Raw genomic sequence first — 54078 nt, forward strand, 5'->3', positions numbered from 1 at the left:
TAGGAGGTGTGGCCTGTTGAAGGAGATGTGTCACTGGGGGTGGGTTTGAGGTTTCAAAACACTCCTCCCATTCCCAGTCAGCTCTCATGTGCACTTTCTCTCTGTCTCTGCCTCTGTCTCTTGTCTCTCTGTGTCTCTGTCTCTCTCTCTGTCTCTCTCTCTGTCTCTCTCTCTGTCTCTCTCTCTGTCTCTCTCTCTGTCTCTCTCTCTGTCTCTCTCTCTCTCTCTCTCTCTCTCTCTCTCTCTCCCTCTCTCTCTCTCTCTGCCTCTTACTTACAGATCAAGATGTGAGCTCTCAGCTCTTCCTGTTGCCATGCCTTTGCCCCATCACCATAGTGTCTAACCCTCTGGAACTGTAGTTCAGTTAAACACTTCCTTTTATGAGCTGCTTTGGTTATTATGTCTCTTCAGAGCAATGGAAAAGAAGCCAATACAGAAGTTGATATGCACGTGGGGCATTGCTGTGATAGGCCTACCCATGCTGGTTCTTTTAGAGGAGGGTGGGAGACTTTGGGGGGTGTTATACCTCGAAGGCAGCCGAATGCTGTAATCAGAGATGAATGGGTCATTCTAGTGGGAGTACGAAAGACAACATGCTGAGCGATGTGCAGGCTGTGGAGGCCCAGCTCAAGAGGCTTCAGAGGGGAACAACACTGGCACTGGGGCTAGGGACCATTCTTGGGACTGTTGCTTTCTGCCTTAAGCATTTACCTGCGGCAAAATTGAAAAGTGATGGACTAATTTCTTTGGTGAGTATTTCAAGACAGTCTAATATTGGCTCTATTGTGTGGCTTAGTCATCATGTTTATATAGGTCTACAAAGAAAAAAGGAGCAAGTGGGACAAAAAAAAAAAAAAAGAAATACAAAATGTAAAGTTTGAGGAGAAAAAGAGCACCTGGAAATTTCACGTTGGAGCCGAGGCCTGCACTCAAAAGAAGGAATCAAGGTGAGGCCTGAACTGCATTGGTGTAAAGAGAGAGGCACCCTCTGGACAAGATCCCACCCAGATAATCCCACAGTTTGTGAAAGCAGTAAGCCTAAGGGATTTTATGCTGCTGAAGAGCAGGGACCAATCAGTAACTCGTGAGTGAGTCAAGGAGGCCAGGTTCCGTCCCAGGAGGGAGTCAAGCCTGGCAGTGTTGTCCATGTGGTTCTGCTTTAGAGTCGTGAAATAGATGAGTTAAGGAGTTGTGGAATCTTCATCTGAGGTTAAGAAGGGGCACTGGAGGCTGGAGAGACGGCTCAGTGGTTAAGAGCACTGACTGCTCTTCCAGAGGTCCTGAGTTCAAATCCCGACAGCCACATGGTGGCTCACAGCCGTCTGTAATGGGATCCGATGCCCTCTTCTGGTGTGTCTGAGGACAGTAATGAAGCCGGGTGTGAGCAAAGGAATCCCTGCCCTGAGGTGCTGAGAAGCCATTGAGTGAAGCTCTGAGAGTGAAGCCTGGACGGCTTTGGAGACCCAGGTGTTAGACCAACCAGAACCGTGGATTATCTGCTAAGGAGAGCTGCATAGAGGGAGGGGAACTAGCCTGAAATACAGAGATTTTTGGAAGAAGGGTGCAGCCGTCTAAGCCCTTGACCTCAGACAGGACTTGGACCACTGTGCTATGGTCTTGCTTTGGTCCACAAAGCTTTCGCTTGCTTCACTATGCCCGGATCCCGGATCCCTCCCTTTGGACTGGTAATGTTTATTCTTTGCCACTGTGTGTTGGAAGCAAGTAGTTCGCCTTTTGATTATCTAGGGGTTGCAATTAAGAGATGGTCTTGGGATTCAGAAAAGATTTGGACCTTTAAACAGTAAGACTGTAAGACTATGGGGACGCTTTTGTTATTATTATTTTTTTTTTCCGGAGCTGGGGACCGAACCCAGGGCCTTGCGCTTCCTAGGCAAGCGCTCTACCACTGAGCTAAATCCCCAACTCCATGGGGATGCTTTTGAACTTAGACTAAATGCATTTTGCATTATGATATGTGACTAGCCTATGGGGGGCAGGAAGTAGAATGTGGAGGTGTGTCAGTGGGTTGGAGGTTTCAAAAGACTCGTGTCATCCTAGTATTCTCTCTGCCTCCCACTTGCACATGAAGACTTGGGCTCTCAGCTGTTCCTGTACTGTACTTTGCTCTGCCATTGCAGACTCTAACACTCGAAAAGCCTAACTCCAATTAAACATTTTCTTTTATAAGTCACCCTGGGGGTTGGGGATTTAGCTCAGTGGTAGAGCGCTTGCCTAGGAAGCGCAAGGCCCTGGGTTCGGTCCCCAGCTCCGGAAAAAAGAACAAAAAAAAAAAAAAAAAAAAGTTGCCCTGGTCATGAGGCTTTGTGGGCAATGGAAAAGAATCACTACACCAAGCAGGGCCTCAGGCAAGGTGAGGACCTGGATGCAGAGGCCATGGAGGAGGCTGCTTACTGGCTTACTCCCCATGGCTTGCTCAGCCTACTTGCTTATACAAACCCAGGACCACCAATCCATGGATGGCACTTCCCAGTCACCTGGGTCTTCCTATAGCCACCATCAACTGAAAAAATAACGCACCACAGGCTTGCCCACAAGTCAGTCAGGAGGGGACATTTTCTCAAGAGCCAGCACACAATTCCCCCTTGATTTCCCTGTATCTTTCAGACAAAAGCTTCTTCAGCAGAGTGGGTCTTACCATCTAGTTATGGTGGTCAACCAAGAGCAACAGTGATAAACTACAGCCTCTGGAGCTTCCTTGATGTTGAGACTTTGATTTAATAACTCAGGTCAACTGAGGGAAATATTGTCCACCCATTCAGAGGTGTGTGTGTGTGTGTGTGTGTGTGTGTGTGTGTGTATGTATGATAGGAATGGTTACGAATACCTTTAATTCCCAGCAATCAAAGGGCAGAGGAAGGCAGAGCTCTGTGAGTTCTAAACCAGTCAGGTCTACATAAGTGCCAGGCTATGTCTCAAACTTTATTATTATTATTATTATTATTATTATTATAAATAAAACATGTACTTTCAATTAGGTTACAAGAGTATTTATCTCCATAACGCTTCTTCATACATCCTTAGTTTTGGATTAGAGTACCATCCACCCCAACTCAAACTGTAACCCCCAGTAATCCCCTCTAACGTGGAAATTTCTGGTTTAACAACTCAGTTAACTGCCCCACAGACAGTGGGAGGCCGCTCTTGCATGGCTATGCCACGTAACCCTTCACTGCTTCACTTCTTCGCTGGTCTTCACTTTGTAGAGAGAAATGCACCAAAGAACTTCTTGTGGTGTTCCAGATGATTCTGGCGGATTCCACTGAGCCTTGCTGTTTCTGCTGGATCGAGCCGCCACTGCTGGTTCATGTTTGGTGTTTGCTATTGAACTGGGCTGCTGGTATCCTGACGACTAAGAGTGGAATCGCCAGGGAACTCCTTCTGAACAGGTCCGCAGTCCCCTTTTCCTGTTAACCTTTTTCTGTCCTTACCTCTGGTCAGTTGGTTAGGGTTTAAGATAAATAAAATAGGTTTAAAAAAAAAAGCTCTAAGCCTATGCCCCTCTATTTTCATGTGTATCCTAGTAGCCGTCCCTCTCTAAAGACCTCTTGCCTTCTTCCTCTCCTGGGCCCTTTTTATATTCTTTACCTCTACAGGCAGCCACACAGATCTAAAAAAGCAAAGATACGTGAGAGAGTGAGGCATCGTCCGTCTGGGCCTGAGTTACCTCATTTAGTATTAGTACGGCTAACCCTCAGCGTTTCCTAGAACTCTCTAGGCACTGGAGTCCTAGGAAGGGAAGATATAGTGTGGAGGCAGACGCCAAGGCAGCATCCTACAGAGACAAAGGCCATGCTCCATCACTGATGCCCACCTCCCCTTACTAGAATTTCTAATATTCTCCATTGGTGTAATTTGGGGTGAAGCAGTTTCTTTTGTTTGAGATAGGGTTTTAGGACACAGCCTGGGTTGTTCTTCAACTCTCTATCCTTCTCCTCATGTGGCACTGACTACAGACATGTGCCTCTCCAACCAGCCTTTCAGTTGGCATACAGGGATCATCGCTCCTGACTTTTGTCCCCACTATAACCTTTGAAAATCAACTATCAGATAAACTATATACTCCGGATGGTCCCAGTAGCCTTTTCTTTTTATGTGTCATTTCTCTGTACTTATCGTGCTTGGAATTTTGGGATCAGATTTGGGATGGCGTTGGGGTCTCACTGGGGAGAGGAAACTGTAGTCTGGATGTCCTTTCCGTTTACAGGTGGAGTAGAGTGATTCTGCACGAGTTAAGTGCGGACAGCAGGCAGGAGCTCAACAGTCTTCTCCTAGGTACTCAGCCGAGCACTCATCAGGCACCCTCTCAGGTGGGCGCTACAAATGCGCTTACCATCATCCCAAAACAGGTACGCTCCGGCTTGGGCCGATTCGGCTGAACCTTGCAGTCTGCCCATGGCTCAACTGGTGCTGACACTCTGAGAGGCCTAGCTCATGCGTCCACTGAAGCTTGCAGTCCATCGCTGAGGGACGTGAGGGCAGGACTAAGGAGGAAGTTGTAGGCAGAGGCTGAAGCGGAGCATGGAGAAAGGCTGCTTACCAGCTGGCTCACCTTGCATTCTCATACAACCCAGCACCGCGTGGCCAGGGGTGGCACGACCCACAGTGGCAAGGGCCCTCTCACATCACCATGAATTCTGAAAATGCCCTACAGAACTGCCTTCAGAGCGAAGTGATAAAGGAAAGACTCCAGCTTGTGTCAAGTTGACAAAACCCAACACAGACGCGTGTACCACGCTGGGCTGGAGATGGAACACGGAGCTTCAATCAACCGAGTTAGACTCCCAGTTCAGTATCTTTATTTAAATTTTTATATTGGTCTTCTTTGATTTCTTTGGGTTATCCTAATAGAAGGCATGAAATATAAATTTAGCACCATATGCTTGCTTTATTATTTCTCTTGCTGCCACTGGCTTAAAGGCTGCTTTTTTCACGAGATAACGTATTAACGTTGGGAGACAGGCCCGTGAGCCCAAGAGAAGGAGGTAGACAAACTGGAGCCACACAAACTGTCTACTGGCCTAGATTGTGCGTCTGCAGTACTGTCACGTCGGCCACCTAACGGAGCTGCTGACGGATTCCTTTTTCTCAATTAAAAAGTGTTTATGCATGTGAGTATTCTGCCTGTACGTACGTCTGTGTGCCACATGTGTGCCTGGCGCTTGCAGATGCTAGAGGAGGGTGTGTGTGTGGCACTAGTCATAGGTGTTTTCAAGCCTCACCATATGGGCGCTGAGAATAGAACCCAGGTCTTCAGCAAGAGCAAAAAGTGCTCTAAAATGCAGAGCCGTTGCCCCAGCCCCTACCCGCTTTCGGGAAGATTCTTAACTGCGAGGTGTGCAGGAAGTAGCAGGTAACAGAAAGAAAGTGCCTTTTCATAGGAAAACTGTATTCAGGCCACAAAATGTAAATGCAGAACCAAGCCCTGTTATTTTACCAATAAAGACATTATTGTCTCTAAGAACTGTCATCTCCTTCTCAGGAGAGGCATCTACTTGGCGTCCTCACAGCTCCATCATATCTACTTTCTTTGTGAGTTCAGCCTCGATGGCATCCTGGAGGAAGAAAATGAGCCATAAACAAAGACATGAAAGACACTCCTACTTCTACTGATAGTAAAATGAGAGAAGTAGGAAGAAAGCATTAAGGCAAACATTTTATTTATTTGTTTATTTTTTGTGATACTTGGAACCAAACTGAGGAACGTGTGTGTGTGTGTGAGTATGTGTGTGTGTGTGTGTTGTATGTACATGTATGTATGCATGTGTGTCTGAGGAACGTATGGATGTTAGGCAAGCCCTCTCCACTGCTGAGCTACACTGCCAGTTCTTGTGTGTGTGTATGTGCACATGTTCACGTGTGTAGTTTTGTTTATGTGTAGTTTTGAAAGAATCTCGATATGCAGCCTCAGCTAGCCTCAAACTTGAACGAATCCTGCTTGGCCTACTGTATGCTTCTCTGTTTGTTCTTATTTATCGTTATATCTAACTTTTTGTTTGTTTGTTGTTGTTGTTTCAGACAGTGTGTACCCCCAAGCAGTTGGACTTCATCACTCAACACAGCTTAGAAATCTTATTATCTCAATTTGGTAACTGCTAATTTAAAAGGGAAAAATGAAGTAAGAAAAATGACAAGTACTTACTAATTCTCTCTTTGCCTCTTCAATTTTCACCTGAGCAAGAGATGGATTCTGATAAAGAAAAACAAACGAGGAAAGTGTCACGGTTTATGGGAAGCCTCACACCAGCTCTTGTTCGGATCTGCTGGGGCTATTGAGGGAGGCTCCGGAACCTCAGGAGGAAGAGGCCACGATAGCTGAGGCTTTGCAACTGCAGCCTTGTTGTACTTTGGGTTTCTCTCGCTGTGATGAAACACTATGACCACAGTCACGTCGGGGAGGAGGGTCTGCTTGCTTTACACTTCCACAGGGCTGTTTATCATCTGAGGAAGTCATCACAGGAACTCATAGGACTGTTTATCATCTGAGGAAGTCAGCACAGGAACCCAAACAGGGCAGGAGCCAGGAGGCAGAGACTATGAAGGAGTGCGGCTCACTGCCTTGCTCAGCCTGTTTCTTACAGAACCCAAACCACAAACCCACATGGGCTGGTGCCTCCCCCATCAAGCACTAATTAAAAAACTGCCTTAGAGTTAGATCTTTTTTTCCAAGATAGGATTTCCCTGTGTAGCCTTGGCTGTCCTGAAACTTGCTCTGCAAGCCTCCGAGTGTACTACAGCACCCACACCCAAAACAAATACATAAACATAACAAGACAGGGTCTCACTATGTAGCCCGAACTGGTCTTGAGTTCAAGAGCTGTGGTTACAGATGTGGGCTACCATGCTAAGACTGCCACTCTCTTTATTTCCTCTATTCCACTCTGTATCCTGAGCTGCCCTAGAATGCAGCGATCCTTCTGCCTCGGTCTCCCAAGTACTCAAGTAACAAGTGTGAGTCACCACTGTCAATTCGGCCATGGGTTTTAAATCCTTGAACACACAAACCCACTATTTTGATAGCTTAGTGTCTTTAGAGGAAAGTTAGAAAACATGACTCCAAGAAACCATAGCAACAATTACCGGCATTAGATCTAAATAGGACTCCAATTTCTTCTTCAGAGGGATAGTCTGCTGTTTTAATTCCGAAAGTTTCTGGAAATGCAGAGAGAGTTATACGGTAACAGAAATATCCACAAAACAACTAACCAGTGCTCATTACTGAAATGAGATGCAATAAAACATTACTTAGTCAATTTTTAATAGTAAATAAAGGTAGTTATTTGTGGCGCTAATGATGGAGTCTATGGCTTCCTAAAGGTCGGCAAGCAATCTGTCACTGAGCGACACTTGTCAACCCACAGGTGTTTTAAATAAAGAATAAAAAACTGGGCTGGAGAGATGGCTCAGTGGTTAAGAGCACTGACTGCTCTTCCAGAGGTCCTGAGTTCCCAACAACCACATGGTGGCTCATAACCATCTGTAATGAGTTCTGATGCCCTCTCCTGGCCTGCAGGTGTACATGCAGATAGAGCACTCATACATAAAATAAATAAATCCTAAAAAAAGAATCCAAGAACTTCAAAAGGATCACTCCTTTTCCAAAATGTTTAAAATAAGAACCGTATAGTCCTACTCATTTAGTGTAGGACTATGAGACTAGCAAGATGGTCAGGGACAAAGGTACTTGCGGCCAAGTCTGGTGAACCTGGATTTGTCTGTTTGTTTGTTTTTTGTTTTACTGTGTTTTATTTTATGGTATAGGGTTCTACTGTTTTGTTTGCTTTTTTTTTTTTTAACTTTTCTGTGCGCCTGTGGAGGCAGAGTAGGGTACTGAATCCCAGACCTCTGTTACAGATGGTCGTGGACCACCATGTTGGTGCTAAGAGGAAACCCGCGTCCTCTGCAGGAGCACAAGTGTCTTAGCCACGGCGCCATCTCTCTAGCCTGTTTTTCTTTTTTAATTTATTTTGTGTGTATGAGTGTTAGGCCTGCATATATGACTGCAAGCCATATGTATACTTGGTGCCCACAGAAGCAGGAGAAAGTGTGGCTTTGGGAATTGAACCCTAGTCCCTGAGGAGAGCAGCCAGTGCCCTTAATTGTTGAGCATCTAACTACGTTGGATTCCCAGGTCCAGCATGGTAGAAAGAGAAAGCCTACTCCTCCAAGTTGTGCGCTGTGTAGAGGCAGGAGGTTGATGCTGGGCGTCCTCCTCGGTCATGTGACACCTAGTTTTCTGAGACAGTATCCTTCACTAAACTTGGAACTCACTGACAGGCTAGACTACCTGGCCTGGGAGTGACCAAGCGCATCGTGTTACCTGAATCCCCTCTATGCTCAGAAGTTGGGGGAAGATGAGCGCCAAGTATAAGGGATTCAATGCCTTACGAGAGCCTGAAGCTGCTTTATGTAAACTGCGGCAAGTTACAGAGCTTCTCTGTAGCTCCTCTGTAGCTCGTTTTCTACAGGGAGGGCGGAAGGGACTGATGAAGCAGGAACCGCCCGTCTCTTGCCCTCTCATTCCCCAGTGCCGGTTACTGGCATGTGTAGCCACGCCCAGCTTATATACGGGTGTAGGGACCCAACTTCAGGTAAGCACTGACAACTGAGCCACCTCCCTGACCCTGGGGCCTGCATGGCCACTGCGCATCAGAGAACACAGCTGAGGGCCCTCAGCAGATGTGGCCCATGGAGCTTAGACATTTCAGTCTTCAGAATCACAAACCAAATAAATCCTATTTGACCGCTCATAAACGATCCAACCTGTGGTATTCTGTCACAAAGCAGAAGACAGGAAGACAGGAAGCTTACGTCTGAAAGTGCCACTAGTGACCGATGAGACAGGGACGCGTCCATGCCTCTGGATGAAAGTTGCTCCTACAACGTGAGGAAAAAGAGCTCCGCTGAAAGATCGTTTGGAAGGTAACCATCGTGAATGTTTTTCAACATGTAAAGAAGAGCTACGGATCACAAATGAAAAAGCACGCATGCGTCTAAGCTAGTTTACGTTAAATGCGAATCCTTTCTACGGGCGGATGTAGGGAGAAGATGGTGCTGGAATAGGGTTTCCATGCCCAACTCCGACCGTGGAGCTGCTGCTCACGAGTTAAATAAACTTGGGCAAGTGGCAGGTCTTCCCTCAGTTTCCTCATCTACGGAAAGGGCTGAGAATGCTTCCTACAGTGGAGACAGAGGTCCCGGGCGGCCCCACGCAGGCCTTCATACCTCTGCAGCTCGGATCCCAAACCGGAACTCCGCCGCCTTGGCTTTCAGGAAGTCCATGTTCTGGAGGCGGCCCTCGGCTTTGGCCCTTTCTGCAGACAGGTGCACATCTGCTTTCTTGAGGTCTCTTCAAAAATAGGATTAAAGCGTGTACGACTTCTCAGTAAATGATTATTTAAAACACAAGGAACTCAGCTCCCTCTCTTGGGATTTCAGTCCGGCTTAGCCGGTATAGACAGCCTAAGAGCTTGCTATGACAACGTCACGAGTTTTACATCCAGCTACAGTGCATTTCCCCCCATGCTGCCACGCGAGACTTTTCTCAATGAACATAAATTAACATTAATTTCAACCTGTAGCACTTATTCTTGGACAAGCTAAAACTGCTATTCACAAAAGTGATTTATTACACCCTAAAGCCAATTTGAAACAAGGTCATGAAGACCTCTCTACTATATGGGACATGATAAAGTGTCCATGAGCATGTTCATTATTTTTTTAATATATTTGTATGTCACCAAGTTATTCTGCATTTACAATAAATGCTAACCACTGGCTCTAATCTCTGGGGCAAGAAGAATCTAGAGGCTCACAGCATTGAACAGAGACATTAAAGCTGTACTAAAAAGGTATACCAAAATACGGACTTCCGGTGGTAGTTTGTGGGTTAAAATTTTGGAAAATTATTAATCTCTGTATTTTTAATACTGCAGGAATCAGTATGAGGGTGATGAACGGGGGAGTAAGCAGCTGGGCACCTCCTGAGTCGCTCAGGCAGCCCTGGGCTTGGGCTGCTGCCCCAGTCTTCCAGTAGATGGCATTATGGGCCGGCGCCACCACACCCCACTTGTCAATGTCCCGCTAAGCTCTTTATAGTTCAAAACTGCCAACACTTCAACTCACTCTCGGAGACATTTTTCTAACACCAACGTTGCCGTCAGATTCTTTTCAAGTTTCCCCAGTTCAAGCTTGATTTCTTCACTTTTGGATTTGGTACGAAAAAGGTCAGAAGTCAAATCGTTCACTGCGGGGATAAAACTGAAAGAGGAGCATAGTCACACTGAGGAGTGGAGGACACGGTCTCCATGGACGCGATCGTCTCTACGGTTTCCACAACCCTGCTGCTCCGACCATTCATATATGCAATTGTCACCTGTGTGCCCCTGGCCTGAAACGCCCTTCAGCAGACAAAACGCCCATTTTCCCTTCAAAGCTTAGGTAAGGCTGGGTGTGGAAAGGAACACCTTTATTCCCAGGACTAGGAGGCAGAGGCAGGCAGATCCGAGAGTTCACACAGTGAATAGTGACTTCCACGCCAACCAGGGATACATGGTGAGACACTATTTTAACAAAATAAAAACAAACACACAAACAGAAACCCTAAAAATCAAACAATAAAAAGCTCCCAAACTCAGGTGAGGTTCTGCCTGTGCTTGCAGGTGTAGCATCTTCAGTCTTACAGTGCAGCTGTTACCATGGTGACATTCTCACCATTGCCCCTCTCTCGAATTTGACTAAAGTTCAAACTGTCTTTGAAGGCCATGTCTACCTCCCTAGTCATCTCTGCTCCCCTAGGACAGGATATATCCCTACACAGTTGTCCTTGGTATCTACCCTGCTGACACAGCCTAGTCTACAGGTTCTTACGATTACTCTTCACGCACTGTGTAGTTCCCACACTTTGTCCTGGCAGTTATGCACAACATGCGTGCGCATACCCTTCTGACCGTGGTAAGCTGCAGTAACAGGGACTTTGGAGTCAGATTTGCTTAGGGACCCCAACTCTGAAGAAGTTAGTTAACCTTCCCTCCCTTGGCTTCAGTTTCCTCTGAGGTGAAATGTCTACCTCAAACAACAAGGGTCCTTGATTCATTCAGTGTTTCTGTGATCAAACTTTACCATGAGATCATTTAACTTGCTACTGCCCCTGTTGCTTCTTGGGGATGTGTTCTCACACAGTCCGAACTGGCCTCCAACCGGCTAAGGGGCTGAGGATGATAACCCTGACCTTCTGATCTTCCGCCTCTGTGACTTGTTGTACGTGCACACCCACACAACCAGTCTCCAGCTGGTTTAGTTTGCTTCCTCGCGCTCCGGTGAGCACCAAGACCAAAGGCTACAGAGGAAAGTGTTTATTTCACTTTCTTGCAGTGTCGCCATACATCACTGACAGAAGTCAGGGCAGGAACTCACGCAGAAACAACGAACACTACTTCCTGGTTCCATCTTTCTGACGTCTGCTATTCACGGTGAGCTCTCTTATAGCCCATGGCCACACACCCATAGTACTGCTGAGCTGACTAGAATTGAGCACACAGACACACAAACCAGCAATAAACAACAAAAACCAACCAACCAACCAACCAACCAACCAAACTACTCATGCATTCTTGTATTCATTGCTAGTCTTTTATGCAGATTTACTGTAAGAACCAAAAGATTTTTAGGTCAAGGTCATGCAGAATAGTCTCTCATGGGAACACAGACCAAAGCCATTACAATAGTTACCTTGCTAGTGACGTATCTTTTATTTCCAGGGCAATTGCACTGTCCACCAATGCATTCAGAAACCGGGAACCAGTGTTTGACAGATTGGCAGGGGAAAAATTCACACTCTCCATGAGAAAGTCTTCAAGACGTTTGGCTGAAATGATAAAGGAATTTCATGGTGTCTCAGATGTCTTCTTCTTTTTGTTTTTTTTAAGCTTTTATTATAGTTTGATTATTTGAGACTTATTTGGAGCCAGGCATGGTGGTGCAAGCCTTTTAATCCCAGAACTCCAGAAGCAGAGGCAGGTGTGGACCTCTGATTTCAAGGCTAGGGAGTTCCAAGACAGCTATGGCTACACAGAGAAACCCGATCTTGAAAAGAAAATAATGAATCTATAATTATGTCTATGGAGGTTTGTGTATGGGCATGGAGACCAGAGGCACTGCATCCACTGCAGCTGAGTGAAGAGGCAGGCGGGAAGCATCCAGCGGGAGTGTTGGGAACCAACTTGTTCAGTCCCCAGGACCCACACGGTCGAACACAGAGCGACTCCTACAAGTTGTCCTGACTTCCACATGCACTCACACATCAAAAGAGTAGATTAAAGCAAAACAAAACAAACAAACAAAAAAACGGTCTCACTGTGAAGCCTGGTTAATCTAGAATTCACTATGTAGAACACAATGGCCTTGAACTCACAGAGTTCTGCCTGCTCCTGTCTCCTGAGTGCTGGTCCTGGGGATGCATGCCACCACATCCATAAAATAAACCTCGTTTTAAACGTGTGGTATATGAGTGAGCACATGTGTGCACGCATGCACACACAAATAAAACGTAATAAAAGTTTAACGAGGGGGTTGGGGATTTAGTTCAGCGGTAGAGCGCTTGCCTAGCAAGTGCGAGGCCCTGGGTTCGGTCCCCAGCTCCAAAAAAAAAAAAAAAAAAAAAAGGAAAAAGAAAAAGAAAAAGTTTAACGATAGGGATCTGGGAGATGTGTGGGGGTGAAAGGGGTAACAGGATAGAGATGATTAAATACGTTGTTTATATGTAAGACACTGTGAAGGAGTAACAGGAGACATTACACGGGAGCTGGAGAGAAGGCTCAGCAGAGAAGGACATTTACTGCTCCTGTAGAGGACCTGGGCTCGGGTCCTTGCATCCACAGCTTACAACTGCCTCTATCATCATGCAGTCCCGGGTCCTAGGGCACCAGTGCCCTCTTCTGATCTCTGGAGGCTTCTGCATGCACGTGGCACAAATTCATAAACTCGGGCGCATACACACTTCATGTAAAATTAAAAAATGAATAAATCTTTTAAAAAATATTCTATAAAAATAGTCATGCATATATATATGTATGTATGTATATGTATATATATGCATGCATGCATGCATATGCATGCTGGAGAGATGGCTTCGTGGTTAAAAGCACTGGCTGCTCTTCCAGAGGATCTGGGTTTGATTCCTGATGCATTCCCAGAAGCTAAATTCTGTAGCTCCAGCCCCAAGGGATACGATGCCCTCTTTTGGCCTCTGAGGGAACTGCAAGCACATGACAGACATGCAGGCCAAACACCCATACACAAGAAATAAAATCTGAAAATGAATAAAATAGTCCCGAAATATTCTTATAGTTCCATATATATATATGGAGGAAACATGGGAGGTTCTTGTCGTATGGCATTGCCTTGCTCCCATTGTGGGAGTATTCTAAACCATTAAGATGGTGTGCAGGCATTGGTGGCTCACACCTTTAACTCCAGCACTTGTGAGGCAGAGGCAGGGGGATCACTGTGAGTTAGAGGCCAGCACCGTCTACAGAGCTAGTTCCAGGATAGCCAAGGTTACGCAAACAAAACAAAACAAGGCACGCCAAACACAGTTAGGGCTAATCTAAAGACTATAGAAAAAGTATATACGTGAATTAAATATAACTTCAGTATATTCAAAGCACCATATAGGGTCTGGAGAGATGTTCAGGTTTTTTGATGTTTTTGAAACAAGGCCTCTGTAGGAAGCCCTGGTTGCCCTGGAACTCTCTATCCAGACCAGGCTAGACCTGAACTCACAGAGATGCACCTGTCTCAGCTTCCCCAGTGTTGAGATTAAGGGTGGGTGTCACTGTGTCCAGCTAGAGCACTTGCTCCTGCAGAGGACCCAGGTGCACCTCCCAGGAGCCGCTTGGTGGCTCACAATCACACTTACCTCCAGCGCCAGAAGATCCAACACCCTCTTCAGACCCATGTGAACACCAGCCCTTCACAGGGTATACATACCTAGCTGCTGGCAAAAACCCTCGCACATAAAATGAATCAACTTAAAAATTGTATGTACCAAGTGTCTCCATTTGGTTAAGCATATGGCAAATAGATGTCACTTCCTGTTTGGTGTGCTGTCATCCTCAAAAGTTGTGGGTTTTTTGTTTGTTTTGTTTTGTTTAAACAGAATGAGCATAAACTTATTACAGAGAGAGAACCCTACAGTGGGAGGGCTTGCAAAGAAGGGGCGTCCCAGATGAGCTGCCGTTCCCACCCTTTACTCCTTCACGACACAAGTGACCAACAAAAACAGGGCTGAGGGAGAGGGGGAGGGACCTTTTTGAGACAGTTCTGCTATGTGACCCGAGCTGACACTGCAGTCTCCTGCTTCTACTTTCTGAATGCTGGGATTACAGACTTGCACCCCCTTGCCTGGCCTAGTGGAACATGTTAAAGCCATTCCACCATGGTGGTTTGTGCCGTCTCACACATCATGGCTGCCACCTCAGCTGTCCTGAAAGCAATGTAAGGGAAAGAAATGCTAGAACCCTTTGTGTTCGGGTAAGAAGCTTTTGTGTTATTTCTTTTGAGGGGGTACCTTACTGTTCAGCCCAGGCTGACCTTGAACTCACAGATTTCCTCCTATCTCTGCTCTAAAGTGCTGGGATTAAAAGCCATCCCTCCCCCAACCCCCACCCATGCAAATGTAACTATCTCTTAGGAGTCGTTGTTTTAAGAAGACATATAGTATGGTGAAATTTCTCATTTTGAAGTTAGTATAACAGAGCAGAAGCCAATTTGTCTAAAAAAATAAAATAATCAATATAAGTAGCCTATACTAACCCTGCACAAAATCTAGTTACCTCTACGACCCCTTCCAAAGCTGTAGACTTAACTCACCTTCCGACTCATATTCACTCGCTTTCTGTCTTAAGTCCTCTATTACCAGGTTGACGTCCCTGTCCCGGACCCTGTTGCGTTCTGAAAGGTGATATAAAATTTCTGTCGTCCGTGCGTTCATCTCATATTGTGGAATGGGATGGTCTCCAAATATCTTTTTCAACCACTCAGCGACCTAACCATTAAAAGGTAAGCCTTGTTATAAGGGCATAAGGCGATCTTACAAAGGAGCAAGCGCTCTACAGCAAACTAAACGTTTTCTGTGACGATTCTGGATGTCCTACTTCACGTCCTGACTTGTCAACAAGTGAGTAAGCAAATGAAAAATCGACATTATCAAAGAGTATATCATTCTTTCCCAATGCTGCAAACGCAGCCCTAGTAAAAACCAACCAACCAACAACTACCAAAAACAAAACAAAACAAACAAACAAACAAACAAAAAAAAACCTGCCTCGGGCTGGAGAGATGGCTCAGTGGTTAAGAGCACTCAACTACTCTTCCAGAGGTCCTGAATTCAATTCCCAGCAAGCACATGGTGGCTCACAACCATCTGTAAAGAGATCCGATGCCCTCTTCTGGTGTGTCTGAAGACAGCTACAGTACTTATATATAATAAATGAATAAATCTTAAAAAAAAAAAAAAACCCTGCCTCACTTGGCAGATCTTAACAAGTGAATGTGAAAGTTGAGAGATGGGATAGTTCTGTGCACGGTCTGAAAAGCTAGTGGTCTCCAACACACCCTAAACCCCAGCCGTGATGGGACACTCCCGAGGTTGGGTTGCAGCTTAAGTGTTTACATTCTATTACTGAAGCAGCAGCGAAAGGTCAAGGTTGGGCTGCAAGGTGGGTGTGTGCTCGGAATCCGCCAGCCTGAAGCGAGGAGCTCCATAGAGCGGCTGGGAGAACCGGGAAAGGGCGGGCATGGTCTCCACAGGGGAGTCCGGGCCTGCAATGGGCCTCGGTCACGACCGCACCGTGGAATCGGGACAAAAAACAGCCGCAGTGGGTGACCAGCAGATGCGTGGCTCCCAGAGAGCTAAGTGGGGTCCCGACCCAGCTCCAGATGTCACCTGTGATGCTTTCTCCTCCAGCGCCGCCATAGCCGCCGCTCCCGCCACCTCACTCTCTCAAAACCTCCCGGGGAACGCCCCAGGTTCCAGGCCCCGCCCCCTCACCGTTGGGCACGCCCCCAGGACCGGGTATTCTGGGAGTTGTGGTTTTTATTGAGTCCAAGCCAATAAATCCTAAGATAGGGCTGACAAAAGGTTCCTCCTGCTCTGCAAGCCTGGCTTTGCCACATCCCTGGCTCCCAGTCCTCTGTGTTATAATCATCAAGATGAGAAGCGCTGCTAGAAACAAGTTATTTTTTATTTCTTTTTTTTTCTTTTTTTCCGGAGCTGGGGACCGAACCCAGGGCTCGCTAGGCAAGCGCTCTACCGCTGAGCTAAATCCCCAACCCCTATTTTTTATTTCTTATAATCTCGCTTGAATCAAGTTGTCTTAAAAAATACCTGGTTTTAGTCAGCAGATAGTGCGGCTTCCACACCGATTGCATAAATCTAATCATTTCTTTTCTGGACATGGTGGCACATGCCTGTAATACCAGCACTAGGAAAACTGAGACAGGAGGATTGCCAAGAGCTCAAGGCCAGCCTCCGTTATATATAGTGACACTGTACATTCTATTTCATTTTGAGGTATAGCGTCAAGAGTGTTTGAAACAAACACACTCAAAAACTCTCAGGAGTTGGGATTCTAAGAATTGGTAGATGCTTGCCTGAAATTCAGGAAGTCGTGGCAGGGGATTTACTGTATTTGGTAGCACACATTTGTAATTCCAGCATTTGGGAGGTAGAGTCTGGATGACCAGGAATTTAAAGCCATCTTCAACTACAATTTGGAGGCCAACCAGGATATAAGACTCTATCTCAAAAGCAAACAAAATTAATTTTATTCTACCCTGGCTTAGGTGATACAGCAATCTTAATATTAGTTTCTGCTATCAAGGATTTAAATGTCCTTAAGATTTATTAATATTTTGAAGATTTATATTTATTATATATAAGTACACTGTAGCTGTCTTCCGACACACACTAAAAGAAGGCATCAGATCCCATTACAGATGGTTGTGAGCCACCGTGTGGTTGCTGGGAATTGAACTCAGGACCTCTGGAAGAACAGTCAGTGAGTGCTTTTTTTTTTTTTTTTGGTTCTTTTTTTCCGGAGCTGGGGACCGAACCCAGGGCCTTGCGCTTCCTAGGCAAGCGCTCTACCACTGAGCTAAATCCCCAACCCCTCAGTGAGTGCTCTTAACCACTGAGCCATCATCTCTCCAGCCCAAGATTTATTGAGTTTTTGTTACATTTTAAATTTTGTGTCTGTGTTTGGGGTGTCAAAGCACAACTTTCAGGAGTAGATTCTCTCCTTCCACCATGTTGGATCCCTGGAATCAAACTTGAGATGAAGCCTTGAAAGCAAGCACCTTCACCTGGTGAGCCATCTCCCCAGCCCTCCTCCTTTACTGACTGGGGACTGGGGTTTCTCAGGGAGCCCAAGCTGGCCTCAAAGCTGCTATGCATCAGAGAACGACTTTGAACCTCTGGCATTTCACCACTTCCTCCCGTCGCCTCCTGTCATGCTGGTGTTACAGGCTTTACATGGCCACACTCAGCATCTGAGGAATATGACCTAAGTGGTTAACAGGTTGCATAATGAGACCCTGCCTCAAAAAATAAAAATAAAGATGATTAACAGCATCTCTCTGTTGGGCTGTCTCTGCTACTGAGCCTTTCTTCTAATTCAATTCTTGCCATCTCTAAAATTCTGTCTTTCCTCTAGCACTCTGGTTTTTTTTTTAAAATATGGTCGCTTTTAAAAAATTATTTTAATTTATTTCATTTCTGTGAGTACACCATCTCTGTCTTCAGACACACCAGAGGAGGGCACTGGATCCCATTACAGATGGTTGTGAGCCACCATGTGGTGGCTGGGAATTGAACTCGGGACCTGTGGAAGAGCAGCCAGTGCTCTTAACCGCTGAGCCATCTCTCCAGCCCAGGATTCTACCTTTAATGGTATGAGAAATTCTTTATGTTTATACACCGATGCCTAATTTGCTATGCTCTTATATGTTTGTTTTATTGTTATAAATCCTCTAAGATTGGCGACCATACTGTTTTCCCAATGACTCGCACAGACTAAACGGCTAAATGACTTGGCTCAGATGGCGTAGTAGACCTCAACTTGACCCTCGTGTCTGCCTCCACTTGGGAGTCTCTCTCCCTAGGCCTCATGGAAGCACCTATAATATACTACGGGACTAGCGAAGCGGAGAGCCCAAGGAAGGATCTTCTCTTCAACTTCGTGACTTTACATGACATTGTGGTTGTGACAAGATATCATTTCCTCAATTGGAGGCATGCACATTTAAACGATGACGTCACTGGGCCTAGTGGCACAAGCCTGTAATTAGTGAAGGCTAAGAAAGGAGGATTGTGGGTTTGAAGTGAGCCTGGGCTACACAGCTAAACAACTGTCTCAAAATAAAAGAGAAGACTCGAGATCTGTCGAGGCTGGCCTGAGCGACGTAAGCATGATCCTGGTTTTCAATAGAAGAGGGGGGTTGGAGGTGGAGGGCAGTGAGTACTTGTCAAAGATACCAGAGACCCTGGGTTCAGTCCCCAGCAACACCATGAAACAAAACAAGACAACCAACAAGTCAATAGAATAGGCATGTCTAGCAGCCCAGCACTGTGTCTTGTGACATCCTTATGTGTTTTCTTTTCAGTGCTGGAGACCGAACAGAGGGCCTTGTGGGTGGCCGGCAAGCATTCTACCACTGAGCTACCTTCCTTATCCTTTGTGTAAGCACTCAAGTGGGTATGTGCAGGTCCTGCTCATGGGCGAATGGAGGCCAAAGGTCAATGTCTTAACCGGACTTTGCTTGCTATGAAGAGACACATGACCAAGGGAACTCTTATGAAGGAAAACATTTACTTGGGGCTTAAAGTTTCAGAGGTTTAGTCCATTATTATCACGGCAGGAAGCTTGGCAGCGTGCAGGCAGACATGGTGGTGGAGGAGACTTTTACTTCTTGATCTGAAGGTAGGCAGGAGGAGGCTGTCTTCTGCAGGCAGCCTGGAGGAGGCTCTGATTCCACACTGGGTGGAGCTTAGGCACTGGAGACCTCAAAGTCCTTCCTCACAGTGACACGTTTCCTCCAATAAAGTCACATCCACTTGAACAAGGCCACACCTTAATAGTGCCACTCCCTGTGGGCCATGCATTCAAAATGTGAATCTATGGGGGGGGGGGGGCTAAACCTATTCAAACCACCACAGCTTCAGTTAGTATGATGGTTTGTATATGTTCGGCCCGGGGAGTGCCACTATTAGAAAGTGTGGCCCTGTTGGAGTAGGTGTGTCACTGTAGGTGTGGGCTTTGAGACCCTCATCTTAGCTGCCTGGAAGTCAGCATTCTGCTAGCAGCCTTCAGATGAAGATGTAGAACTCTCAGCTCCTCCTGCACCATGCCTGCCTGGATGCTGCCATGTTCCTGCCTTGATGATATTGGACTGAACCTGAAAGCCAGCCCCAATTAAGTGTCCTTTGTGAGACTTGCCTTGGTCACAGTGTCTGTTCATAGCAGTAAAACCCTGACTAAGACAGTTATCATTCCTCAGGCGATGCCTACCATATTTTTTGAGTCAAGGTCTCTCACCAGGACCTAGAGCTGGCCAATTTGGCTGGTTGGCCAGTGAGCCCTAGGAACCTGCCTGCCCTTGCTTTCTCAATACTGGAATTAAATTGTGTACCACATGGGTAGTGGGAAGCAAACTTGGACCATTTACTTACATGTCAAGCAGATTACCTATTGAGCCTTCTCCCCCCATCCCCCTCATCTCTTACCTATCTCAGGCTGGCCTCCAACTTACCATGAAGCTGAAGATAACTGTAAACTCTTGATATTCCTGTTTCCTTCCACCTCCCAAATGCTTGGACTGACGGTCCGTGTATCTAGCATTTCCTTATTCAGTTTCAAACATACCTCATATCAAGCATGCCTAAAAAGTAAATGTTCAGAGAAGCTGATGCAATCCCAGAATGCAGCTTGGCAGCCGCAAACAGTAACAGTAGGCAGGTGGGAGCAGGGTGTCAGAGGCCTTGGGTACAGGGATTCACCCTTATCCCTGTGTTACAGTTCTCGTATAAATCTTTCTCCAGCTGCTGCCCTTTTCTTTCTGTCCTGGCTACTCTCTAGCTGACCAGCTGCACATTACTCAGCCTGGAAACTCGCCATGTAGTCAAGGATGACCTACCCCTCTTCTCTTTACTTCCAGCTCCCAAGCGTGGGGATTACAAGTGTCTACCAACACAGGTGTCTGTTGCGTAGTTTTTCTTTTCACCAAGATTGATGGTGCTGAGAGGGTAGTCAGGATGGCAGTTTTTGGACGGTTAGTCCTTTCATTCAAAGCAGTCAGTGCAGCCTGAAGGAGACCAACAGCAGGCTGCTTGGGAGTCAGTCGCTATGTCTGTCACATCACTGTTTATTTAGAGGAAAATGAACGTCAGAAGGGGTGCTTACAATAACAGCTTTAAGAATGCCTCCTTAGCCAGATATGATGGCTCAGACCTGTAATCCCAGTATTCAGAAGGCTAGAGCTAGAGGGTCGACCTGTGTTCCAGGCAAGGACCACAAGGCGGGTCCTTATCTCAAAACCAACCAAACAAATTCACAAGCAGCAACAACAACAAACCAAAACAAATACGCAAACAAAAAAGTTATTAACACCAATAGTGATTTTAATTCTTATTGCGTTTACTCGGGGTGTGTGTGTGTGTTTCAGAGAGAGAAAGAGAGAGAGAGAGAATGAATCATCTCCGTTGTACTCCAAAAGAGAAAGCCTCGCAGAATCCCCAGGGTCACAGAAGTAGTTGTGGGCAGAACACCATTTGAGCCTTATCTGAATCCAGAGTGGTGCTTTTTGATTTTGGATCATTCTCTGCAGGGTTGTCAATCACTCCTTGTGATGGTTAGAATTTTCGAGCCTGTTTAATTTACACGGGATTCTTCCAGCCCTAGATTGAACTTTAAAGACCTTCAATCCTTTCATTTGTGCTATCAAATCACTTATAAGATTTCGGTATTTGGGCTGCAAAGATGGATCAAAGGTTACGAGCACTAGAGGACCCGTGGTGCACAGACATACATGCAAACAAAACACCCAAGTACATAATAAAATAAAACCTTTTAATTAAAAAAAAATTGGATATTTATTAAAAACCCAAATGGGGGCCAACAAGATGACCAGTGGGTAAAGCGCTTGCACTCCATGCTTGACCTGAGTCTGTTTCTCAGGATCTACATACGGTGTAAGGAGAGGACTGCTCTCTGGGCTCCACAAGCATGCCTTGGCACATACACATACACAGCACACACACTAATAATAATAAACAGTTTCAATAATCTCAGAATGTTCTCAGGATCTGAGGACTAAAACCCTCTGGGTGGGTACACTGTGCAAGAGTTTCCCCGACCCGGACTGCTCTTCATCTATGCAGTTCGCCCTAGGTGGGATGAAGTTCAGTTCTAGGACGCTTCCCCTCTGGTTCTGCAACTCACGTGATCTCCCGGGCAACAACCACAAGGTCGATTCAAAGAGACCAAAAATTAAAATGATAAGTGCCAAGGAGGAGGCTGGAAACAATTGATTCGTTCATTTTTAGTCCTAAACTTTAAAAAAAAAAAAAAAAAAAAAGTTGTTAAAAAAAAGAGGCCCATATCTTAAAAAAAAAAAAAAAGATTTGCATCCGGAGGAGCTGGAGAAGGGCGGTACTTCCGGGTCAGGTGGGCCGGCTGCCTTGACCTTCCTTCGCGCTCGGCCATTTTGTGCCAGTCGTCCGGAGGCTGCGGCTGCAGAAGATCTCTCCAAGAAGCTGCAAGGATGCTGTCCGTGCGCATCGCCGCGGCCGTGGCCCGTGCCCTCCCTCGACGGGCGGGACTGGTGAGCGCCGGGGCCTAGGCAGGCTGGCGTGGGAGCGGCTCAGGTCTCTGCGGATCGGAGCGCGGTGCAGTGCAGGACTGGGGCGGACGGCGCCATCTTGCACCGTGGCTGCCAGGCAGCGCGGACGGCAAAGGGGCTCTTTTGCAGGCCTTCGGTGCGCTGTGGGGCGTGGATCCGTGACCTCGGCGTTGCGGGCAAAGGGGCTTTAGGAAGGTTTCGATCTTGGGGTGAGGGCGGGGCTAAGGGTGAATGTCAGGGTTTGTGCACTGCTTGTCTGGCCTGCCCTGTGGCTTGTTCCTGGGGTCTGGCTCCGCTGAAGGTCAAAGGAGCTGTCAGCAGCCTTCTGCAGGAGGAGAGTCTGACATTGTATGAAGGTCAACAGGCCGGAGCATTTCACCTCTGCTCGGAGGTCGTTTCAAGGGAAAGGAATAAATGAAAGTGACCCTTCAATTGTTGGATGGTCACTCACTTGGTGCTGTATACGGGAAAGGTCGCGAAAACATCGCGAGGTGCAGAAGCAGTTCATGTGGTTCATACCGTCAACAGTGGAGTTTTTGTAAATGGATTAGATTAGGCACAAAACCTGGTGGCTGACACTTTAAACGATTTTGTCCTTGAGTTGTCCACCTCATGAGGTCAATGCCCCCCACTAATGATCTCCCATGACGGTGAGACTAACCCTTAAGAAAACGGGATGGCCTTCTAAGTCCTATATAAATACATTTTCATTATAAAGGCAGTCCGAATTTAAAAGGCCAAATATACTTTCATGCTGCTTCCCTAACAAAACACTAGTTGGTAACATCTTAGTTTTCTGTTAGAAAAAAAGAAAAAGGCATTTTAAGGAAAGATTTGCATTGATTCCTATTAAAAGCTAGCCCATTCTGAGTTCAAAGTGGCCAGTCCCAGCATTGCAAGTAGAAAAATTTACAGGGTCCTGGGTTCCACTTTGCTGCTAGATTTGTTCAAGATAATTAAAATTTTGTCTCATTTTTCTAATTTCATCACAGCATTAATTTACTCACCTAGTATTTATTTACCTTTTAAAAAAAGAAAAATTGGAACTACATTGAGCCCCACCCCATTCAGTAGTTATCTTACTGAGATTTCCACAACTCAGTTGAAAAATAACATCAAAATAGTATTACCTAGATGTCTTTAAGGGAAAGATTTTTAACAATTGTTATTTCACAATAAGCTTCTTATAGTCTGTATAATAGATGCATTCTTTCCTGTGTAATTAAGTCATCAGCTTTCTAGCAACATTTACAGTCTGATCAGCATGAGTCCATCGTTAAGCCTCTCCTTTGTGGAGGTCTTGCCACCTGTTTTGTTGATTTTGAGACAGGGTCTTTCTGTGCAGTTCTGGCTGGCCTGGAACTTCCTGTGAAAATCAGCCAGCCTTGGAATTACAGGCAATCCTCCTGCCTTTGCCTCCCGAATGCTAGGATTACAGGCGTGTACCACCATACTCAGGCTGTGAGTGTGTGCGTGTGTGTACTTAACACGTGCATTCAAGAGTATAGCTTAGGTATGAGGGGAGCTTTCTAAAGAATCTGATTGGTTAAAGAATGTTTTTGTACTAGGTCTCCAAAAATGCCTTGGGGTCATCTTTTGTTGGTACAAGAAATCTCCATGCCTCTAACACTCGACTTCAGAAGACTGGTAAGTCAATTTTTAAGTGGGGAGCTTACCCCCAAATGTTTCTCCTTTGCAAAATGTTGTTACAGAAACTTAAGTGGCTTTATTGCTGTTTTACCACAGTGTCCCATTTAAAATGCTTTGTGTTGGTAGATTCTTTTTGTTTAATGAAATTATACTTTAGTTAAGCGGTATGGTTTCTGATGATTTCTTTTCAATGAAAAGAATGCAGTAGGCACCCTCTCTCATCTGTGGTTTTTCTTTTAAGCCTCATGCGAAAAGCATGAGAAAATGAACAATTTTTTCCTGATTGGCTTTTTCAAAGACAGTAGTATCTGTTACACCTGGAGGTGACAGTAGGGAAGTGAGGAGCCTGACACTGGACACTGGTGGGGAGTTTCTATGGAGATGTGCTGGAGGGCTTTTCCTCCTAGAGGTGCTAGGGATGGAACCTAGGGCTTTATTGGCAAATACTACTGAGCAGTGTGCCTGTCTATGTGCTAGGAATTTTAAAATAACGCTTGAATGTATACATAGTGTATTTATGTAGTAATATTGGCACTAGTACTTAGGTTCTTGAAAGGGGACATTTTATAACTTTTTGTTGTGTTTATTTTTGCATTTGTTTATTAAGCAAGCACATGTGTCTGAGCCATGGCGTACATGTGGAGGTTAGAGAACAACCTTCCTTCAGGAGCCAGCTCTTCCTACCTTGTGGGCCTTGGGGCTCTGTTTAGCAGGCTTGCAGATGGCTCTGAGCCATTCACAAGCTGCTGGCTATGTTACATTTTATTAAGGGGAAGAGACAGCTGGATGCATGCCTCAAGGCATTTGTTGAGATCAGAGGGGGGCATTGGGGGAGCCTGTTCTACCTACCATGTGGGTCTTGGGGATGAAGGTTGGGCTGATAGGTATATGAGCAACATAAAAAAAAAAACGATTTGTTTTTACGTATGTGTATGAGTGTATGCATGTGCCTGCTTGTCTGTGCCCACATGGGTTTCAGATTCCCCGGAACTGGAGTTACACAGTTGTGAGCTGTTCTGTGGGTGATAGGAACTGCGTCCAGATCCTCTGCAAGAGCAGCGAACACTTAACTCCTGATCCATCTCTCCCACTACAAGATCCCCAACTTCTTAAACAGAATTTATTTTATGTTTTAGGATGATTTTGATTATTATCATGAAACTGATTGTTGGGGAACGGGTTTTCGAGAAGCTGTTTGGACCAGATTGTTTAAATTGAGTTGTCCTCTCTCAGGCACTGCCGAGATGTCCTCCATTCTCGAGGAGCGGATCCTTGGAGCTGATACTTCTGTTGACCTTGAAGAGACTGGCCGTGTCTTAAGCATTGGTGATGGTATTGCCCGAGTGCATGGACTGAGGAACGTTCAAGCTGAGGAGATGGTAGAGTTTTCTTCCGGCTTAAAGGTAAATTATAAAGTAATGTTTTGTTATTTTAGGATCTGTGGCTTTGGTCTCTCCTTTAGTGATTCAGAGCCTGTCAAGAATTATAAACATATTAAGTCTCAGTTTGCCTCATTTCTCCCTATTAATACCTTGTAAAGAGAACAAGCTAGAAAGAGTTTGCTTAAGCTGGGTCCCATAGCCTCCCTTCCCTCATGTATACTGATGAAGTTTAGTAAACATCCCATAAATTTCAATGAGTTCCTATCCGTTCCTTTGTAGCTGTGGAGACCCTTTTTGCAAAAGTGTTTGGTTATATCAACTATATTCTTTTCCCAGTAAGAATAGTCTGCCCAATCCTGTTGAGACTTGATGCTCTAGGGAAGGGGGATGGAAAGGGGTAGGGGAGCACTCTCAGGGGAATGGTGGTGAAGAACTGTTGGAGGGGGGACCCAAGGAGGAGGGCAACATTTGGAATGTAAATAAATAATTTAGAAAAGGAAAAGAAAAGAAAGAATAGAATCATTACTGACAGGTGAAGAGGCAGTATGTAGCTGTGAGTAGTTCTGCCAGTGCATTGTGGGAGGTTGGGGACAGCACTCCAGTGTGCAGTGTGGAGGTCAGGACACCTTCCAGAGGGTCCCTTCCTACCTGTGATCACCTCGGGTCAAGCACCCGCTCTTAGCGAGTTCCTGAAGTCTTAACCAGGAACGGAAGCAGGCAGATGGGGAGCTGTGCTCGTCTGCCCTGTGATGCTGTTCTTTACGGGAACGTGGGAGAAGAGCCCCTCCTACCTCAGTGTTGTTTATCCTTTCGTGCAGGGTATGTCCCTGAACTTGGAACCCGACAATGTTGGAGTTGTCGTGTTTGGGAATGACAAGCTAATTAAAGAAGGTGATATCGTGAAGAGAACAGGAGCCATCGTGGACGTTCCAGTTGGCGATGAACTGTTGGGCCGTGTAGTTGATGCCCTGGGAAATGCCATTGATGGGAAGGTGGGTCCCTGCTTACTAGATGCTCGTGTGGTGGACGTCACAGCTAATCACTTTGAGGGTTCCTCTTATTTATTTTTAATGCTTAATATTTTTATAGGGTCCAGTTGGTTCCAAGATTCGCAGACGAGTGGGCCTGAAAGCCCCTGGAATTATCCCCCGAATCTCTGTGCGGGAACCAATGCAGACGGGCATCAAGGCTGTGGATAGCCTGGTGCCGATTGGCCGAGGTCAGCGTGAGCTGATTATTGGAGACAGACAGACCGGGTAATGACTCAACACCTGTTAAAAGTTCTAACTAACGTGGATTATGTTTTCTTTTGGGATGGTGAATGCTTTGGCTGTAATGGGGCAGTAGCAGACGGGAGCTCAATTGTGCCTGAAAATCCTGCATCTAGTGACATTTTTGCCTCTCCTAAAGGAAAACCTCGATTGCTATTGACACAATCATCAACCAGAAGCGTTTCAATGATGGGACTGACGAGAAGAAGAAACTGTACTGCATCTACGTTGCTATTGGTCAGAAACGGTCCACCGTTGCTCAGTTGGTGAAGAGACTGACAGACGCAGGTACTGGAGAGCGCTGGGCCCGTGGCCTCTCTGTAGATCATCTTGGAACAGCCTCTGCGTAACCAAGGCTGATACTCTCCAGGGAACTGGACCCTGGATTTGAGGTTTTAAAATGGGGTCTCGTGCAGGTCTGGCTGACCTTTACCAGTCTCTCCCTTCTACTTCCTGGTTGGGAGGGGCTGGAGGGTTGTGCCTGGCTTGAGTTACTTCCCAGGGTGTGAGGAGGGGTGTAGGGTCTCATCCGTCCCTGGTTGGCATTGAACTTGTCACACAGCCAAGGATAACCTGGGACGTTGGCCCCTCTGTCTCCACCTCCTGGGATTATAAGGACAAAGCTCATCGTTCTCGTTCATTTGGTGTCGGGATCAAACCTAGGACATTGACTTTGTTAGGCTGTCTCTACCAGCTCCATTCTCCTTTCACTTCTAAGTGGGTCCCAGGGCTTGAGCTGCTTTCAGGCTTATGTAGGAAGCTCCATTGCCCCCGAGACCCCTCTCAGTTTATTTATAAATGAGGGTGGCAGACAGTTTTTTGTCGTACACTTTTTAGGTTTTGACAAAAGTTGTCAAAAGTTTTGACAGCTTTGTGACTGTGACCCCTTTTCTCCTCAGATGCCATGAAGTACACCATTGTGGTGTCAGCCACTGCCTCTGATGCTGCCCCGCTTCAGTACTTGGCTCCTTACTCCGGCTGCTCCATGGGAGAGTATTTCCGAGATAATGGCAAGCACGCTCTGATCATCTATGACGACTTATCCAAGCAGGTCAGGGGATGTCTCTTACAACCCGTTTGTTTGCATTGTAGTGGAAGTTAACACATGCAGCTTGTTTAACAGATGAATTTCACCGCATTGTGTACCACAGGCTGTTGCTTACCGCCAGATGTCTCTGCTGCTCCGCCGACCCCCGGGTCGAGAGGCCTATCCCGGTGATGTGTTTTACCTACACTCTCGCCTGCTGGAGAGAGCAGCCAAGATGAACGATTCCTTTGGTGGTGGCTCTTTGACTGCCTTACCAGTCATTGAAACACAGGCTGGTGATGTGTCCGCCTACATTCCAACAAACGTTATTTCCATCACCGATGGACAGGTATTGGGTTGACTAAAATTAGTGTAAAAACGGCTGGTTATTCTAAGGTACTGACTAATAAGGATAAACTTATTTGTAAATTGTCTTTACTCTTTTATGGAATACTATAAACAGAAAGTAAAGAGAATAGGGTCTCTAGAGATGCCTCAGCGGCTAAGAGCACTTGCTGCTCTGGTAGAGGACCTGGGTTTGAATCACAGCACCCATTTGACTGCTCATAACCACCTGTAACTCCACTTCCAGGGTCATTGGTTAGTCTTACTGTCTGTGTAGCTGAGAATGGCTTTAACCTTCAGCCTTCCTGCTTTAGCCTCCTAAGTGTTAAGATTAAAAGCGTGTGTCCTCCCTGCCCGGTCAGACATCTTTTGGTTCATATATACTCATTCTTTTCTAGCCCCAGATAACTTTAAGGCATATTTGAGAAATTGTATTCTACCTTGTTGTAGAATAGGACTTGGTATGGTCTAGACTGGCCAGGAATTGCATGGAGCTGAGACTAGCTTTGAATGTACAGTGGTCCTCCTACCTAAGTGCTGGGATTCATGTATTTCTGAAAGGTCACTTAGCAGTTTTGGGTTTCAATTTTTGGCACAGTGACTTAAGTTTGGGAGAAAGATTAAGCTTACCAAAGTCTGTGTACTTGCATTGCAGATCTTCTTGGAAACAGAATTGTTCTATAAAGGCATCCGCCCTGCCATTAATGTGGGCTTGTCTGTGTCCCGTGTCGGATCTGCCGCCCAGACCAGAGCCATGAAGCAGGTGAGTTCTCTTTGGCACAGAGGAGTTAGTCACTAGCTTACAATCTTGAGTGTGTGTGACCGGGGCTTTATACTGCCATGTGACAGCGAGTGGTAATGCTAACCCGTGTGCTCAGGTGGCAGGCACCATGAAGCTGGAGTTGGCCCAGTACCGGGAGGTCGCTGCTTTTGCCCAGTTTGGTTCTGATCTGGATGCTGCCACTCAGCAGCTCTTGAGCCGTGGCGTGCGCCTGACCGAGCTGCTAAAGCAAGGACAGTACTGTGAGTTCTTTTCATTTGGTCAGGTTCCTGCTGTACTTTAGGGTCTGTGTTGTAGCACTAACGTAGGCCTCACCACCATTTGAATGTAGTGTTGAAATGAGTAACCAGAAGCCAAGAATATTTAATGCATCTTCATGTTGTATGAATGTGGAATTTAGCAGATTTATTAATATCTGCTAATATTAGGATATTAGCATGTTTTTATCTTAGCTAAAAAATATAACCAGCAAATTATACCACAAATACTGTGTGACACTGCCAGGTTATAAGCAGTGCTTACAGGCTGTATCCAAAGGTTACACTTAGGGTTTTTGCAGGGGAGAATGGGAAGAGTGGTAAGTGGGATTATAGGTTCAGAGTGGCAAAAGGTGCGGTCCATAGAACTTGCTTGGTATTAGAAGGGAAAAGTCCGTGATTTTGTAAAATGGCATTAAAGCGATTCGTTTGCTAATTTGTCTGTTTTCAGCTCCCATGGCTATTGAAGAACAGGTGGCTGTCATCTATGCAGGCGTCCGGGGTTATCTTGATAAACTGGAGCCCAGTAAGATCACAAAGTTCGAGAGTGCTTTCTTGTCTCATGTTGTGAGCCAGCACCAGAGCCTCTTGGGCAATATCAGGTAAAGATGGGTTGGTGGCCTTTATTGTCTACGGCAGCTTTAGCGTAGTCTCTCTTACCCCGGGGGTGGGGTTGGGTTGGAATCCCGTCTGGCTGCGTACTACCCTGCCTGCTCTTGGCACAGCCTGGTGTGGTCTCAGTACCTGGCAGTCCTGCCTCAGGCTCACACGTGCGCACAGGTGTGAACTGCCTACCCTGTGAGGAGAGTTTAAGTTACCTGTAGGTTAGCCTTGCCGTTTGCAGAAGTCATTGAATCTTTTGTTTCTATTTCCAAACAGGTCTGATGGGAAAATCTCAGAACAGTCGGATGCAAAGCTGAAGGAAATCGTAACAAACTTCTTGGCTGGGTTTGAACCTTAAAGCCCTGCCACTGTCACCAGACACTGCTTTGGTTTTGTCATTTATTGTGGTAAAATCAGCACCATTTGTAAAGGTTTACTCTTGTACTCCCTGATGTACAGAAATCACATGAATAAAAGTTCCATATTGAGTGCTAGTTTGTGTGGGACGGGCTCAGATGTATCCTGGGACTTGTGGAGGTCAGAGAGCAGCCTGTAGGAGTCAGTGCCCTCCTTTCCCTGGGAATTTAACTCAGGTTATTATTTAAAGCTCGACTTCAGGGGTTGGGGATTTAGCTCAGTGGTAGAGCGCTTGCCTAGGAAGCGCAAGGCCCTGGGTTCGGTCCCCAGCTCCGGAAAAAAAAGAACCAAAAAAAAAAAAGCGCGACTTCACGTTGAGTTCCATGAGTTACTTTTGTGAGAGCACACTGTAACGCCAGGCATGGCTGGCCCCGGGCTGCTCGTGTACCAGACTGTGCTGCAGCTGGCGAATTGCTCTTATCCTGTTCTACTTACCGGTACAATCAGCGTGGATAGATGATTCAAGGCTGTCCACTATGAGATTCTAAAGTACTTTGTGATTGATTAAAAAAGACCTCTGCTCTGGAAACCTGTCTTGGTTGATGAATACGTAGCATGCACCAATGAAGCTCTAGGCCAGATCCCCAGAACCACATAAGCTTGAGAGATGCACACCCATGATCCCTCACTGTACTTGAGAATTGAGCAGGAGGATCAGATGTTCAAGGACGTTACTAACCATGTAGTAAATTTCAGGGTGGCCTGAGATAAATGAGACTGAGTCTAGCAGTCCATTGTGATCCCTTTTTTCCTGTTATGTGGTATTGGAAATTAACTTGGTCTCACAGCTGTGCAAGGCTTTACCATAGGCCTTGAGCTTTTGTTTTGAGACGGGGTTTTATAACCCAGGTTGACTGAAACTTAGTGTGTATGTAGTTGGTACTGTAGCTGCAGGTGACCTTGGCCTCTTGATCCTCCAGCCTCCTGCTTGGTAAATTATGGGTGTATACCACTGTCCCCCAGCCCCCTTGAGGCAGGGTCTCCTTGTACAAGCTAGCTTTGTAGCATTTGGCATGCCCAGGTTACTTATGTACTGGGGCCTTCTTAAGGAGGGCTTTGAATACCACTAAAGCTCTTAGTAATGAGCTGCCGAGAGGAAGGGAATATTTTGTTAGGTACTCCCTAAGAAAATAGACTATATGAGTGCTCTGTCTGCATGTCCACCTACATACCATAAGAGGGCATGAGGTCCCTTTATAGGTGGTCGTGAGCCACTTTGGTTGCTGGGAATTGAACTGAGCATCTCTGGAAGAGGTCTCAGTGTTCTTAACCACTGAGGGAGTCCCTCAGAAGCTGAACCAACCAAAGAACATAGCTTGGATAGCAAAGCAATCTCCAAATTGATCCATAAAAAGAGTTACATACTTGAACCATACAATGACATGATGTGCAATCCTATTTCAAGAGGGAGGAGCAGAGTCAGGATTGATTGGTTCACAGGAAGACCAAAACCCAGCAGGACTTCCTCCAAATAGCTCTTGTTTGGTATCCCAGGCTTCAATCTCAAAGGGCTTGCTTAGCTGGCTCTGCCCTGCCCTTCCGGCTTTACTCTTCAGCATACCACTTTCTTGGTCTCTTCTGCTTACTGTATGCAGTTTTTGGAAGATGCTTCAGGGTCCTGTACTCTCCCAACATCTGTGAGTCCATTGCAGTCCAGCTTCAGGGAGACTGAAGGGACACCTAACCCTGTCACACATTGCCCCAGCAGCTCTCAAACCATTGAGGAATCACAGCCCCTGAGCCTCTCTCTTGTCTGCCAAGCTACTACTGTGTTGATGACTCAGCTGCCAGCTCGGGACGGAGCCTTGGACCACGTTTACAGAAGCACTTGTGTGCTTTCTGGAAGCAAGGGCTTTGTTTGTGGCCTTGCTTTGAAGGCATCTTTTTCATCTTTCCAGGGCAGATCAGGAGATTATCTAATCTCTTCTGTCCCAGAGTACACATTCAGTTTGTCTTTATGCTTTGTCATTGTACATTTAAAAGCAGTAGCAACCACGTCACAGACTCAGTGTGGTGCTGTCTTGAATTTCTGCAATTAAATTAGTACCCTACTTTAGCCTCGGGCCCACTCTTAAGGCAAGTGCAGAATGCAGCGGGATTCTTGCTAAAGCCTTCAGCCCCGGAAGCTTCATGAGCTGGCTTCTGGTAGAACAGCCCAGTAAGCTCTGCTTAGAGCATTCAACCGCTCTTCTAGTGAGCTACATTCCTAAACAAAACATTTCTCAGAAGCCCAATTCTGTATTTATTTTCTGTTGCTGTAATAAAATACCACGGCTAGAAGCAGCTTAAAGATTAAAACAAGTTCTAGTTGCCTAGAACAAATGAAACTCAAGACGGATGATCAAAATGTGAATGCTTCACTCCTCTAAAAGGGGAACAAGAATACCCTTGGCAGGGAAGAGAGAGGCAAAGATTAAAACAGAGACTGAAGGAACACCCATTCAGAGCCTGCCCCACATGTGGCCCATACATATACAGCCACCCAATTAGACAAGATGGATGAAGCAAAGAAGTGCAGACCGACAGGAGCCGGATGTAGATCGCTCCTGAGAGACACAGCCAGAATACAGCAAATACAGAGGCGAATGCCAGCAGCAAACCACTGAATTGAGAACAGGACCCCCGTTGAAGGAATCAGAGAAAGAACTGGAAGAGCTTGAAGGGGCTCGAGACCCCATATGAACAACAATGCCAAGCAACCAGAGCTTCCAGGGACTAAGCCACTACCTAAAGACTATACATGGACTGACCCTGGACTCTGACCTCATAGGTAGCAATGAATATCCTAGTAAGAGCACCAGTGGAAGGGGAAGCCCTGGGTCCTGCTAAGACTGAACCCCCAGTGAACTAGACTGTTGGGGGGAGGGCGGCAATGGGGGGAGGGTTGGGAGGGGAACACCCATAAGGAAGGGGAGGGGGGAGGGGGATGTTTGCCTGGAAACCAAAGAATTATTATTAAGTATTAAATAAATTAAAAAAAGAAAGAAAGAAAAGGGGAACAAGAATACCAAAAAAAAAAAAAAAAAAAAAAAAAAGAGTGGAACATCTGGGTCGTATGGAACACCATTTTAAAAAAAAAAAAAAAAAAAAAAAAACAAGTTCTAGTTCATGGTTCCAGAGACAGAATCTGTAATGGTGGGGAAGCATGGCAGCAGAACCAGGAAGCAGGGTGAACAGGAAGCAGAGCAAGACTTAAATCCTTGAAGCCTGGTCCAGTGATGAGCTTCATCTAGGAGGGCTCCACCTCCTAAAAGTTGTATCATATCCCCAAACAGTGTCACCAACTCAAAGTGTTACTCCAAATGTCTCCCCTGGGGGACAGTTTCCATTCAAGTCCACCTAGGGACACAGAGCTGACAGCCGTGTTCCCATGAGTATCAGACTGACAGAGGGAAGAGAGAAGCACTACACTGGGAATGCAAGAACAGTTCTTGATGTCCAGTTGTCTGGCATGGGTAGGATTGTGTACAGAGTTAAGGGCCAGTGAGATGGCTCAGTAGACTAATGGGCTCGCTTGCTGTGCAAGGCTTGTTAGGGCTCTTGTAAAAGTGAATCAGCTCCACAAAGTCATCCTCTGACCGCCACATGCAAGTTGCACGTGACAACCTTCCACATACAGACATCATGTATGCACACTAAAAAGTTTAGAGGCCAGTAAGGTGACCCAATAGGTGGGCACTTTACTTGCCATACAAAGGTTGGTGGCATGAGTTTGATCCTTAGAACCCACGTAAGGGTGGAAGAAGAGAAATGCTTTACAAAGTTGTCTTTTGTCTGCCACACATTCTGTGGCACCCACTGTGCACACGTGGATACAAAAATTAAAATGTTTGAGATGGGGTAGAGCATTGTGGAATGCTATCTTCTGGACATGACAGCGACGGTATTCTTGAACCCAAGCAGCTGGGATTACCCACAAAGTTTGGGCCCATCAATATCCTATAGTGGAGAGAATCCAGATTCACAAGGTTCCGCCTCTCCCTGGTGATTTAGAGACAGTTCACAGTCGGTGCTTCTTGTATTTGCATCCTGGTGCTGTGATAAACACCCTAACCAAAAGCAAGTTGGGGAGGACTGTAAGTTGGCTCACAGGCATAGTCTGTCACCGAGGGAAGTCAGGGTAGGAACTTGAACAGCATCAGGGCCATGGAGGAAACGCTTATTGGCTCTCGCTTGATTCACTGAGCTACATTTTGGGTGCTGTAGGGAGCAGAGTAAGACCTGAATGAATGAAGTCCTAAGTGGATGTGTACTGCTGACATGGGTGCAGCCGTGTCAAGGACCCAGGACCTCAGCCCTATGGGAGTGGCAAACACTGAGGCTTATTCCTCCGGGGTCCAAGTGCAAGTGATTGAACAATGTGTACAAAACCTTGTAACTGCAGCTTCCTTCTCTCTGATGTTTGTATATGGAACCACTCTCCTAAAGAGCTCCTACGAGATACAACCTCTTCCCTGTGCTGTATATGATACCTCGAGATTCTGAGTAGTAGGTGCAGCTCCGTCAGAGCACACAGCCCACCTGACCCCAGTTTTTCTGTATGTGGGTCTGTCCTTCATTCCCTCCATGCCCCTAGTCAGGGTTCTGGGACCTGAGCTGTGTGGGATGCCATTTTACACAACTCGGGACCACCTGCCAAGCATGGCACCATCTACAATGAGATCGACTCTCTCAAGTCAATCATTGATCACGAAAATGTCCCTCAAGAAAATGTCCCACCAATGTGTCCACAGGGCAATCAGATAGAAGAAAATTTCTCAACTGAGGTTCCTTCTTCCCAGATGTCAAACATTAACCAGCACACTTTTATAAGCAACCCTAATGAAACTCACTTGTACACACACACACACACACACACACACACAGGAGGATGTCTGGTTGGGAAGAAGGAGATCAAAAAGAGAGAGACTACAGAGGTTAGTTGGGGTGTGATCAAAATACATTATTTCTGTATGTGGAAATGTCATACAATGGAACAATTATTGTGTATACTAATATATGCTGATAATGGCTGGGGGAGACAGCTTAGTGTCTTGCAGAGGGCCAGGCTTGGTTTCTAACACCCACATCCTTACCTCCAGGTCCAGGGGCTCTGAGGCACTCTTCTGGCCTTGCGCTGCACACACATAGTGCACACATGTAGGCAAAACACCCATCAAAAGGAAATCTTTGGGGCTGGGGATTTAGCTCAGTGGTAGAGCGCTTACCTAGGAAGCACAAGGCCCTGGGTTCGGTCCCCAGCTCCGAAAAAAAGAACCAAAAAAAAAAAAAAGGAAATCTTTAAAAGTTAAAATATGGCAATAAAATTGTTTATTTGAGACAAGGTCTCTCTACATAGCCCAGGCTGTCTGCAACTCATTATGTAGACCGTGCTGGACTTGAACTCACAGAGATCTTCTCTCTGCCTCCCTAGTGCTGGGATTAAAGACATGTGTCACTATGTTCCCCAATACAAAATTTTAGTATATGTGCTGCCGAAGCGAGCACCCAATACAAAATTTTAAAATGAAAAGTCAAGGGGCCTTTAAGAGTACACTGCTCTTGCAGAGTACTGGAGTTCAGTTCCAGCGGTGTCCAAAGAGGCCAGAAGAGGGCAGCATGTGGGTAACTGGGCTAATTCCTCAACGAAAATCCTCAAGTGCCTTGTTTTGCTGAGTAGGTTGAAGGGAGCAGTCTAGAGGTGTTAATACGTGCAGGGATGACCCTAGACGGCTGGGAGAAGATATACCGAATTGACCTGCAGGCTGGGAGCCTCTATTTGGTCTCAGAGTGGCTGCTGGATCAGGGTATGTACTAGGTAGGAACTCCTGGCACTTGCTGGTGACATGTCTCAAAATAGGGCCTGAGATTAAGTTATATAAATAATGTGGCTTCCCTGTGAATTTCCGTCTCTCTCCTCTATTCCTCTTAGCTCACTGGCTCTGAGGAAAGCAGATTTCAGCACCGGAAGAAGCTTTGAGCACAGAGCTACAGGAGGTTAAATGAATCTCAAGAAAAATAGCCAGCCACAAATTAGCCAACAAGCATGGAAACAATCAGAAAAGTAAAATTTCCAGCCACATTTGAGCCTGGTGTACACAGTTGCCCGCAGTCTGAGGAGACAGACTCCAAACCACACAGCTCTTAAATTCCTACTCAGAGAAACTGCACAGCAGTGTTTATTGTTTTAAACCACTAAGTTTATTTATTTATTGTTTTCTTTGTGAGGCCAAGTATTCCCGTGTAGTCCAGGCTGGCCTTGAACTTTCAGCAGTTCTCCTACCTCTGCTGGATTACAGACGTGCCGTGCTTTTTAAAAATCAGAGTCCCCGATTTTGCAGCAATAGGCAAAATGAGAGGGGTTGGCAGGTGGGGGAAGGGCTGATTCGGTTCTGAAGTCGTCCAACGCTTGGAACTAGAAGTCAGACTACACTGCCCCAGGGGGGAACGTTTGACCAGAAAAAGGTTACAGAGGACACGGAGAGCTGAGGTTTCATAAACATGCTAAGTGGGCTCCAAAATTCTGATGAACTGAAACTCAATTCAGTCAAATCAACGAATACTGATAATGTGCTAGGCAGATCCAGGCCATGAAATGAGGGGTAAGGTGTGCGTAGAACAGACGACAAATTGATTCGAAAAATAGGATTTTTTTTCCCTTTTCACGAAGGGTAAAGAGCATCAACAATGTACAAGAGAGAGAGAGCAGCAGATGTGCAAAACTTCATCAACTGCTTGAGAAGTCGAGATTAAAGCTCGGATGATTGAAACCACCCGGGGAAGAACCCTCAAGTCCACAGGGATGATGAATGAATGATAGTAACCAGTGTTTGTGAAAGGGCTGAGGCAGAGGCTCCCGGCACACCACAGAGTACAGACTTCGAAGACCTTTCTGGAAAACAACGGGATGCAACACTTTGAGAACCTTAGTAACATTTGTTTCTTTGACCTGCAATTCCTTTATTAGTAATTCTTACAAAAACCTTACATAAGAGATGTTCATCACAGTAAATATTTCCTAAATAAAGAGATGCCGTGTATTCATGTGACTGGAAATCGTACAAGAATTTCAGTATTACCGAAGAGTTTTGAAAAGAAGACTTTGAGAGTTGGGGATTTAGCTCAGTGGTAGAGCGCTTGCCTAGCAAGCGCAAGGCCCTGGGTTCGGTCCCCAGCTCCGAAAAAAAAAAAAGAAAAAAGAAAAGAAGACTTTGGTTCTCAGTGAACTTGGAAGGTGGAAATTCAAGGCTGCAAAATGGCACACGATGAACAGCAGGTCTGTCTTCCTTCTGTGACATTTGACGCCTCCTCTCCCGCCTCAGAGAGGGAGCACCACTCAAAATGTAGCTTTATTCTTTGATCTCCCTGCAGAAAGGGTAACGTGTTTTGCATCTTCCTTGTCTCCCGTTTAGAAGTATATTTGATGACTTCTCATTTTTTCCCCTTTGTGCGCAGGATTTCTTTGTGTGGATATACCACAATATATTGAACTAATTCCCTACAGATAGATACATTTTAATATTTCCCCCAAATAGCTACTCTACTACTACAAGCAACCGTATACGTCTTCCACTTTGTGTATTTGAGAATGTGCTCAGAGTCCATGGTCATGTGACACGTGACTGCAGTGGAAAGGCAGGCACACTTAGTATGTGAGTGACACGGCCCCATACCCCTTTAAAGGGAGTTTTAGTTCTCACTGTTTAGTTGCAGGAAGCAACTTCATATGGTATCAATTTTTGGAGGGGGTTAGGGAAAAAGTGTACTTCAGAACTTCAGAAGTCTTTGTGAAAGAGTGTTACCTTAAAAAAGAAAAAAAAACTTGAAACTTTGTATACAGTATGCACTTAGCCACAGAATGTCAATTATTGAAAGAGATTGTGTCAAAAACAGTCATAGTAGTTATAATAATGGTACAGTCCCTGTTTCATTATGGCATAATTTCTGTGGTAGTATTTAGCTTCGTTGGCAAAAATATGCCAAGTTTCTCACAGACCCATATATATATACAGCACGCATCTAACTTGCCTTTTAAACACAGTACTTGCTTGGGTGATGCGTTTCAAAACACTTGAGTGTGGCCTGGAGAGAGGGCTTAGTGCCCAAGAGGGATTATTGCTTGTTCTTCCAGAAGAACAGAATTTTGCCCAGCATCTATGTGGTGTGACTCACATCTACCTGTAACTTTAGCCCCCCGGGGGGGGGGTCCTAGATCCTTGTCTGGTCTCCATGAGTATCCTCCACACATATACATAGTTACAAATAAAAATCAGTATTTTTTAAGATTCACAAAGCCTACGGGCTAGCCAGTGGGTAAAGTGGGTTTTTTGTTTTTTGGTTTTTTTTTTTTTGTTTTGTTTTGGTTTTTTGTTTTGACAAATATGAAGACATGAGTTGGATCACCAGTTGTCCTCTGTCCGCCACACATGAAGTGGCATACACAAGTCCTCACCGTCACCAAACACACATGGTAGAGAGATAAGGAAAGAGACAAACAGATGTAATAAACAACAGTAACTTTTGTTGAACATGTTTGAAGAACATTTTCTGTCAGCCTGAACAACTGCGTTCAATTTTCAATTGTACCACCAGGGGGTGGAAGAGAGCTAAAATTCAGAGACCTTAGAGGCCTGTGTCAGAAAACCTAGCACAATATAGCATGAGGGCCCTGTTGAGACTGATTTAAAAGTAATATACACATTACAGTTATAACATACAAACACAGTTAAAATATAAGCCAGTCACAGTGGTGCACTCTTTTAATCCTAGCACTTGAGGTCAGAGGCAGGCAGATCTCTGTGGGTTTGAGGTCAGTTTGGTCTACATAGTGAGATTCTGTCTTGTAAAAAAAAAAAAAAACCAGAAAAAAATATAGATAATGAGAATTGTATGTAAGATATTTGTCACAGGCTTCCTGATGGCTATGGTGGCACATGCCCTTAATTCCAGCAAGTTTGGAGGCTGAGGCAGGAGAGGGACTAATTCAAGACTTGTTTGGGCTACAGAGTGAGTTCAAGGTTATTTTCGGTAACTTAGTAAGATCCTGTCTCAAATACAAGCGAGCAACAAGAACCTTCCACAAACAGCACTGGGACAGGGGACCTGGAGGAGGGGAGGGGAGGGGAGGGGAAAGGAGGGGGAGGGGAGGGGACAGGAGAGGAGAGGGAGAAAGTTAAAAATCGTGTCCTCAGTGCTCTGGCTTCCTGAAGCCCTCAGTGTCGTGTGTAGTCCACCCACACCTGCAGAAAGGCCGCTCTCCCCCCCTCCTGGTGCACATTTGGCCTCTGCTGCTTCCTGCAGTTATAGCTGGGCTTCCCTGCCTTGGGTCTAACCTCACTGTTTTTTTTATTATTTGATTTAGTTTTTTACGTGTATGGGTGTTTTGCAGGCATGCATATCTGTGTGCCACCTGCATGCCTTTATTAGCAAAAACATACTAAGTGGACGTTAGATTCCTTGGGTCTGGAGTTAGAGGGTTGCTGTTAGCTGTCACGTGGCTGCTGGGAATTGAACCCAAGTCCTCTGGAAAATGAGCCGGTGCCTCTAACCTCAGTAAAGAACCGGGTTGATGGGTTGGGGATTTAGCTCAGTGGTAGAGTGCTTGCCTAGGAAGCACAAGGCCCTGGGTTCGGTCCCCAGCTCCGAAAAAAAGAACCAGAAAAAAAAAAAAAAAAAAAAAAGAACCGGGTTGATGGATACATGTCCTTGGAGAGTAACAGGTCTGGAGGCTCTCGCTCACCTCTGTCGTGACAGGTGACCTTGCTGGTAGGACTTGGGGGAAGAGTGAATGAGCAGAACCTTCGTGAGCTTCCTCTAGTCATTCACGATTGTCGAGTGCTGTGTCCGGGTCTAACTAGAGCCTGCTGCAGAAGCGAATGCTGCTTTGCCATGACGGGAACCGGGCTCGGTGTCAGTCTGGGCTACTTAGTCTTCATTCTCTTCCCTATGAGCACTTCTTATTCAGAAAGAAAGACATTGGTCCTGTTGGGAAGGACAGACTTCTAGCTTTGGTCTCTCCATCCCCTAAGTAAGTGTGAATCGGGGCAATCTTTCAGCTCTCGAGTTTCGGGCTGGGCACTGGGCACACAGAACAGAGTACCTTGTCTATTACCAAGCAAGGAGGAGTCAGACCTGTCCTGGAGTACTATTTGGTTTGTCTGTGTATGAGGAAAGATCTCCCACTGTAGCCCCAGGCTGGGCTTGAACACCTAGTGTCAGCTTCTTCTGTACTGGGATTACCCGTGTGAGCCTCGGTTTTCCTCCATCGGTTCTATCTTAGAAGAGTTAGAGCCTAGGGGGAGCAGAAAGCAACCTGGCTTTTACAGCAGGGTGGGACTGGTGGTGAAGAGACCTTAACTGAGTTCAGGACAAGATATGTAGAGCTAACAGGAAACATCGGTAACGCAATATAATCGGCAGTTTAGACCCGCAGTCCCCTCCGGGGCGGTGCGTGCGCACCATTCCTTGTAGCATCAGCACCGTAGGCGACGTTTTAAGCGTCTCTTAAGGTTTCTATTGATCCACAGTCTGAATTTCTAGGTCGAGAGGTCCTGGTGGGAAGAGCCCAGAGTGGGCTGGGGAGAATGACCGGTTCTGTTCAGAGGTCCCGCAGGCTGGGGCCCCGGACTGGCCGCCGCAACCCGCAGAGCTACTGGGCCGGCCCCGCCCTAGGGCCAGGGCGGGTGACCCTCTGCAGGTGCGCGGCGCGGGCGGGGCGCGGGGCGGGCGCAATCGGGCGTGGTTTAGGACCCGGGGCGGCTTCCCGGAGCGACAGTGGAACTCCGAAGTTGCGCCGGACCTTGGCCCTGACAGTCGGAGCTCTCCTCTCGATCCGGCCGTCCTCCCTCCGTCCTCCCGCTGTCCTCCGTCCGCCGTCCTCAGCCGCCCGCCGTCCTCAGCCGCCCTCCGTCCTCCGCGCCCAGCCCTCCGCTCCCAACCCGGCGCCGGCATGACGGGTTCGCTGTTCAAGGGGAACTTCTGGGTAAGTCAGAGTGGCGCACGGCGGCCCGGAGCGCACGCGGGAGCGAGTCCCCGGGCTGTGCCTCTATCCTAAGAGTCCGCTCCCGGGATCGCGCGGCTCCAGGGGCGCGCGCTCCCGGGAACACCTGGGCCCTGACGTCACCCCTCGTTCTCACGCTTGAAAACTGAAGCCCAAAAGGAGGAGAGTTCAGGCTCTCGGGTGCCCCAAGCCCTGGGAGAAGCGGGATGGGGCGTGTGAGCAGTCACTCTGGGGTTCTCGGCCCGAGCTTTGCCCTGCCTGGCAACCCCGCTTTCTGAGTTCCCTCCCAGCCCACAGAGAGCCCCAGGAAGGTTAGCGCGCGCGCGTGTGACCTGAGAGCTGATTCTGTCGTAGCGGTGCAGGTCCTAGGTAGCAGGTCTTCTCTCACCTTCCACTTAGACATCTTTTTCGCATTCCCTTTACCCTGTAGCTACACTACAAGGGTCCTTTTCCTCCTGAACTCGGAGGAAACACCACTCTCCCTTTAAGACAGGGCAAGGAGCTGTCCACTTGAGAGCTGACACACAACTACCGAGCGGCTCAGTCTTTTTTTAGGACCCTGACTGTTCTCGGTTAACTTCGGAGCTGCCTACCACACCACTCATCTGCCGTGACCCCAGCGGCAGCTAGAGCCTATCACCTCCCATTCGCTTGAGGTTTTGAGATCCTTCTGGGGGCACTGACCATAAGGCGAAGGGCCAGGGTAGCATTACAGCAAGGGTTAGTAACCTTAAACTTGGTCCTCTCAGGAGGCCTGGGAAATCTTCACAACTTTTTACGCTGTGGGAAAAAAAGGACAGACCTTTATGCAGATCATAGTAGAGTGGGCTTTTTGGCTAATGACGGAGGTACAGAGGCTTAAGAGGATAGTATGTTCGCACCATCCGGGGTGTGGCAGCAGCACATCTGGTTCTGGATCAGGCTCAATCAAGTGTCAAGGAAAAGACTGATGGCTCCCTTCGGCTCTGGAGTTCAGTTAAGAGCCCAAGACCCTTCTTCACCGGTCCCAGCACCCAGCAACAAGAGCCAGGCGTTCTTTCTTTCCCCTCCAACTCTTCTCAAAAATAAAAAAAGAAAAAGAGAAAAAGAAAAAAAGAAAAAAGAAAAAAAAACAGCCGGAAGTGTCGTGACTCACACCTGAAATCTCAGTGCTGGGGAGGCTGAACCATCATCATTTTAAGCCACTGGCAACCCCAGCTATCCCACCTACACTCTGGCAGGACTGGTGACAAGGAGGGGCAGAGTGAAGTCTGAGTTGAGGCCTATGGTGAAGGTCTTAGGAGCCCTGCTGTTGGTGGCAAGTTTCTGGTCCACTTTCAAAAGTTACCTGAGATCCCAGAAACTGTGCACACGTGTCTTGTTCCACACTTCCAGCAGTCATTCGATTCAGATAACGAAAAAGACTGCATTGTTTATTGTGTAGTTTATTAGGTTCTTTAAATGCTTTCCCCACATCACTCCACAGTGCCTCCCAGTTTCCCTCGGAGGGAACTGACTCACCATGGTATTTGACTGATGAGGAAACTGTCAGGGAGTTAAGCAACATTCTCAAAGCCCTGGAGCTGACCAATAGTGGCCCAGAGCTCTGCATGAACTAAATGCTCACCCAAGTGTCTTCAAAAGGGTGGCATGGAGAGAGCACACCATAGAGAAAATGTCTGTATTGCTCTTTCCCAGTGCCTGCGGTGGGTGTGGGACATGTTGGGCCGTCCTGTGGCTGTTGCTGGAGTCTCCTTTTTGCTTCGGCTGGGCCAGGAGCTCTTGGAGGGTAGATGCAATTTTCCCACCAGCTGGGTTCTTAGCACCAGCTACAGTACTGGGATTGTGGATCCCTAGGGCCAGGTGGATAAGACTGGGGCAGGAGATAAATCACAGGACGTGGGAGAAAGAGACAGAGGGAGCTGTTGGAGAAGAAAGGTTGCTCACTTTAAATAGCCATGCTTTTAGGGAATAGGGGAAAGTCTTTTGACTGAGTTGAGGCTTGTGACAGTGGCAGTGACAGTAACAGTGACAGTGACGGATAAGAACATTTTGACTGGATGAAGCAAAAGCGAAAAAAAAAAACAAACAAAAAACAAAAACAAAACTTTGAAAGCATAAGCAGGCACTGGGTTCCTGGGTTTGATAAACTCGGATGAAATACTTTCTGTATGCGAAGAGCTCTAGTAGGTCTGGCTTTTGCTGGGGTTAAGCCTGTTGCAAGCGTCTCTGGAACACGGACATCTCTTGAGGAAGGGGAATAGAGGGGGAAGTTTTGACCTGAGTTGCTTGACCTCAAGAATAGAGAAGAGGGCTGGCTGTGGCAGCTCATGTCTATAATCCCGACAGAGTCTGAGGCAGGAGGATTAAGAGTTGAAGCCAGGTTGGGTTATATAGTTGAACTTTGTCTCAAAAAATGTAAACAAAGAATATAGAGGGGTCTGGAGTCTGGGGATGGGGAATGGGGATGGAGGATGGGGATGGGGGATGGGGATGGGGGGATGGGGAATGGTTAGCCAAGAAAGCTGGACCAGGGGAGCCTGCTCCAGGGTGGAGACCATGGAGTGGAAAGGGAGGCAGATATAGAAACCACAGAGATAAGAGACAGTCACAGGCCAGGGAAGTCAAGTGAGGGTCACCAGCAGAAGGAAGGAGAGGGCCCCGAGCTGGCTTCAGAAGGGGAACTGGAGAACAAGGGGGGTTGTCCTAAATAGGAAGTCAGCAGGAGGAACTGCCCGTGGAGACAGGAGGAGGAGGGAGAAGTGGCAGTGAACAATGTTTAGTCAGGTGTCACACCTGCAGAGACCTGTTAAGTACAAAGCTCCCCTCTGCCCCAGGCCTCGCCCGAGCTCCAGGCTAGGTGGATGGGTATGAGAACTTCCTTCCAGAGGAACATTTTCCAGGGGAAAGTAAAGGGAGCCAACGATCAGGGTTCGGAAGTGGTCTAATAGCTTCACCATTGCAAACACATCAGTGAGTAAAGTAATGTCAGCCTGGGGCAGCAGCTACCAGAGATGGCTCTGGTCCTTTGGAGAGAGTGTCCTGGGGAGACTGAATGGGACAGGGTGAACTACAAGAGTGGTCATCTGGGGGTTGGGGATTTAGCTCAGTGGTAGAGTGCTTGCCTAGCAAGCACAAGGCCCTGGGTTCAGTCCCCAGCTCCGAAAAAAAAAAGAAAAAAAAAAAAAAGAGTGGTCATCTGCTGTCAGTGGGGCCTCTGAGGTGACCGTGCCCTCACTGTCTTGGCGACTTTGTCCAGGCTGCTTAAGGCCCTCAAACTTCTGTGTGTCTATGGATAACAGTAGAGACAACGTTGCTCTCTCCCATAAGATTTAAATATGGAGCTGAGCACAGTGACTGGCACCTCGTACTTGTCAGCCATCGTTACTGTCGGCACAGGTGACAAAGGAAGTTAGGGACAGTTACTCAGGAGGAAGGATAAGGAGGTTAAGTGTAAGAGGAAGCCCTGGGAGGGGGTAGGGAGGTGGCTTGGTGGTGAAAGCACCTGCCGTGAAGCCCAAGGATCTGAACTCAATACCCTGGATCTGCGTGAAGGGAGCATAGAACCAACTCCCACAGGCGACCTCTGACCTCTACATATGTGCTGTGGCATGCTGGCCCCATCCCTAAGGGGGGAAAATAGTTAAAGAAAAGAAGCACTTGCTGGGAGTGGTGGCACATACCTTTAATCCCAGCACTCAGCAGGCAGATCTCTGAGTTCCAGGCCAGCCAGGGCTACACAGAGAGACCCTGTCTTGAAAAATTGGGGGCGGGGTGGGGGGGAGGATGCAGCAACAGCAGCAGCAGCAGTACTGGATGAATGCCTCCATTTAGGAAGGAGGAAGGGAGCAGAGAAGGAGGTAGGGTCAGAAGGAGATAACCAGGCAAGAGCCATCGCAGGTTTCAGAGAGGAACACTCTGGGGTCGAGAGGCCTGAGATCAAATGAAGAACCGGTTCTGGAAACGTAGCCAACACACTCTGGAACGAATCTTATTTAAATGTAGTATGACGAACCCTGTGAGCTATACAGATAGTGCAGGGGGTGCAGGCGCTTGACATTAACCCTCGGGATGGAGTTTGAGCTCTGAATCCCAGGCTGGGAGGGGAGAACCAAGTCTTTAAAGTTGACCTCTGTTTTTCACATGTGTGCTGCGGCTGCGGCATGCCTGCATTCCGCCCCAATAAAATAAGTGTAAAAGGCAAAATAACTAAGTAGACAAGAGAACCTTTCAGTGGATCTGCTTTTCAAGGAACTAGTATTTCAAATTATATATATATATTTTAATTTTTTATTCTATGTATATGAGCACACAGTCACTGCCTTCAGTCACACCAGATGAGGGCATCAGATCCCATTACAGATGGTTGTGAGCCACCATGTGGTGGCTGGGAATTGAACTCAGGACCTCTGGAAGAGCAGTCAGTGCTCTTAACCGCTGAGCCATCTCTCCAGCCCCTCAAAAACTAATTTTAAGATTTATTTTATGTATATGTATATGGGCATCCTCCATACACGCATGTATAAGCACCATGTGCATGCAGTTCCCCGGGGAGGTGTGGGGAGGGTGTTGGACCCTCTGGAACTGGGATTACGGATCAGATCATTGTGAGTGCTGGGAACTGAGCCTGGGTCTTCAAGAGTAGTGGTTGCTCTGAAAAGCTGAGCCAGATCTCTCGCCCCATAAGCAAAATAGTTTAAAAAATAGGAAGTCACCCATGGTGGTTCATGCCTTGAATCTCAGCTCTTAGGAGGCTGAGGCAAGGGAGCTACTTTGAATTTCAGGTCGTGTATAGGCTATATTATTAATTCTGACACATTTCGAGCTACAGAACAAGATCCAAGGAACACAGCAAGGCTGCAGGGGATCAGCCCTGATGAAGTTTGCCATGCTATCTGTGCACACTCTCCCACATTTGTGCCTGCTCATGGCCAGTTGGTTAGGCAGTGCCGTGTGATTTATCTTGGTTAATCTTGTTGGTTCTCACCAGAATGAGACAGTAATCAGGGATGTGGTTTCCGGAGCTCTTGGGGAGTAGCTGAGCCTCAGTGAGGGAAAAGTCTTCAGCATACTTGAGAGATGGTGCTCTTCAGCTGTGGGTATACGCGGACAGAAGTGTCTGTCGGCTGTGGGCACGCACAGGCGACTGTAGAACCAGTTCCAGGAGAGGCAGGTGGAAGCGAAGCCCTTCCAGCCCAGGGGATTTCCAGGACCTCATTTGATCATGAGGTCCAGCCTGTGCTGAAACAATTTTCCTGGGCCCAAGGCTCTGGGTCCTGAATAGCTTCCCCAGTCACTGTAAGCACCCTACAGTCGCCCCTCACTCTACCTGGAGATTGTCCAGAGGAAGTTTTGGGAACTCCCCAGTTAGCTCATTACCCCGCTGTTAGCCCATAGCTGTGCTTCTGCTCTAAACCATTGGCCCTAGCGTGGGCCATGCAGTGTCTGATTTCTCAGTCTTGTGTGTGTACAGCCTTTCTCCTTCCTTCCTTCCTTCCTTCCTTCCTTCCTTCCTTCCTCCCTCCCTCCCTCCCTCCCTCCCTCCCTTCCTTCCTTCCTTCCTACTTTTAATACGGAGGGGGAAAAAGCTATACCACCCACTGCCGACTCCATGTGGTATTTTACACAACATCTAGGATATTTCTCCAATTCGTTGTTATTTTTGAGCAAGAGTCTCAAATTACAACCCTGCCTTGGCTTTCCTGAGTTCTAGAATTACCAGAGCGTGCCTCGGCACCACCAGCCCTAACTTAAAAAAAAAAAATTTTTTTTTAAAGTTTTTATGTTTTGCCTGTGCTAACATTTCAGCCGACCTGTGCAGATCTTGGCTGCCAGACCTGGGATCTGAGGACCGGAAGGAATGGGGCAGACTTCAGTCTGATGCTGTAGACAACCATACTTGAGTTTCAGTGTGCCTTTATGTACAGGAGCGTAACAAAGCGAGGAATGATCCAAGGGAGGTTGTTTGAGTTCTGGAATACATGATCAGAAAGACATGTAAATAAAAGCCAGTAAGCACATACTAAATGTGAACAGAGCAGCCCTTTCCCGGAACGTTCTCAGGACAGATCAGTTTAAAACACCATTACTTGGATGGACCGGCGAGCCTATCTGGGAAAGCGTGAAAGTGAGGCAGAGGCCACGCCCACACCCTGGGCGCACCTGACCATGTTTGGACGGCCTGCAGGTCATGCATGTAGATGTACTGTGTGCATGCCTGGTACCCTCAGAGGTCAGAAGAGGGTGCGGAAAGGGTGGAGTTGTAGTTTCAGATGGCTGTGAGTGCCGTGTGGGTGCTGCTGGGGCGGCAAGTGGTCTTAACCACTGAGCTGCCTCTCTAGTTCCCAGTTCCGAGTTGTGAATATTCTCTCTTGGATCTGGCACTTAGAGAGACTGGGAGAGCTTGTCCGTTTTGTTGTTTGCTTAAGGCAAAGGCCAGGAGAGTCATTGGCAAGCTACTGCTCTTGGGTTCATCTTCTTCCACAGCAAGTAGAAAAAGAACCTTTGAAAATGCGTGTCAAGTTAGAGAAAAGACTGAAGGAGCTAAGGGGTTTGCAACCCCATAGGAAGAACAACAATATCAACCAACCAGACCACACCGGGGCTCCCAGGGACTAAACCACAATCCAATGAGTACACATGGAGGGACCCATGGCTCCAGCTGCATAAGTAGCAGAGAACGGCCTTGTCTAACATCAGTGGGAGGAGAAGCCCTTGTCCTATGAAGGCTTGATGCCCCAGTGTAGGGGAATGCCAGGGCGTTGTGGTTGGAGTGGGAGCACCCTCATAGAGGCAAGGGTGGGGGGATGGGATAAGGGGTTTCTGGAGGGGAAACCGGGAAATGTGATAACATTTGAAATGTAAATACATAAAATATCCAAGAAAAGTAAAATTAAAAAATGCTTGTTAGATGGTATGGCACCCATCTTTTAGGAGAAAAAAAAAGCAAGCCAAACCAAAACAAAAAATAAAACTTAAGAAATCCACAAGACAAATCTGATACATGATGGAAAGGCAGAGAGGGTTTTGCCTGATAAAAGTGAATACTGAAAAGGAGAAAGCACAGTAAGAAAGCATAGGTTTTGAAAAGTCTGAATCCTTCCTTTAAAAATAGAAACTGCTTTTCTCATACATACATACATACATACATACATACATACATACATACATACATACCGACTCTAAGCCCCTAGTCTTTCCTCACCATACGCAAACTCCTAGCTCTTTCTTTTGGTAGTTACTCCCTTCCCACCTTCCTTCAGCCTCCCCTCCTCCTTCTCCCTCCCTCCCTGTCCTCCCTGGGGCGGGGAGGGGAATCTTGCTGTGTTGTCCAGGTTGGTCTTAAGCTCTTGGAGTTAAGAGACAGAGAGAAACTCCTTCCTCAGCCCCCTGAGTAGCTGGGTCTATAGATGTGCACTGCTGCTCCCAGACTGTAATTTTCTGACGATTTTAATTTAACTCATTTCCGTTTCATATGTATGGGTGTTTTGCTCATGTGTGTATGTATACCTCTGTGTGTGTGTGTGTGTGTGTGTGTGTGTGTGTGTGTGTGTGTGTACCGTGAGTGCAGTGCCTGAGGAGGCCAGAAGAGCACGTCAGATCTTCAGGAGTTACAGAGGTTGTGGGCTGCAGTATGAGAACAGAAAGAGCTCTGTTTCTCCTGAAGAGCAGGGAGCACTCTTAGCCACTGAGCCGTCTCTCCAACCTCTGCTTACACTTTCTTGATGGAACTACTTAGAGCATTATCTGTTGATTATCTAAATTTATAATACTTTCTTTACATAGATTCTTTATCGGTTTATACCATTTCTTGTCATGTGTATATTTCCTGCACTCAGGAGGCAGAGGAAGGCAGCTGGATCTCCGTGAGCTTGAGGCCAGTCTGATAGTAAGTTCCAGACCAGCCAGGACTATATTGTCTTTGAAAGAGAAAAGGAGAGTGAGGGAGGAGGAGGGAGAGGGAGAGAGAGAAGAAGGAGGCAAGGAGGGAGGGAGAGAGAGGAGAGGCAGGGGGAGAGAAGGAGGGAGAGGGAGAGGGAGGGGGAGAGAAGGAGGGAGAGGGAATGAATCACCCACCACCATTGCCGGTGTTCTCTGGCGGTAAGAGGGCTGTTTACTCAGAGCTACGTGTCCACTTTGATCTTGATTTTTCTTGATTGGACACTGTCATTGTCATTCTTTACCTATTCCCGTTTGTCTGGAGCCCAGCTCATCCATTCCCTGTTAAAGTGCTCCATCATATGAAGGACTTTAAGAATTCCTAGGGGTTGGGGATTTACCCCAACCAGCGGTAGAGCGCTTGCCTAGCAAGCACAAGGCCCTGGGTTCGGTTCTCAGCTCCGGGGCGGGGGGGGAGGGAGGGGGGAGAATTCCTTTCTAAGCCAGGTGTAGTACATACATCCACAATCCCAACACTTGGGAAATTGAGCCCCCAGGCTCTGGAATTCCAGGCCAGCTTGGGCTACACGGTGAGACTGTGTTCCAAAAGAAACATACAAAAACCTTTCTCCTCACATCTTTCTGTAGAGATCTCCCGTCCCCAGGAGTCCTCGGTCCCTTTTTCCATCTAGGCTTGCTCTTCAGCTGCCAACCCAGGATTCCATTCCTTTCCAGAACCCAAAGTCACCCAGAGAGCTCCGAAAACATCATTCAGTCATGTTGTTCTTTGTGGCAATCTTTCCAGTGGCCTCTCACCACAAACACTGCTTCTCAGAACATGTCACCTGCCGTCGTCCACACCACAGCTTCCGGGTCACTTGTCAGATGAGGAACTCTTTCCACTGGCCCTGTCACCTGTCCTCACGGGAGCCCTGTGAGTTCCCCTCAGTAAGGAACATTCATGCAATTACAGCCATTGTGTATATACTGTTCAGTATTTTGATTAAAATATCATAACTTTATTTCATATTCTGCTGTCTATTTCTCCTAATAAGGAGCAGTGGGATACATCCCCCAGCCCCTAATAACTATCTGACACACAGGAGATTCCATTGTTGTCTTGTTTGATAGCAGTGTCACTTTCAGAGCTTTCTAACAAATAACACTAAGACCCACAAGGCATTTCAGGGTTGTGTTTGATGTCTAACTCTGGAAACACCTGAAGGTCATATAGAATCATTTTTCTCTCTCTCACCCCGGTGATAACTTTCATACCCATTTCCACCTGAGCCTCTAACTCCCTGCTACACGCTCGCTGTGTCCTCTTGACGTGGCAATAGGATGCTATCATTTACAAACGCGTGAGCTGATTTCATAGCTACCCTGGGGTACATGGAGCCCTGGGCCACAGGTCAGCTAAGCTTGCTTGAGTCCACTCCATTAAGAAACTGGACACCAGCCAGAGACATCTCATTTACTCTCTGTATTACTAGGATTAGGCTTCTCTGAGAAACAGTGACCTTCGCACATGCAGTAGTGGTTAGATAAGGATCATGCTGACTCTCGCATCCCTACGTCCTAATTGGCTAAGCATGGGCCCGTATTCCTATGTGGTTATGGCTGTAGCGCCCAGCCCAGAGCTGGCTCTGTTTGCTGACCAGTGAATATACCACAGGTGAAGGTGCCATAGCAACTGTCTCTTCTCTCTCCCTGCTGGACTGAGGTCTCTTGTATTTGAACATCACAGGAGTCTTCCTTTAGACATGGCTTCCCTTCTTGGGTTCTTAATTACTTATGATGAGCTAGTGGAAAATTCCAGAAGTAGGCCATCCACAGTTTAAGTTGACCACCATCCCGAGTAAGGCTGGAGTCTCAGGCCTTCTCTTTCTGTTCAGCCCCACAGATGAATCATCCCTTGGTACAGGGTATCTTCTGGGGGCTCTGCTCTATCCATTAGGATAGTTTTAGAGCACGTGATTGTAACATTGGTAATGCCAACACAGAAAAGAGAAGTCCAATTTCCTTTGATTGAAAGTAAAAGCAAAATAAGGCATTTATAGGAAGACCACTTACACATAAAATGTATATTTAAATTAAATTTAACTGTGTGTGTGTATGGGTGTGTGTGTGTGTGTGTGTGAGAGAGAGAGAGAGAGAGAGAGAGAGAGAGAGACTCACCCATGAGTGCACATATACTCAGAGGCCAGAGGCATCTGATTCCCCCTGGAGCTGGTTCTATAAACAGTTGTGAGCTTCCCAACATGGGTGCCAGGGACCAAATGCGGGCCTTCTATAAGAGCAGTATGGACTTGGATTCACTGAGCCATATCTTAAGGCTCTCATACAGCTTTTATCACAGTATAGATTGCTATGCTTGTTGTATTTTTGTTTTTGTTTTTGTTTTTTATTTTGGAGATAGGAAAAATAAAATATTTGGTAAGTTAGAAAAAAATTCGAAATCTTTTTACGTGCACCCCAAGAAGTCAGTGGCGAAGTGACGCGCGCACCTTGAGAGCTCATGTGACGGCCCTAATGAAGGAAAGCAGCTACTCGGACGCCTTTGACTGAGGACTGGTTCTCCTCTACAGGGAAGGCCGTCATCTTCCTCGCCTGTGCATCTTCAGGAGAGACACGTGGAGGAATAAAGGAGGAAGGAGGGGGCGGGGAGGGAGGGCTGCCTCCACCGCCAGATCAACTGAATCGGCCCCGGAGATCAGTGGCTTGATAGATGGCGTAGCCATTCTGTTTCAAATCTGTCACGTGCAGCATGTTATTTAGTAATCTACCATTCCAGGAAGCTCCGTGGAAAGCACAGTCTTTGGAACTGGGGGAAACGGCAGGGACAGGACTAGGGTAAGCGGAACCGGGTTCGGTATAAAGTTTAAGGAGGTGCAAAAAAGCATTATAGATAATCCTAGTTTTGTAAATAATAAAAAATAAATATAATTCTTTAACATTATAGAAAGTAGCTAATGATGAGCAGATGTCAAAAATCAAGTAAGGGCAGCGACAATGTCTGACTGTCACTCGTCTCCACCAATCAGGATCATTCATGTGAGAGACTGTCACTCGTCTCCACCAATCAGAGCCATTCGACCGTGGAGGTGGTGCAGGGCTGCTCCGAAGCGGGGAGTCAGGTCATGAGGGATGTGGCTTGAGGATGCTGGGCTGTACCTTGGTGCAGAGGCTCCTTTCTTCTCCCTACCCACTTCCTTATCCTGATTTAAAAGTGATCTCCCTAGTTCCTCAAAAGAGAATGGGAGTGAATTGTATGAACATGGAAAGAATGTCTGACCTCACTCATAAAATTCAAATTTAAAAATTCAAATTGAAACAGAAGTAGTGTGGTGGCTTCTACCCGCAATCCTTGCGTTCCAGAGGCGGAGGAAGGAGGATCTCTGTGATTTCAGAGCCAACCCCGGCTACACACCGTTGAGTCCAGGTCATCTTCAGTTAGAGTTGAGAGCCTGCCTCAGAAAAACCCGAATTCGAGGAAGATGGCTCAGCAAAGACGGCACTTTCTGCCACGCCCGATGACTTGAGTTTAGTCTGTAGGACCCATGTGGTGGAAGGAGAGGCCTGACTCCTGAAAGCTGCCTTCTGTATTCAGGCTGGGACGCCGTGCACCACCGTCCATGAATAAGTGTGATTAAGAAAACAACAAGGAAAGTCAAGGTACAGCCAAATCCTTTTCAAAAGACCCCCAGCGGTTTACCCCGACTGGGGATTGGTAGGTGAAAATGTCAATTCTACTGTGGATGGATTTTTCCTTACCAAATTCAGGAAATTAGGAAAACACATCACTGCCAGTGCCCCCTGAACAAGAAGATATTGGTGGTGGTGGGGACAGGCCCTCGGTGGGGGTGTTCTTTGGGCCAATTTGGGAAAGGATTTGGCTGTATGGATTAGAAAAACTCCACGCAGGCAAGTGTGTACACTGCGATACTATTTATCTCAACAAAAAGCTTGAGATAGTCTGCAGGGAACAGTCACATGCAACTGGGTTGGTGGCCCTTGCCGGTAACTCCAGTTGAGGCATGGGTTGACCACAGCCAGGCTTTGTCATGAAGGAAGAAGGGGTTGGGGATTTAGCTCAGTGGTACAGCACTTGCCCAGCAAGCGCAAAGCCCTGGGTTTGGTCTTTAGCTCCTGGGGATGGGAGGGTGTTTGGGAGGGTGGGAGTGGGGTAGAAAGAAATACCAATGTGTGACAAGGTGCCCGGTGGATGGCAGAGGATCAGGAATTGTGCCCACGTGTGTCAGTCATCATAGAAAGAACGAGAATACCATAAAGAGCCACTGGCATGGGCCCAGCCCAGAGGAAGCTTGTTCCCAAGGATTTCTTATTCAAAACCATCTTGCTTAATGTCCAAATTGTGTTTCCACTTCCTTCTTAACCTGACCCCTGCACACCCCATGCTTTACATGATAAGTTCCAAATTCCAAATTTTCTAAGCAAAATAATCGACTAGATCCCTGCTTTCTTTCTTTTGTTTTTTCTTTTTTTTAAACCTAGAACATTCCTTCTCAAGGTTTCTAGAATATCCTCCGCTCTGCGTGCCTTGTGCCCCAACCCTGGCCATGCTGGCTTCTTTGTCTTTTGAGTCTATAGCTCAGACCAGCCTCCATCTCCCCGTGTAGCCCAGGATAGCTTGAATTCCTGCAGTCAGGTGCCACTCTGTGGGTTGGATCTCTGCACTCAGGTCATTGATTGCCCACGGTTCTGGAGTGCTGAGGGGCCTCAGGCTTTGGCTCTGTATGGCTCTGCCATTGCTGATCCACCCTGGGCTGGCAGTACAACTTCTCCGAGTCCGTGTTTGTGCCACAGTATTCAAATGATTCCAATCAAGATTGGGTCAAAATTCCGCCTTTGTCGAGTTTCTGTTGAGAGCACCTCTTTTGTGCTCCACGTGATTCCAGATTGCAGGGGCTTGTAACCTAGTGTGTGAGACCCCTAGTAGCAAAATTAATATACCATGTGATGAAGACGTTTGGTGACTGCAGTGAGGGAAATACAGAGGGTCTATGGATTTCCTATCGCTGCTTTAACAATTTAGCAGAGACTTACTGGCTTAACACAACACAGACTTCCTCAGTCTCCTTCCCACAACTCTTCTCCCTTGTCCCCTCTCCTCTTCCTCTTTCCTTCTATGCTTGGGGACAAGGGGCTCAAAACCAGAGACTTATAAATGCTAAGGTGTACCGTATCTGATGTGTATTTCCGCCCCTCTTACAGTCCACACAGCTCCCGGGTTTAAAATCGACACGTTTCAAGGCTGTGCTGCTGGGAGAACCCAGAGCTTAGTCAGGACTTTTGTTGTGTTCTAGATCAGCAGTTCTCAGACCTGTGGGTCGTGACCCCCATAGGGGTTACATATCAGATACCCTGCGTGTTAGGCATTTGTATTACAATTCATAACCGTAGGAAAATGACAGTTATGAAGTAGCAACAAAATAATTTTATGGTTGGGGGGGCGGTCACCACAACATGAGGAACTGTATTAAGGGGTCACAGCATTAGGGCGGTTAAGAACCGCTGCTGTAGGCTGCTTGCAGGACTTGGCTCATGGTCACTTTCACTTTCGTGTTAAAAATA

The 54078-nt window shown here is 46.8% G+C and overlaps 3 protein-coding genes across 3 annotated transcripts in view; 2 read left to right on the forward strand and 1 right to left on the reverse strand.

Moving 5' to 3' along the window:
* Positions 1 to 4800: 4800 nt before the first annotated feature.
* On the reverse strand, positions 4801 to 16009 carry Haus1 (HAUS augmin-like complex, subunit 1). The gene is made up of 9 exons (NM_138864.2): positions 15965 to 16009; positions 14890 to 15064; positions 11749 to 11884; positions 10144 to 10278; positions 9244 to 9367; positions 8830 to 8895; positions 7099 to 7170; positions 6161 to 6208; positions 4801 to 5573 (listed from the first exon to the last, which is right to left on the reverse strand). The coding sequence occupies exons 1-9, from the start codon at positions 15992 to 15994 to the stop codon at positions 5523 to 5525; spliced, it is 837 nt and encodes a 278-aa protein (NP_620219.2). The 5' UTR covers positions 15995 to 16009; the 3' UTR covers positions 4801 to 5522.
* Positions 16010 to 21788: 5779 nt separating this feature from the next.
* Atp5f1a (ATP synthase F1 subunit alpha) lies at positions 21789 to 29725 on the forward strand. Its single transcript, NM_023093.1, has 12 exons — positions 21789 to 21897; positions 23484 to 23562; positions 24799 to 24968; positions 25766 to 25939; positions 26037 to 26203; positions 26358 to 26506; positions 27118 to 27269; positions 27370 to 27594; positions 28246 to 28353; positions 28469 to 28613; positions 29080 to 29230; positions 29508 to 29725. Exons 1-12 carry the CDS (start codon positions 21838 to 21840, stop codon positions 29587 to 29589), a joined length of 1662 nt encoding a protein of 553 aa, NP_075581.1. The 5' UTR covers positions 21789 to 21837; the 3' UTR covers positions 29590 to 29725.
* A 10674-nt stretch (positions 29726 to 40399) lies between these two features.
* The window catches only part of Pstpip2 (proline-serine-threonine phosphatase-interacting protein 2), an 84014-nt gene continuing 70335 nt past the window's right edge, over positions 40400 to 54078 (forward strand). Inside the window, exon 1 of the mRNA NM_001271281.1 lies at positions 40400 to 40608. Within this exon, the coding sequence (NP_001258210.1) occupies positions 40576 to 40608 (33 nt within the window). The 5' untranslated portion in view covers positions 40400 to 40575. The remainder of the gene's footprint in view (positions 40609 to 54078) is intronic.

Source organism: Rattus norvegicus, chromosome 18, assembly GCF_021556685.1.
Source record: "Rattus norvegicus strain SHRSP/BbbUtx chromosome 18, alternate assembly SHRSP_T2T, whole genome shotgun sequence".
NCBI classification, from domain to species: domain Eukaryota; kingdom Metazoa; phylum Chordata; class Mammalia; order Rodentia; family Muridae; genus Rattus; species Rattus norvegicus.

Excerpts from the sequence above, each read along its gene's own strand:
- Haus1 (NM_138864.2), bottom strand. The coding sequence starts at position 15,994 with ATGGCGGCGCTGGAGGAGAAAGCATCACAG. Across the intron at positions 10,279-11,748 it reads AAAGATACGTCACTAGCAAG|TTTTATCCCCGCAGTGAACG; the intron begins GTAACTATTGTA and ends CTCCTCTTTCAG. Across the intron at positions 9,368-10,143 it reads TTAGAAAAATGTCTCCGAGA|AGACCTCAAGAAAGCAGATG; the intron begins GTGAGTTGAAGT and ends CTATTTTTGAAG.
- Atp5f1a (NM_023093.1), top strand. The coding sequence starts at position 21,838 with ATGCTGTCCGTGCGCATCGCCGCGGCCGTGGCCCGTGCCCTCCCTCGA. Across the intron at positions 26,204-26,357 it reads ATTGGAGACAGACAGACCGG|GAAAACCTCGATTGCTATTG; the intron begins GTAATGACTCAA and ends CCTCTCCTAAAG. Across the intron at positions 26,507-27,117 it reads GAAGAGACTGACAGACGCAG|ATGCCATGAAGTACACCATT; the intron begins GTACTGGAGAGC and ends TTTTCTCCTCAG.